Here is a 72,089-nt window from a genome sequence, read left to right on the forward strand (position 1 = left end):
TATATACTCTTTGCTATACCCATCCCCTCCATCAGGTTCCAGTTGCAAGACAGATGTGGATGATAAAGCTGGCTTCCTTTATGTAGGTATTGTAATAGCCCTGTAAAGGTTACTGAATTACTGTTTGCAAAACACCTTAAGTACTCTAAGCTACTAACAAATGCTGCTGCTGTAAATATCAACACCGTCATTATTTATATTTAGAAGATATGGCAGATAAAGCTACAAAGCAAAGCAAACCTTCAGTGTTTACAGATGGTGAGGGTAATTGCACTCCTTGCTATAGGTAAAAGTGATAAAGAGGCAAAACACATTCCACCTTAGAAGAATTTGTGTATGGCACTGGATAATGTGGAGAGACCTCTGAGTTCAAATCCTGAAGGTCATGGAGGCCAATTTCTGTCAGCATAACTTGCTTCACTGTGCTCCAGTTAAGATGAAATGTTGTAAATTCCCATTAATACTTGTTAGAGGACCAGCATATTACAAATGCCATGTCATAAAGAAAGGACATCAACAGCATATTCACCCCTCAGCTGTCCCAGGACTAGTCTACACAGAAGTGTACTATGCAAACTGCTGTTGATTTTTGCACATCCGCTTAGATGCTTAAGTGTCTTCACCTTTCCCGCACCACTTAGCTTCTATCTGAATTCGGTGGCCGCATGCAATGCCACTGAGATGTTGCTGCTAATAGAAACAGTGCCCAGGAAGGCTATTTATATGAATAAATTGCAGCCACACATAAGTAACTATTGTGGGTTCATTTTTTAAAGCTATCCCTCAAGGATGTGGATATATACACTTCTGCTTCCACTGCCACGTATTTCTGCTGGTGTTGTTGCATGCAGTCTCTTGCTAGCAAACAAGACAGCATGGGAATCCTGGGAATTGCAATCTATTGTGGCACCAGAGCTCTCTCTGACAGAGAAGGCTGAACGCCTCACAAAGGCACACTTCCCAGAATTCCCTAGCACTGAGGCAGGGCAGCTAAAGCGGCCTCAAACTGGATTATTTATTCTGCAGTGTGCTTCGGACCATAAGAGATTCCTAGAGGAAGCACTTCTTTAAGGTATTTGTAGCTCCTGGCCCCATGGATCTGTGGCAGGGATTCTGCCATAGACTCAGGCAGAGGGATCTACAAAGACTACCTCAGAGAGGTACTTGCATCTGAGGAAGTAGACTGACGCCTAGGAAAGCTCCTACTGCCAACCTTCCTTTTGGTTAGTCTCAAAGGTGCGACAAGAGCTCTATACATGCTGATCCTACAGACTTTGAATAATAATAATAATAATAATAATAATAATATGCATCTGAGGAATGTTGCCCCCTTCTTCCTCCCAGTGAGTCTCAAAGGGGCTGCAAGGTCTCTCTACAAACTGATTCCACAGACTGACAGGGCTGTGTCATTGGTGTTTATCACACTATACTCTTATAGTGCTACTACAGTATTCCACTTTGACTGCTCTAGCTGCCTCCTGTTGCATTCTGGGATTGGCAGATAACTTCTCTGCCTGAGAATTCTAAATACTCCTCCTTAAAACTGCAAATCCCACAATGCAACAGGAGGCAGCTAGAGGAGTCAAAGTGGAATAGTAGCACTATAAGAGCATAATGTGATAAACATCTTTGAATTCCACCTAAAGAGAGGCTTTTTCCCTAAGGATCTGAAGGGCCCGGGGCTCAGCCTCCAGATGCCTATGAATCAAATCCGCCACAGCCAACGCCGCAAAGGAGGCGGGAGGCTGCCTTGAGGTGGCCTGAGTCTTGCGTAGGGAGAGAGGAGAGCTGGTCCTATTGGGCCCAGGGCTTGGAGGGCCAGCAGCAGTTGGCGGCGCTTTCACAAGCCCCGCCCCTGGTCCTCTTGAGCCAGTGGTTCCCTAACTGGGCCCTTTAAGGGATTCTGGACTCCCGCTCCCAGAGAGCCAGACTATTGGCCATCATGGCTGAGGCTTCTGGGAGCTGGAGTCCACAATCTCTTAAAGGGCCATAGACTCAGCGGTCCCCAGACCACTTTGAGGGCTTTTGGACTCCATCTCCCAGAGTCCCATACTATTGGTCGACAGGGCCTAGGCTTCTGGGAGATGAAGTCCAAAACCTCTTAAAGGCCCGCTGTGGGCGGGGCGCCCTGAAGAGACGTAACGTAACAAAAGGAAGCCCCGCCCAGCCGCCGGCGCAGCCGCTCCTCCTCCTGATCCTCGGGCTCTCTCTCTCTCTCTCCGACGCCGGCCGGACGCAGACGGAGGAGGAGGAAGCCGAACCTCCCTCCGCCGCCGGTGTCTCGCTATGGGGAGCCGGGCGCCCTCCCTCCTGCCCCGCCGCCCGGAGTTGGACGGCTGGCCCCGGATGCCCCCGCGGCCGGAGGCCCCTGGCCCCAAGGCGGAGCCCTCCTGCTAAGCCCCTTCCTCCTTTCCCGGTCCCGGCCATGGGGCAGCGGGGCTCCTGCTAGATGGCCGGCCCTTGTGGCGGTGGGCAAGGCGTGCCCTCCCGGCCCCCTCCTCCTCCTCCTCCTCTTCGGCCTCGGAGAGAGCCAGCCAGCCGGGCGGACAGACCCCGCCCAGGCCCCGACAGCCCCGGCCATGGGAGCCTCCCCCGGGGGACACGACGACGCCTCCGCCTCTGCCGCCTTCCGCCTCCTCCCCAGCCTCCTCCTGGTGAGATGGGGGTCTCTGCGAGGGCAGGGTTGGAGGATTGGGAAGGGAAGGGAAGGGAGGTCTCCGCAGTGCCAGGGTCAACGGGGGGAAGGGTCCTCCCCGTCTTCCTTTGCCAGGACCGGCTTCCCAAAATGTCCTCCGTTTAGACAGAGCATCACCAAGGAACACAGAATGACCAGGCGTCCTCCTTTCCCAGGACGTGTCCTCCATTTCCAGTTGCCTCCGCATCGGGAGACCAGGCGTCCTCCTTTTCCAGGACGTGTCCTCCATTTCCAGTTGCCTCCGGCAATAGTGAGGAAACACCAGGCGTCCTCCTTTCCCAGGACGTGTCCTCTTCACGTGCCTCGCCTAGGGAGGACAGGCGTGGCGTCCTCTTTCCCAGGACGTGTCCTCATTTGCAGTTGCCTCCCGATAGGAGACAGGCGTCCTCCTTTCCGGACGTGTCCTCCATTTCCAGTTGCCTCCGCATAGGGAGACCAGGCGTCCTCCTTTTCCAGGACGTGTCCTCCATTTCCAGTTGCCTCCGCATAAGGGAGACCAGGCGTCCTCCTTTTCCAGGACGTGTCCTCCATTTCCAGTTGCCTCCGCATAGGGAGACCAGGCGTCCTCCTGTTCCAGGATGTGTCCTCCATTTCCAGTTGCCTCCGCATAGGGAGACCAGGCGTCCTCCTTTTCCAGGATGTGTCCTCCATGCCATCCTTCTCCTCCTCCTCCAGGAGGGATTCCAAAATGTCCTCCATGTGGAGCATGACTAAGGAGCCCATGGAGTGCAGGGGGACCAGAGGCCCTCCTCCTTCCCCAGGAGTGCCCAAACACCCTCCTTTTTGGAGCATGACTAAGGAGCACAGGTTTGCATTTCCAGGAGTGGTTTCAGCATTTACTTGGTGGTGTCCTCCATTTTGCAGTGCCTTGTCCTCCTTTGCGGTGGTCCCCCTGGCTGCTGCTGGTCAGGTTATGTCTTCCAGCGTGAGACCAACCCACCTTCTCTGCCTTTGGGTGGGCATCATTTAGAGGAGGATGAAAGAGGCCAAGGCTGTGGGGTGCCCCTGGTGCTGCTGCCCTCCAGATTTGTGATGGGGGGGAAGACATTCTGCACATGTTCAGCGGTGCTTTCTTCTTGTTGTTTTCCTTTCTTCATCTCCCCCACTCACCCTGCCTTGTTGCTACAGGTTTTGTTCAGGTTGTAAGTGCAGGCTGTGGATCTCTCCTTTTCCAATATGTAAGCCTCAGCCCACTCCCTTCAAATAGGGCTGCATAATTCTTTCTGTTTCTGTTTTATAAGATCAATTGGAGTGTATTGTGCCTTATTCTCTCTCAGTGGCAAGGATGCATTCAGGCTGTGTTCTCTCTCTCCCGGCTTAGGTCTTGTACATGGGTGCCATGTCTATGTGTGATATGGGGCGGGGGGGGGGGGGCTGGCATCCTTGGGCCAGGAATAGGCATCTGCAGTGAGGGAGAAGCATTGATGTTTATCACACTATGCTCTTAAAGAGGTACTATTCCAGTGTGACTCCTCTAGCAGCCTCCTGTTGCATGCTGGGATTGGCAGTTTTAAGGAGCTGAACTTCTCTGCCTGAGAATTCTAAATACCCCTCCTTAAAACTGCCAATCCCAGCATGCAACAGGAGGCAGCTAGAGGAGTCACACTGGAATAGTACCTCTTTAAGAGCTCGTCTGATAAACACCATTGCCTGAGGAGGGCTCCTGTTTGTGGTGCAATGGTTAAATGCTTGTCCTGCAGTCACTCACTCACAAACCATAAGGTTGTGAGTTCAGTACCAGCAAAAGGGCTCAAGCTCTACTCAGGCTTGCATCCTTGCGAAATCGCTAAAATGAGTCCCCAGCTTGTTGGGGACAATTAGCTTACAGTTGTAAACCACTTAGAGACTGCTTAGGTGGTATGAAGTGGTGTATAAATGAAGCTGCTATTGCTGCTGTTGTTCACCTCAGGGCCTCCCAGTTCCTATGCATTTCATCCATGTGAGACCAAGGCAAAAGGAAAGGACATGCCTAACTGAAAACTCACAGAGAAAAATAGCAAACAACTGAGACTTGGTTAAAGAGTCTCTTATGAAGATGGGGATGAGATGATTGATTGATGTTGGTTTGAATTCCAGTGATTCTTAGGAGTTGGAGTCCAAGGGACCCATCAACAACAGCCCCATTTAGGTCATGCCAGGTCAGGCACCTACCTTCTTTGAATTAATAATCATCCTATCTGTAATGTAATTTTCTTTTCCTGCAGCTTTCAATTTGCCAATTCTTACCATCTTTGCCAGTGATTTGTGTTGTCTTATGATGTGACCAAAGTATGATAGCTGCATTTGAGTCATGTTGGCCTCCAAGTGAGAGTTGATATGCTCACAGACTCATTTATTTGTTATACAGGATGTGAGGGTCTTACTTGACATGAATGCGTGCCAAAAAAGCCAATGGAATTGTGGACTGAATCAACAGGAGCATAGTGTCCATATCGAGGGAAATAGTATTGCCACTCTATTCTGCTTTGGTCAGACTTAAGCTGGAATACTCTGGCCTGTTACAGACTGCCAAAATAAAGCTGCTTCTGGTCTCTTTGGATGTATGCTGTTTAAATGAAGCATGCATCCTAAGAATCCAGAAGCTGCACCAAAGCTGCACTCCAGTGCTTAGGAATGGAGTGTGGCTTTGGTGTGACCTCCGGACTCTTAGGACCCATGCATCATTTAAATAGCATAACTCCAAAGAGACCCCAAGCAGCTTTATTTTGGCAGTCTGTAACAGGCCTCTGTCCTTTTCTGGGCATCACAGCTCAAGAAAGATAATGTTCAGATGGAAGGTGTCCACAGAATACCAGCCAAGATACTGAAAGTTTTGATAACCAAGCCTTATGAGTAATGACTTAGAAAGCTGGGTATCCTTACCTTGGAGAAGAGAAGACTGAGAGGTGGCATGACAGCCATCTTTAAATACCTGAAAGGATGTCATGTCCAAGATGGAGCAAGCATGCTTTCTGCTACTCCAGAGATTAGAATATGAACAAATGGATTCAAATTACAAAAATATTTTGAAGAAATATTTTACTGTAATACCTATTTGACAGTGGCCTCAGGGTGGTGGTGGTCTTTCCATTTTTGGAGGTCTTTAAACAGAGATTGGATAGATATCTTTTGGAGAGCTTTAGTATATTCCTGCTTGGAAGGCTCTTAGTGGTCTCTATGATTCCGAGATGGTAAGTAGGGCCTTAGGAAAAGCCAGTGCCATGAGTGTGTTAGTGTTTAAGTCACTCAAGGTAATTCATCACCCACCCTGTTCTTTCCCCCTTTAGTTTTGAAATGTCAAGGTATCAACTAGGAGGGAATGAAATTTGTTTCAACTCTCACCTCTAACATGAACTCCCTAGACAAGGCCTTCTGTTATCTTTAGTTTCCCACTTTGAATGTCACATTAATACAGTACAGATGTTCTATAAGTGGTGATACTAAGATGGCATTGGAGTGCTTGAGTAGGTAAGCTTTGCTGTGGGAATTTTGAAGCTCTTGTCACTTGTAACTACCATCTTTCTTTTGTTACCTTCTTTCAAAGGCAAGCCTGGTCTGGAAAAAGCACAGTTAACAGAGTGCCAGACGCGGTGCCTATGGCAGAGAGAACTTGCATAATGCTGTCAGATCTCTTTATTTTACTGTCTATTAGTTACCCTGCTATCTTGCCTTTCTTCCAACAAGCGGAGGGAGGCCAAAGAGAATGACTAGCCCAGTAAGTTTCCCTGCTTAGTGGGGTCTAGAACCTGAATCTCCCAAGTCCCAGAGGAACACTCTAACACCACTTCCTCACACTTAATTGTCCATTTACCCTGATTAAAGACATTGTGAGTAGACTTGCAGGCTGCCTTTTGCTTTGCTTCCTTCTAACATTTTTTGTCAGAATCAACTCTGGTGCAACATTAAGAACGTAGAATCGTGCCTTAAGCAACTCACTTTATTAGTCCACACAGCTCAGTATCACCTACTGCATTGGCAGTGACTCCATAATTTCTGGCAGGAGCCTCTCCTATCTTCGCCCGAAGTGCCCATTCTATACAAGTATTAGCTAGGGTTAATACTGAAGCAAATCTTGCCAGGTAGACCCTGTGAAACTCTGCTTTAGGGTCATCATAAGTGAGGAACAACTTGAAGGCACATAACAGTAACAAGAACACTGAGCCCTGCGAGAAGGTCATTGTCTGACCCTGGACCATGACTAAGATCATCAGCATTCATATCTTTAACAGGGCTGCATGACAAAGCATAAAACGGCATGCTTGTCTTTCTCCTTTTCATTGTCATTGATAGTGAAGACATTTTGTTGTTGAATCTCTAGAAAGACCCAGAGATGGCTGTACTTGCCTAGCTCGCTGGTTGTGAATTGCCCTGTCCTTACGGCATTATATGCTCAGCATTTTTCAAGGACATAATGAAGTCTGGTTGTCATTTGCATCTCTGAAATTCCCTTAGTTCCCTTTGTACAGCTAAAAGTGTTCATCTGTGATTTGAGGTTATTTCTGGAACAAAATATCCTTCAGCACTACTAGCCAAAAGTAGGTATTTTTTGTTTTTTCCAAAGAAAGTTGTAATTAGTTGTGTAGTACTTTGAATATCTTCCATTGTAAAATATCCCTAATTCTGTCAGGTGCTGGTGTGTGGCAGAAAGTTCAGAAGACCACTTTATTTCCAGTCGCAATAAATGTATGTGACTTAAAATGCTCAGCCCTGAAGACATAGTAGTTGTAGTTTATCAAGTCTTTTAAAGCTAACCTGGAAGATTTTTACATTCCAAAGAATTATTTTAAAGCTGTGGTGTAGTTGCTTGAGTGTTGGATGATGACTTTGGAGACCATGGTTCAATTCCCCACTCAGCCATGAAACCCACTGGATGACTTTGGGCACATCACATGCTCTCAGCCTCACAGGAAGGAACAAATCTTGCCAAGAAAACCCCATGATATGTCCACTTTAGGCTTGCCATAAGTTGGAAATGACTAGAAGGCACATAACAACAAAAAATAGTTGGAAAAATTAAATTGGCATGTGCATACTTTGCTAAAACAAATCACATGTCCTTTGGCACAATAGTAAATTAGTATATTAGTGTAATATTTTAGTATATTATAGTGTTTGTTTTATTGTTGTGTTCTTGATTATTATATATACTCATGTATAAATCTAGAAAAATTGACCCTCAAAAACCTGAGTCGACTTATCTACAGGTCAATGTAAGTATTGCACTTTAACTGTTATGAAAGAATGAACTATCCCCTGGTGAAAGGCAAAAGTAAAATCTGTCCTGGAAGCACTGACCTTCCTCTATTCTCTCATCCATCCAATTTTTAGTGTGAGCACTAACAGTTATGCCTCCTAGAATCTTGTAAATTTGTTGGCACTGTTTTCCTTGCTCCATCCTTTAGATCCTGTTACATACCTCGAAGTTTTATCCACAGGTCATATCAAAATCCATAATTTTCACACCTAAACTTCCCCTTGACTTATACATGAGGTCAACTTATAGTTGAGTATATGTGGTATATTCCGCCTCTTGGTGAAAAGAGCATTATAAATAAACCTTATTTATTTATTTGTACTAGCAGTTTTATACTGAATCATGCACAGAGATGGTTCAAGACTTAATGTCAAATGTGACATTGTCATCATGTTTTGCTATTTTGGATGAAATGACCAACTGGTTTTCCTCAAGCCAAAATCACAGGGAAGAAATTTGTGCACAGTGAAAGGTAGGAGTGCCTGACTTGTTGGTTTTTATTTCTAGTTTTGAAATATCCTATAGATGCATCTGGATAATAGAATATGCACCTTTAATTAGTTGTGAGGATACCTTTTTTTTTACAAAAAACTTTAATTGGCTTTAAGGTGCTTAGAGAACATTGAGCATTAAACAAAGAATCATGGAGTTGGAAGAGACCACAAGAGCCATCCAGTCCTGCTCCTTTCTGCCTTGTTTTCCACTGTTGAACAGCTCTTACTGTCAGGAAGTTCCTCCTAACGTTGAGGTGGAATTTTTCTTCCTTGCATCCATTGCTCCCCATGACCTAGGCTCTGGAGTAGCAAAAAACAACAACAAAAAAACCACTTCCATCTTTAGTATGGCATCCCTTTAAATAGTTCAACATGGATATCATATAACCTCTTAACCTTTTCTTCCCTAGACTAAGCATATCCAGTTCCCTAAGCTGCACTTCATGGGGCATGGTTTCCAGACTTTTCACTATTTTAGTCTCCCTCCTCTGAACACGCTCTAACTTCATAATATCCTCCTTGAATTGTGCTCAGACCTGGACATAGTATTCCAGGTGATGTCTGACCAAAGCAAAACACTGTGGCACTGTTACTTCACTTTGTCTAGACACTATTTCTATTGATGCAGCCTAGAATCATATTGGTTTTTCAGCTGCAGCATCAAACTGTTGACTCAGGTTTAGCTTATAGTCTACTAAGGCTCTCAGATCTGTTTCACATGTACTGTTGTCAAGCCAGGTGCCACTGGTGAACACCCTTTGGGTTTGGTCAGTCAGCCAACTACAAATTCCACCTGACAGCTACATTGTCTACAGTCTTGGCTTCATTTTTGACTCTTCTGTCATTTATTCCCCAGATCCAGGCCACCACCAAGGCCTGTAGATTCTTTCTCCTCAACATTACCAAGATCCGTCCATTCTTCTCAGCCTCTACTGCCAAAACTCTGGTCCATTATTATTATTATTATTATTATTAACCTTTATTTATGAAGCACTGTAAATTTACACAGGTCCATGCCCTAGTGGTTTTGCGACTAGATTATTGTAACCTTCTTCTGACAGGGCTTCCTCTTTCACACCTCCATAATCTCTGTCCAGCATTCAGCTGTCCGTATTGTCACATCCGCTTGCCACTTTGACCATGTTTCTCCTCTTTTATCCTCCCTTCATTGGCTCCCCTTCCCCTACCGCATCCGGTACAAGCTTTTGTTATTGACTTTCAAAGCCCTCCATGGCCACTTCTCCCCAAACATCTTCCTTTCGGCAGAAACAGGCTGAGGCATTCGCCTGCATCCCTTTAGTATTAGGGACCTCTGCAGGAGAGATGGTGTGAGTGGGGTGAGGTTCAGTGGGAGGAGAAAGGAAAAAACCCAAATTTTAATTTTTTTTAAAAAAATTAAATTTAAAATTGATTTTTTCAAATAAATATTTTAATTTTTTCTTTAAAAATCACATATTATCAGTTTTTCACTTTAACCACATGCAACTTTGTACACTTTTTCCTCCACGTCCACTGGGGTTAGGGACACAAGACCCTTGTGAATGTGGAAAAACCACAGATAACAAAAACATTACATTTTTATCTGAGAGAGCATCTCTGTGGAAATCTCTAGGTCCTTCAGTGCCACTCTGTGGTCAAATCTGCCAGACATTGACCATAGAATTGCACTGGAGGAGCTACGTAGTGGAGTGTTCTCACTAGGAAACTCTAGGTCCTTCAGTGCGACCTTTGGTTAAAGTTGACTATAGAATTGCACTGGTGGGCCTAGATATTCCTAGAGAGAACATATTAATAAAATCTGTGAATAATCAAATCCACAAAAGTCAAAGTCGCAAATGTGGAGGGCCGAATATACATTGTATTGTTTTAAACTTGGGGTTCACCACCTTGAGTCCCTTTATTGGAAGAAAGGCAGGATATAATATAATAATATTAATAATAATACATGTAAATACATTTCAGCTGTGCATATGATATAGTAATTTAAAGGTATGATTGTTGTTTATGTCACAACTATTTCCATTAGATTTAGTGATATATGGGCTTCACAATTTAGGAGTAACTATTAGTATGAAAAAAAATTACTAAGGATTCTGTATGGTATGGTATGGGAGGAGGTCAATGGGCAGGGTAACACCACTCCTAGTGACACCACTGGATCATCGCCAGTATTTCCCTAAATTTACTGAAATCAGCTTTCACAAAGTCTGGAATGTGTGTCTGACTATGCTTGTCTTTTCCTTGCCACTGTATAATAAATTCCAGGAGAACATGGTCACTCCCACCTAAGGATCCCACCACTTGCACCCCATTAATCAAGTTGGTTATGACCAGATCCAAAATAGTTGATCCCCTTGTTGCCTCTTCCACCAACTGGGCAATGAAACTGGTAGGCAAGTGAGGAATTTCAAAGCAAGTGAAGCAAGGGAAATCATGAGATTGTTTGAGGTTCAACAATAGAGTCCCCAAACAAACTGACAACTCAGTACTAAGGAGAGAAGAACTAGTGAAAGAAGCTGTGATTCACTTGTTCCTGCTTCTTTCTCCAAAGCCTGCTGGCTCAGGTGAGAACAAAATAGTCTGTCATGCTTGGTGCTTGAAAACACCCCATTCAGCTTCTGTGCATTGCACACAGTCTGAGAAGATGCACTTGCTCTTGCCCAGCGGGCCATGACTGCCAGAGGGGGAGGGTTATTGTCTCCTAGTGACAGGATTTATTTACTCTTGATACAAACAGTCCCTGTATTGTATTGTTGGTAGAGCCCTTTGTTTGCCCCTTCCCTTTGTCTCTGCCTGCTTTGTAGGGAAGCCTACAAACATTGCATGTCCATTCCTATTGCTTGTGCAGTAGTGTGTGAATGCCAGACACAGCTTTGTGGCAGATTGCGTTCAAAGAACTGAAGCAGCCACTGAATGAGACTTTTTCATACTGCTATAGGAGTGCCCCATGCAGTATCCGTTAACTTTTTCAGGCTTCAGAACTCTTCTGTATTGCCAGACTGCAGCCTGGAATCATAAGAAGTATTTCATTTCGTGGAATTGGTGATTTGTATTTTCTGTGTGAAGAAGGGGGAATTTGATTTCTTAGCCTCCTAGGCGACAGTTACGTTGATGGTTTGGAAGCTATAATAATTAAACTAGTCAGTGGTTTGAGTGTTGGATTGCAACTCTGGAGACCAAGGTTTGATCACTATCTCGGCCATTAAATCCACTGGGTAACCTCAGGCAAGTCACATGTTCTCAGCCTCAGGGGAAGACAATGTCAGATATTCTCTGAACAAATCTTGCCAGGAAAAACCCATGATAGGTTTGCCTTAGGGGCGCCATAAATCAAAAATGACTTGAAGGCACAACAATGTCACAACTGCCAGGGATTGGGAAACTTCATTTATCCGCTTGCAAGACCTTGAGAGGGTTGCATCTGCTCTTACTACACCCCTTCTAAAGTGATAAAATGCTACTCAAAAACACCTTCCATAACCCTCTCATACATGTGTGTAATTTTGTTATTTCCCCTCCCTGATTCCATACTCTTCAGCCCAGGGGAGTCCTTTATTTGCCTAAGACGTGAACTGGAAGTCAGTATTTGGTTCCCTTCCTGGTTAAATAGAGATGCATTCTGGCCCTAAAACATGTTGGAGAAGGGTCCAAAACATAGCATAATGTATATGGGGTTTATGTCTGCAATTTAAAAAGGGGGGGGGAATGCTTCATGGGGCCACAAAAATGGTTATCTGGCTGAATGTGGACCATAATACACACTTCCCACAGCCTTTCTGGAGATGCAGCCTCCCCCACCTTCCCCATCTTTCTGCTTGTCATTTTTAAAAACCCTCATTCTAACCTAATTGAGAAAATTATATTAATTTTCCACATATGTTTTCCACATGTGTTGGTATGAGGCTGATTCATATTTCTAGAAATATATGAACTTCTAAAAGATGATGGCCATAAAATTCTTTTCATAAAGAGCATTACTAGTAGCAACATTAAAATATTAGTGGTGAGCGCGCGCGCACACACACACACACACATATCCAATGCATTTCTTTATTGCTTGTCAGCCTACCACAACTTCGAAGTCAATGTAATAATAATAATAATAATAATAATAGGATTTATTTATATGCCGCCCAATCACGGAATCTGGGCTGCTTACAACAGAGGGGATAATAGATGGTTCCCTGCCCTCAGGCTTACAATCTAAAAGACAGGAAACAAAAGGAGAAGGGAATGGTGAGGGGGAGGGGATCAGGTCCAGCATTCTTCTCTCCCTCTGAGGCCTGGACCAAGGCAGATGGACTGGAGGGAGGACTCTTCTTCAGGCTAGCCCTGATGGAAAATGTACAGCTGGTAAAAAACACTTTAAAAACATGAAATTACTGTAGTAACAATACACCAATTAAAAACAACACTAATAGTTGTGAGGTTTGTAGTGCAACACTTGCATTTTCCTTGAAGCTTGATAGGATCCTATGCCATGCTTATAGCCCAAAATCAGAACAACACAGAATAAGAGATGTCAGACTAATGTGTGTGTATATTTGGATTAATATTTGTTGGCTGAGCATTGTGATATTTTCAACTAAAACAGTGATGAGTGCAAGAAAATATAGCTAATTAGGAGTTCCAAAGAGTTCTGTTTGTCTAATATATAGATTAGGATTCTGGGAGAATAGGAATCAAATCCCTGTTTAGCCACAGACACCTGCTGGGTGACCTACAGCAGGGCACACTCTTTCAGAATAAGGTGAAGGCAATGGCACTATCTCTCTTCTGAACAAATATTGTCAAAATAGCTTCAGGATAGTTTGCCTTATTGCTTGTCTTAAGAGTAACTAGAAGTTAACATCCTATTCTTAGCCCATCTGCCATGATTGATTGCATTACAACAATTCAGACAGCCATGGATTAATGTAAGTGGGAAAATTTCCATCCCACATCTCTGCTTAATTCAAATATAAACCAGAATATAGGGGTGAAACTGCACTCTGTGTTAAGAGCAAGATGGATGGATCACATTCCAGCATTATAACCAGAAATCACTGGGAAAGCCTAGGTTCATCAAGTTGTGTTCAGACAACAACTGACTAATAATCTGAAACTAGGCACTACAGAAGAGATCATTTTGTGGATGGCCTGTATCAGTTTTGGACATAGAAGGATAGGAGATATCTTATAACAGTTGCAAATCAGAGTGACTCCCAACAGATTGACAGATATATTTTCCTCATACATTAAGCACTTATTATTTCTGTATTTGTACTGTGTTTTATGGGGGAAAGTTTGTGCTAGATAAAAGGAAAGCTCTGTTATGTGCTTTACCCTAGAATTATAACACATTTTGACTTACAATGCAGTTTCCAGCCCATTTTACCCCATGGAGTTGATAAGTTGTTCTAGTGTATTAGTTCAGTAGAAAACTCTTCTGTTGGCTTAGAGCAATATTTTGTTTCCAACTGTTGCTTAGCAATAGTTTTGGGCCCTTGGGAGGTAGATGAAAGGACTTACTTAATTTAGTCGTGTTGTTCAGGGCCTTTTTAGGTCAGTGTTTCTCAAAATGTGGGCCAAGGACTTAGCCTATTTTCAGGCGAGCCTCAGTGCTGCTATTAATCTAGTTTTCAGCAGCAGAGGGAGATGAGGAAAATGGGTGCTGGTTAAAATTTCAGGGTGGGTAGAGAAAGGCAGAAGCGATGGCTATAGGAACACTTTGTGAGGCAAGTAGTTTTAATAAAAGAGCAATGATATAAGACTGTGAAAGTTAAGACACATGGAACGTCATGTGCACACTAAAGGGGTCCTAACAGTGTGACTTTTAGTGTTGTTTGGTGTTTAAAATGCATTCATTAGCTTAGTCTTAGTCATCAGTCTTAATGTATCTGTGTGCCTTCAGTATTTTCTTCAGTTGGTACTTTGCTGGCTTCCCTAAACACTGAAAGGGTTTGCAGTTGATACAGCTTGAAACTAGGTTATTAGTACGAAGGACAGAGTTGCAGAGCTGTTTCCACCCTCTTGAGGTCAGGGTGCACCATGGGCATGCATATTTGCCCCAGAAGCTATAATTTTGCCCAGTTTCAACTGATGTGTAACTTTGCTTGAAGGGTTTACCAGACTAAGGATTTTTCTGATTCATGTGAAGTTGGTTATATCCACTTATTTAAAATAGTAAAGTCCTTCTAGATCATCAGATGCTGCCTGAAATGGAAAAGCTAAGGCATGATATCTCCAGAATCAATCTCTATAGTTGAGGAAAGATGAAGTGTACGACTCTCTGTTGCATGGAAAGCACTGTGCCAATGAATTAAATGGTTTCCAAAGACTAATTTGACTAATTTGTCTAATTTCCAAATACTGATTTGATATGAGTTTAAAATAATGCCATTAATTGACAGCTGATAGTGACAAAATCTGTCTTTTTCTGGTGTATTTTATGACTGGTTCCATCCTGCTCTCCACTTTGGGACTAATGGACCTCAGTTGCAAGTCCAAAGAGCAGAAGGTCTGAGAACCTCTGGTTTAGAATACAGTCCTAGAATATGTGTTCAATCCACATTCAGGCTACATGTTTGGTTACCTTTGTTTTTTGTCCCATCCATCTCAATTTTAATTAAAAGAAAGCTTATGTATACAAGACAATTTTGCAGAAGACAATTTTTCAAAATTCCTATGACAGACATATAAAGTGGACAATTAAAGGAGAGAAGTTTATTTGTGTCTATTCATTACAGTTGAATGGATACCTATTCTGATTGTTTAATCCATTGCTATTGAGACACCACAGTGAAATAGGAAGCCGGGTGTTAATTAAAAAAAGGAAACAGATGAAAATTGCTGTTGGTCTACAAAATGGTATGGATGGCTGACTGTTTTAAGATGGTCCTTCCCAGCTCTGAACCTAGCAGCACTAGTAGTGAGGCTACTCTGTGTGTGTGTGTGTGGCTTCAGGTCACCTGTTCACTTATGGCAACCCCATTTCACAGGGTTTTCTTAGACAGGGAATACTTAGTTCGTTCTTCCAAGATATAGCCTGCAGTGCCTAGCATTTGTTGACTATCTCCTTTCCTAGTACTAACCAGAACTGGCCCTGTTTAAACTCCAAGATCACATGGGATCTAGTGCCATAGGGTTTTTAGGGCACTGTTACACTATGATGTTCTGCTGGTAAGATGAGGAGGAGGAGCCATTTGCCTTCTATTTATATATATATATTTGGAGGAGGGGCCATTTGCCTTCTAGTAGGGAATAGAAAGGAAGCAGTATAAGCAGTATGGATTTTGTAACTGAACATAGTGGCAGATCCTGCCCTTCACTTTTGTTTTCACCCAGAATACATATGACAATACATAAGTCAGAACTGTGAAATAAGTAATCATTTAACTCATGATATAAACCCACCATTTTTTTCTAACTCACTAGTTTCTCCAGTTTAATGCTTGATTTAAAATTGGTGGCTCAAATGGGTAAGACACTGACTCTGTTGATTGCAAGATGAGCAGGTTGGCAGTTCGAGGCCCAGGTGCCACATGATGGGGTGAGCTCCTGTCACTAGTCCCAGCTTCTGCCAGCCTACCAGTTTGAAAGCATGCATATGCAAGTAGATAAATAGGTACCACTTCGGTGGGAAGGTAAACAGCGTACTGTGCATTCATGCTGGCCACACAACCCACACAGTAGTCTCTGACAATGCTGGCTCTTCAGCTTAGTAATGGAGATGAGCACTGCCCCCTACACAACTTGATAACCTTGCCAACAGGGAATCCTTTTACCTTTACCTTTAAAATACACTTTAGCGAGCCACATTATGAAATTCAGAATTTGTTAGAGGTCTATCTCTCCCTTTGTCAGATGCAGCACAACATGAAGGCCAGTAAAACAGAAAGGTGGAGGAAGAAATGCATCTCTTTGCTCTGTTGTTAGCCAGGTTTATCTGGAGGATGGAGGAGGGGATTGACAGAAAGAGAGACAATGAAAGGGAGGAGGGAAATGACTTTTTAAGCACAAGTCAGAGCAGAAGAAACAACAATCAAGAATGGAAAAGAAGGTAGAAGAGTGAGTATTGCAGTGAAATAAGGCTGCGGGTGGGTGGGAGAGAGTGATTTGTTTGAAACGCAGACCCTCCATCAACCAAGGCCCTTTCAGAATGTCAGGCCTTTTAGGCCTAAAAGACAGGTCCCCGCCCCTGGGTATATATGGAAGTGTTTGAAGTCTTGCTTGAGCTTTATAGATTGGTTAATAGGCAGGAGGTGTCTATAAGACAGGAGACCTGAACTGTATTCTCAATACTGTTTTCTTTAACTGATGGGCTAACAAGTACAATAAAACTAATATGATCATCTTTATGGACTGTATTTGACTTAAATTTGTATGTATTTTCTAGGGATTTATGTTCCTTGGTACCGTTGATGCTCAGTCGGAGTTGACATCTGAACAGAATTCCATAAACCTCTCTTCGGGCACATACAGCCACCATGACTATACCACTAACACACAGCTGACTTGTGACAAATGTCCTGCAGGAACCTATGTATCTAAGCACTGCACAATGGCAACCTTAAGAGAATGCAGCCCTTGTCCAAATGGGACCTTCACAAAGCATGAAAATGGTATAGAGAGATGTCACGTGTGTAGAAAGGCTTGTATGCTGCCGCTGATTGAAAGAACACATTGCACTGCTTTGACTGACCGTGAATGCATTTGTCCCTCTGGTCAGTTTCTAAATGGTACCACCTGCAACCCATACTCAGTGTGCCAAGTTGGATGGGGCTTAAAAAAGAAAGGAACTGAAACTGAAGACATCAAGTGCAAACCATGCCCTCGTGGCACTTTCTCTGCTGTGCCTTCAAGTGTGTTGAGATGCAAAGCATTCACAAACTGCACACAAAAGTATATGGTGGTGATAAAACCAGGAACAAAAGAGAGAGATAACATCTGTGGACTTCCATCAGCTTTCCAGAATGCAGCTGGACTTCTGTCAAGTCCAGAAGTGGATGAACAGCACCAGAAAATTTATTCTACTACTTTTCTTCCCAAAGGTGGGTATAGAGCATTGGCAGATAGCTGTGCTGGGGCACATACAATGGTGCCATTGGTATCAAGTCTGTGATTTGGATTGCTTTCTGAAGAGAAGCTTGTTAGATTCCAGTTTAATTTGCAGTAGACCCCCTCTACCCATCCTATCAGTAATATAATTATGTGGCCAGGGTTTGTTTCAGTCTGTGCTATTTCTTTGTATGTTTAGCATATCATAGCATGCAATTACCTAAGATGAGGCTACCATGGATGTGCAAATCTGTAAAGATGTCATATTTGCAGTCCTATGGACTCTTACCTGAATGTAAATTTCATTTTATTCAGTGGAACCTTTATATAGATCTGCATAAGAGTTTACTGTCAGAATCAAATAACACCTGTGCTCCCAGCACTTCAGGCTGACTTTCCCTAATTCATTTGTTCTCCACATGTTTTAGTCTAGAACTCCCATGGGATCCAGAGGACACCAAGTCTTTACTTTAACAGAGATTATGTTTCTGCTTATTTGTAGTAGACTGATGAATACAGACTCTCATTAAGTTGGTTCTACTATTCTCCCCACCGTATGGATACTTTCCAATGCTAATAATATCTGACCTTTTGCTTTAAAATACTAAGGGCTGCTGAATAAGTATATGTTCATAGTGTCCATTTAGTCACTGAACACTGTTTTTTTCAAGGACCACTTAAACTTGGAATTTTATTGTAGAGAGATCTTGTAGCACCATTGAGAATAACTGAAAGAAAGAAGTTGTCAACAGGAGCTTTCGCAGACATTTGATGAGGAATGCATCTGAGGAAGTAGACTTAAGTCTATGAAAGCTCATACTGCTAACTTTCTTTCTTTCAGTTAGTCTCAAAGGTGCTACAAGATTCTTTACATAGTGATTCTATAGACTAACATGGCTATATCTTTGAATTCTACCATGTTGTAATTTTATTGGTTAACTGACAGATTTGTATTCCATATCCTCACCATTTAGATCATCAGTATGGCTTAGAAAGTTGCTTGAATTATGATGCCCAGTTCTTACCAAGGTGTTCTGCCATAGTGCAGGTCCAAAACACACTGAGGAAATAATCCAGTTTGAGATCTCTTTAACCGACCTGGCTCAGTGCTAGGGAATCCTGGGAATTATAGTTTATTTTGTCACTAGAGTTCTGTGACAGAGATGGCTAAATGTCTCACAAAACTACAGTTTCCAAAATTCCCTAGCACTGAGCTAGGGCAGTTAAAGCTGTCTCAAATTGGATTATTTCTGTAGTGTGTTTTGGGCCACAGTTTCCATTACCTTCTGGGTGATGTTTACTCTGTAGTCTATCTTGACCTCCAGTGGTGGAGTAGAAGAGCCATCCCTCCATAGAAGGGAGTGCATATGTGTGCACACACACTGATTGTAGGGCAGGGTCTTCTGTCTTCAAGAGGTCAAAAATTTCCAACCAGATAAGGTTTTCTTTAGAAACTGTTTTCCACAGATGCTTAATCAATATGAATGGTGGTGGGTTATTTTATAACACCTTATGCATAAATTATTTCAAGGTAATCAACATATTTTCACAAATAAAACATAAAAGCAATCATATCAATTAAAAACTTTTAAATATGAAAGAAACAAATATTTAAAAGTACAGTACTGTATTTGTAGGTGAGTATAAAAGTAAAGAGTACATATAGGTTTTGGTTTTATGAAAGCTGTAAACGGGAGAGGGAAATACACGTGTCTTTGTTAATGTGATGATACTTGGATGACATTTACTGAGGGGCTTGATACATCAACAGACAGGCATCTAAACACTAGTTACTATTATTTATCTTTTTCTTGAGAGATGAGCCAAGCTTCCACTAACATTTACTATCTTTTAGACATACTGTATTTAAACAGCAGTAATTCTGGAGCTTGTTTGCTCCTTAATATGTGTGTCATATGAGTAAGTTTATTTTAAAAATATATAATTAATGGTTCATCAGACAGGCAGATATATAAAGGAATATGTATGATGAATGAGGATGGAATTGTGACATTTCAACTTCCAATGGACACTGTAAACACCCTGCTTCTACTGCAGTTCCTTCTCCTGAATTCTGTCCAGTGCAGAAGTAGTTATATTTCTAAATGCACCTTTAAGAGCAGTAAATGTTATGCTTCTTTGTGCTGATATGCATTCCCAATAGCTCTGTAACACAACTTGAATGGCCTCTTTTTAAAATCAAGTGCTCTAAAAGCCAGTCAGATTTAAGGCCATACTGTATTGGCCAGAATTATATTAAGAACTCACAGTTTCTCTGCTTTCTGTATAATATTATATTTGTTTTATTAGGTGTGAACTCTTCAGCTTCCAACTTTGCTGCCACTCCACCCCCTAGTATGCACACTGATGTGATGGCGCCAACAAACATTTATAATGAAACCTCAGAGAATGAAACTGGAGCTACCAATGTGACAGCCCTGCTGTATCCTAAGCCTTTAAATCACCAGCAAATCCATTACCACAAGCATACTCCTTCCATCCTTAAAGGACTGCCTGCACTGGAAATGAGTGGCAGTGTAAAATCCAACATTCCATATAAGCCCCCTAAAAGAGGATCCCCGAGACAGGCCAGCCATAGGCATTTTGATATCAACGAACATTTGCCGTGGATGATAGTTCTCCTACTGCTGCTTGTTCTGGTGGTGATAGTTGTATGCAGTGTTCGGAAGAGTTCACGAACTCTAAAGAAAGGACCAAGACAAGATCCCAGTGCAATTGTGGAAAAGTCTGTATTGAAAAAATCTTCTACCCCAACCCCAAACAAGGAGAAATGGATCTACTATTGCAATGGACATGGTGAGTAACTGATAAATTCTCATAAATGTTTTCCAAAGAATGCTCTTCAGAACTGAATTTGGTTCCCATTTACAGCTGACCCTCCACATCCATAGATTCTGCATTCAACCAACTGCAGTTCAAAAATATTCACAGAAAAAAGTCCAGAAAGTAAACCTTGATTTTGCTATTTTGTATAAGGGACACAATTTTACTACACCATTATATATAATGACCCTTCAGCATCCATGGATTTTGCTTTCCATGGTGGATCCTGGAACCAAACCTCAGTGGATATTGAGGGCTCACTGTATAACTTAAAAAGGAGTCCTGTGGCACTTTAAAGACAACTTTATTCTAGCATGAGTGTTTGCATCTAAGGTGTCATGGGATTCTTTCTACTATTCTAGATAGTCATGGGATTTATTCTCTTGTAATATCACATTTGAAAATGAAGAAGTTCAATTTCTAATTTTTGAAACACTGATCGAACCACAAATACTGTGGGTGAACAAATTGAACTTTAAAAAATAAGCTTTTAAAGCTGTGAATAAAATGAAAATCTAAACTCAGCAATTAGATTCTAATTTATTGAACAAAAAATGAGTGATGACTCATGACTTGTCATCCAGGGACACAAGCCAGTCTTTGTTGCACCCCCTGAAATTCAACCTTGCACTGCCTGGGCATGTGGGCAGACCAGATTGGAAACCATTGGGTCAGCTGTGATAGCTGGCCATCAGTTTATTTTGAAAGATTCCTGTTCTAAGATAACATGATGTTAGTCCCTTGATTATGCAGATCAACTTGTTAGTATGATGGAAGGAACTCTCAAGATATGTGTTTTATATATATATTAGTTACATATGTTCTGCACCATAGTTTTATTTTCAAAATGGAAAAAAATATTTTTGAATGTGACAGCAGCTTCCAGTGAGAAAACAGGTCTATTTGGTTAGGCCAAGTGTCATCATCCTTATATTTGTGTATTTCATGTTTTCTGCCTTGATATAGTAGCTTATATTTATCCCTGTTGAAATTCATTTTGGCCAGCTTTCAATGTGTCAAAGTCATTTTGAATTCTGATCATTTTCTTTTAGGTATTTGTCATATCCCCAGTCATTTGGTGTCACCTGCAAATTTGATAAGTTAGCCTTCTGTTCCATCATTTAAATGATTTACAAACACTAGGCCTAGGACAAAACCTCAAGGCATCTTACTAATCTCTTCTTTCTAGGGTTAAGAGTAATCATTGGTGAGCATTCTCTGGGTTTGATGGGTCAGCCAGTTATGAATTCACCTTAACAGTAGCACTGTCTAGCCCACAGTTCACCAACATGCATACAAGAATACTGCGAGGGACCTTGTCAAAGGTGTTATAAGATATACTACATCCACAGCACTCCCCTAATCTACAAAGCTTGTAACAATATATAAAAAAGATAAGATTGGTTTGGCATTACTTGTTTTTGAGAAACCTATGCTGGTCCTTGGTATTCACAGCATTCCTTTCTGAGTGTGCACAAACAGTCTGTTTAATGATCTGTTCTAGAATCTTTCCTGGTATAGATGTCAAGCTGAATGACCAATAGTTGCTTGGATCCTTTTTTAAAACTCGTTTTGAAGATGAGGATGTTAGACCTCCTCCATTCTGCTGTGACCTCTTTGGTCCACCAAGAATTATCAAAGATGATTCTGAGATTATATCTACAAGTTGCTTTAATACTCTTGGATGCGATTCATCTGGACTTGGAGACAAGATTTTATTTAGAGTGGCTAGGTATTCCTTTACTAACCTGTTATGTGCTATAATCCCCTTCATCATTTGTTCTGTTTTACCAGTTAGAGCACTGTTTTCCCTTTAGAAGACTGAGGCAAACAATTCATCCATTAGCAATGTTCCAGCGACCATTCCATTTTTTAATTCTTCCTCTTCCTCCAAACACAGCCAAAGGGTTATTATTTTTAACCTCTCTAGCAAGCGTGAACTAATTTTGCAAGTTAGTGTTTCTGACACACACACATCCATACTAGCTGTTTATGTGTATTAGTTTTTGTTGTTTTCCTCCTCCCTCCATTTTTTATCCAGGTCTTTTAAATCTTATCTCCTTTGTAAGTTCTTCATTCACCATGGCTTCTTAAGACATCTCCCACTTTTCTTCCTCCTTGGAATTGTTTACAACTGTGCCTTGAATATCTCACTTTTACGAAACTACCAGGCATCATGAATCCCCTTCCCTTTAAGCATTTCTGACCATGGAATCTCACCCAGTATTTCCCTAAACCAACTAAAATCAGCTTGCATGCCTGTCTATGTTTGGTTTCTCATTTCCGCAGTATAAGATGTGTTGACTAGTTCATTTCTGTTGGTTAGGAGCAGTGTTGCCAATTTCTGGGAATTGCCAGTAAATATTGAGGAATTCCGGGGATTTTGGATTTTGGTAAAACATTCCGGGGAATATCTTAGAGGCTTGTTGGCAGTACTGGTTAGGCGAGCCACCATGTACACACTTGGGTACAAACACTTGTCAAGGTGAGTCCCACTCACCCAGCTATTTTCCTATTGTGGCAGCCCCATGGGTTTTGTCATCCCACTGCTGCCACCAAATTAAGTGATGAGAACCAACAAAACCGTTTATTTCCCTTTTTTTAGAATTCACTTTCAAATGTTATCTAGTAGTGTGGTTACTTATTTTAGAGCTGGACAAGCTTGTGAGTGATTAACACTAAAACTTTATTTGAAAAACAGTTTAATAATGTTTCGCTTGTTCAGTTGGTACATTCACTTGTTGTTGTTTCACTTTGTTGCACTTAGTTACACTTGTTATTTCTCTCTCTCTCTCTGTCTTTCTAGAGAACTCCAGTTACTCTCACTTAAGACCCTCACACCATCCTCATTTACTTTTATCCTTCTGACCTTATTTCTATACTAGCCCTCAGGCTAACCCTATCCCTCAGGATATCAGATAAGCAACTACCTTACTTGGATCTAGGAGTCCAAACAGACCACACATTGAGTATGAGTCAACAGTGCGATGTGGCAGCTAAAAAGACGAATGCAATTTTAGGCTACATCAGTAATATAGTGTCTAGATCAAGGGAAATAATAGTGCCACTCTATTCTGCTTTGGTCAGGCCCCACCTGGAATACTGTGTCCAGTTCTGGGCACCACAATTCAAAAAAGATGTTGAGAAACTGGAGCATGTCCAAAGGGAGGGTGACTAAAATGGTGAAGAGTCTGGAAACCATGCCCTATGAGGAACGACTTAGGGAATTGGGGATGTTTAGCCTGGAGAAGAGAGGGTTAAGAGGTGATATAATAGCCCTGTTTAAATACTTGAAGTGATGTCACATTGAGGAGGGAGACTAGGACCTGGAGCAATGGATGCAAGCTACAGGAAAAGAGATTCCACCTCAACATTAGGAGGAACGTCTTGACAGTAAGGGGTGTTCGATAATGGAACACACTCCTTCCTTGGAGTATAGTGGAGTCTTCCTCCTTGGAAGTCTTTAAACAGAGGCTGGATGGCCATATGTCGGGGATGCTTTGATTGAGATTTCCTGCATGGCAGAATGAGGTTGGACCGGATGGCCCTTGGGGTCTCTTCCAACTCTATGATCATAGAGTTGGAAGAGGCCACAAGGGCCATCCGGTCCAACCCCCTGCCATGCAGGAAATCACAATCAATGACAGCCTGGTTTTAAATATGGACAGAAGAGAGACAGTAGTGGTAGTGTGTAACTACAGATACTTTAACATCACTTGCTTAGTCCTGGATTCGGTGTCTATTTGGCATGTTAGTACAGTCTGAGTCTCCCTTACTCAAAATGCTTGGGACCAGAATTGGATTTGGGTTTTTGGTGCTTTGTTTTGTTTTATTTTTGGATTTTGAAATACCTGTATTAGCATATACATACATAATGAGATGTCTTGGAGATGGAACCCAATCTTAACACAAAACTAATTTATGTTTCATTTATGCCTTATACACATAGCCTGATGGTAATTTTATACAATATTTTAAGTCATACTATGAATAAAACAAAGTTTGTGCATACTGAAGGATGCAGAATGGCACTACACTGACATTTTCCCCTGCCATGAACAGCTATGGCTATTGATTTGCCTACATGGTGCACAAGGAAGTTACTAGCAGCATTGGGTGGAAGTGTTACTGCACTGATGCCAGTCTGGCCACCTCTGTCCTCTCTCTCTCTGTGTCTATGGATGATGGCTGTTTGGATATTAGGCACCATTTTTTATATTATCCCACTTCATCAGAACAAAAGCCTTTGTATATTAGCACTGCAAAAGAATTGTTAGAATTGATATAGTTGTTTCTTAAAACTGAAATGCGAAAATCTTGTCTTCCAGGTAGAATATATATTTTTTTGTCTTCAAGGAAGAGAATCATAACTTTCATAAATAATAGTGCAGTTATTATTCCCATCCATAGGGGGGGGGGTTCTTTCCTGGCCCCACCGTGGATGGCAAAACACCCCCCACAGATGGACAGTCCCCATATTATTTATTTGTGGCAACATGTTCATGGATGCATGCATATACCACCGTTGAATAATATGGGGTGTGGTGATCTGTAGGTGGTCAAATCCGCGGATCACCAGCTCGCTGGTACAAAGGGTCCACTGTGCTATGACAATTTTGAGATTTGAAAGCATGATTTAGACTACTCTGCCAAAAGATGACCTCCTGTTTAGCTGAGGTCTGTAAGCTAGAGAAAATCAACCAGGGTTCCTTAGCCCAGATAAGAGACTTCAACCATACTGCATGAGGCAACAATGTCTTTCTAGTATGAAAAAGGTATAGGTAACATTATCCATGTGAAACATGGTATACACATTTGGAGGATTGATTTGGGCATCCTTAGTAAAGAGTTAGAAAAGTTGGGGTATTCATGTTTGCCATTTGTGAAATTTTTGACTCAAAGAAATATCAAATGGTGCCATTGAAACACCCTGTGGAAAATTAAAGTGACTGTTGCATGGTCTAAGCATATTTTGCAAGCATTTGACCTTTGGGAAGGCACAGGGGCACAATTTGTTATTTTTGTATTTCATCTATAGTTCTTCTGTCAAATAGGGATTGACATTCTGAAGCTGGTGGCAGCTCAAATTGGAAGCCAGTGGAAGGATATCTACCAATTTCTGTGCAACGCAAGTGAGCGGGAAGTGGCTGCTTTCACCAATGGATATTCTGCAGATCATGAAAGGGCCTATGCTGCACTACAGCACTGGACCATCAGAGGCCCTGAAGCAAGCCTTGCCCAGCTGATCAGCGCCCTCCGCCAGCACAGGCGCACTGATGTGGTGGAGAAGATCAGAGGACTGATGGAAGATACAACACAGGTAATTTATTCTACATTAATTGATAAGTGAATAATGTTTAATGTCTCTGTTGCTCTCATTCTGGTTACAGAGTAGCCCTTTGGCGCATTTTCTTGAAGCCATGATAGTATAGTCTGTCTTATTGTACCGTGAGCAGTCATTTCCCAACAAATATTGGTATTGTTTCACTCACCTTTTTGTGTTTGCAGCAAGATCATGAAACTAGGACTAAGTGAGGTCACACCTACCATTTGTGAAGTAAGATGATATGTGTATGCAGATACTATTGCTATCTTGTCCTTTGTCTACCATGAAAGTCAGGTCTCCTTTCAGACATCCTGGTATTTGTTATAGAGTGTTCTATAAATAAAAACACAGGAAAATGGGCTTTTTCCAGTGCTGGCTACATCCGTACAGAGGAATCTCTTCTCTCTGGTTTCCCATCTTTTATATTATTTTTTCATAACGTACCAAATTGGAAAAGCTAAAATGATACCATTAGTCATCTGTGAAACCTGAATGCATAATGAAGATTAAGGTTACAGTACTCTGAATAATTGGACAGTGTGAACAGAGGTTAAGCTGGAAAACAGGGCTTCAAAATCATTTCTAGTTGTCTCAGTATTATGAAGACACTTAGTATAGCACACATTTGTGATAGAACTGAGTTGCTATTTGTTTGTTGTTCCAGAATAACAAAAGACTCAGCAGAAGTGCTTTTCTGCTTATTTGACTAAATTAGCTTTGCCTCTGTTTGCTGCTGTTACAGGAAGTAACCTTGTGTTTTATTTTCAAAATGCACTCTCAATCATTCATAGTTTTTGTTTATTGAAAACTGCTTCTCCCTAGAGAGACCCCGCTGTGGGAATTGTTTTGTCTGAATGGCAGTGACTGCATTTTTTCTGGTGATGCTCTGCAGAGTTTTCCCTTCTGTTCATGTTTGCTTTTGTGGTTATGCTCTGGGAAGACATGTTAGTGTTTCATATTAAGCTGCTAATACTGTTGTTCAGAATGTTTACTTCTATTGGGATAGCTCTGCTGTTTTATGTGGCCTGAAATTTGCTTTCTCTCTGGTGAGTGCACGATTCGCTGCTGTAACTTTATCGTAACCATCTGCACATGAAGCATGGTTTCTGGTTTTAAATAACGAATAGCATTGTCTTGCAGTCTTATATGTTATACTTATTCTAATTTTAAGAAGTAGCAGGCTAAGGACACTTCGTAGACTTTTTTTAAACATGTGACATACAATTGCTGACTCAATATATCATGTCATAGATATTTTTACACGAAATATTTGTTAACAAGCTTCATGCTACATTAGTATACCTAGAAGGGTGTCATGACCATGGCTTTCAGTATACCATGGTTCTGTAGTAACTGAAACCCAAACAGCCGGCTGCTTCTGTTGCATAGTTCTAGCCTGAGTACTGGCTTTGTTTGCTTGTTTTTCACAAAAAGTGTGGGAATTCCAGATCAGGACCACACAGCAAGGGCAAAGGAGTAAAAACTCCTGTTCCTGATTATGAACAGGAACAGTTTAAAAATACAGTGCAGTCATGGTCAGAACTATGTGTTATGTAAAAATTTATTTTGGTCACATGGCTGGACTTCCTTACTTTGTCCTTTCCTGTGATGGCCAGGAACACAATAAATTATGCAGGAAGAGAATGTTTGTGTATTTGCGTAATTTATGCTGGCTGCAGACCTTGTATTTGGTACAGAAATTTAGTAAGAGCACAATTCATGCATTTTTGGTCCTGTCAGAGATACAGTAGTTCTGGTGTTGATATTATAGCAGAACTTCCCCTCCTCTCCACCCCCCAAGCATATAATAATCTGATAGAGTAGTATAACTGTCTAGTATAGTGCGGCTGCCTTACGCAGTGGGGGGGGGGGGGGTCTAGACTAGTCCAGTAGAATTCTGATAATTTCAACTGAATTTGTCGCCATAGTGCCTCAGTGAATGAAGGCATGAATTGAATGGATCTTTATTACAGTCATAGACCAGCCTCAGTGAATAGTCTTGGAGGTGCCACAGAATCATGCTTAACATTCATTTCAGTTCCCATGGCTTGGCATCTTTAAAGAACAGTGGGTATTCTACCTCATTCTGTGAGCCACCATTTGTCTAACCTGGTCCAGTCCAAATCTATATCATTGCCTGGTTAGCTGACACTTTTGGAAATTAACTGTTACATAATGTTCTCTAGTGTTTTGCTTGCAGTAGATGCTCAGTCAGCAGATTTGTGTGACTTTTTTCTTGTGCAGTTGGGCTTCTGATAACTCTTACTGCATGAATGCCATAACTGAAGGAAACCAAACTGTTTAATTCAGCTGACTGTCTGACTGGCTGTTTGCATTTTTTGCAGAAAAAATAAAATAAAGAATCTCACTGCTTAGCGAACTCTTTTTGGCTTGGTTATTTTATCTAACATTTTAACATGCCTTTTAGTTCCAGACCTCGACTCCTTAATGAAGCTTACAAAAGTCCAGTTAACATAAGATTTCACAGAGATTTCACACATTTTCTTCACACAGCTGTGAAGAACAATCAACAGAAGTTTAAAATGCCCAAGCCTTATTTTTATTCAAGTAGATTAACCAGTAAGCCTGCTAAAATAAGGGTTTGACAGGGGTACAATTGAATTCCTAGATTGCAATTTTGGTGGCAACAGGCAACAGCCTAGTTTTAAGATTCCAAAACCAGGGTGGTGTCTGTAGCCACCAGAATTGCCATCTAAGAATTCAATTCTATTCCATCTGTAACGTGATGTTAAGGCCTTTGTGTGACAAAGCTCCTGACTCTTCTTCTCAAGTACCATAGTTCCCTCTGTATTCTGTAGCATGTGATAAGTATTAAATCAAGAAAGAATCTAGTGTGCAAAGGGATGAGGATCCAGGCAACCCTCCAGTTTGTGGACATCTACGAAGGTGATATAAATGTGAATGATCAGGGGGAGAAACATAGAGATAGCTGCGGAGGGAGGATCTGATCAGACAGTTTCATGAAGCAAATGAATAGTTTTCTCTGTTTTACTATTGTGATGATGGCTCCGTTTTAATCCTTTCTCTTTCACACACTGGCAAAATGATAGACTTTTTAGAATTCCTTAGTTCATTGTTACATTGTTTCATTTGTAACAAAAAGTTAAGACGTTTACAAATGAATATTGCATTTTTTTCCTCATTTTCCTTAAAGTGGCATTTTGGTTTTTTGGCTCAAAAATTTCTAGAAAGTTGGTACACCAACTCTAATAAAGCTAGTAAAGCTGTGTTGGATGTGTGTTTGTGACTGACGGTCATTTCTGGAAAACCATCTATATTGTGCTGTGAGACCGAATAAAGGATTTGCAAGGATTTTTAAAGGGATGTGAAGTAAGAACTGCATGGATCGGCACTACTTATTTCATGTTAATGTTGTAGTACTGTACAATTTTTGGTTTTATTTTAATGGGACACCAAATCATGTTATTTTATTCATACAATATTCTATTTATTAATAAATCATTATGGCTATATCTCTATTAACAGTTGTTCTGAAGTTAGTGATCTGACTGGCAGCTGTTGGAACATGAGCTAGACCCACTGCCATTGCCTTCCTTGCTTCCCCGCACTTTAATTTCCCCCCCACTAATGTTAAGTAGCTGCCATTTTGATTTCCTATAGGTTCACTTTGTCAGTAGTATTGTAGGAAATTAAAATGGTTGGACTGCTACAACTGTTAAACCATTTTAAAATGAAGCACAGAAAGGGGAGCAACTTCAGAATACTCCTTTAAGCATGGAGGTGACTTTTAAAGATGGTCATCATAAATTGAAACATTTATCAGGACCTTTTGTTCATTTCTGCTTATTACTTTGTCCAGGACATGATGTCCTTCTCATGTTGTTGGAAGATCCTGCATCCTTAGTAAACTCGACATGTGATCATATTCTTGTTAACAAAATTGTTTAAAAAATAAATAGAGGTGTGTGGTGCTTTGTGTTGCTGTTCCCCCCAGAAATGAATGGGAAGTAAAAGATTTTTTCCTTTGTGCGTGTTACATTATAAAATTCTGGAGACCATATCGTTGCATCACATATTTGAGCAATTGGTTCATTATTTCCTAAAGAAACTGACATGAAGGGTGGCCAAAATACCAAACAGGAAAATGCAAAGACCAAGAAAATTTCTGGCATATGCAGGAGAGCATCATTCTAACACATATTCCCTACACAGCAGAATGCTGAGGCATGGTCTTTAAGCCTCATGTGTGCATGCTTTTTCTCAGGCATCTGTGTCAACTGGAAATCTGCCTTTAAAAAAAAGCCTGCAGTCATTCATTACTATCAGAGGACTGTCAGTATTGTACTAGAAAATAGCAGAATTAGGTCACTAATCCCTAGCATAAGCTGTGTTTAAGTCCTTTCAGTTCTCCACACTGAATCTTAATAGATTCTGTGGAGTACAGACAGTTGTGTCATTACTTCATTTTAGATCATCAAGGAAAGTAAGTCTTTGTAAGGCAGAATTGAACTGATCCCATCTATTTTTCCTTTATTTAAAAGGATTACTTCTAAACTGAATGCATCAGCTTCTTTTCAACACCATAATAATGTTGGGGTGTACTCTGTAATACTTACGTAGTTGTCCCTGCATCACCTTTTTACAAAAGTTTTCAGTTTTTCTGCATGGGGGCTAAAACATTAAAAAAAACTAAAACCGCTCCTGAGATACCCAGTCTTGCTTGAGAATCATTTGCATGGCCTCTGACTGGGGTGATATGGGTTTGGTGAAGGGTTGTCATATTACACTTCCCCTAATCTGGGTAAATTGCTCCTTAAATTATTCTAATTTGCATTCTTATTAAGCAGTTTCAGCACATTTAATTCTTGCACTTTTCTTTCTTTGGCTATATCTTGACCTTTGTAACTTTTTGGTAGAATTCAAAGAAATAGCAGTGTTAGTCTGTAGAATCAGTAGGTAGAGAGATTTTGTAGCACCTTTGAGACTAACTGAAAGAAAGAAATTGGCAGCATGAGCTCTTGTAGACTTAGACTGAAGTCTACAAAAGCTCATGCTGGCACTTTGTACCCTTTTTATGGTTACAGCTGATCTGAGAGAACCAGAAACTTATCATGTGACTTTCGGACCTCATACCTCTCACTCCCCTTTCTCCCTGTGTTTCATCACCCCCTTGCAGTGCACCCCTCCTTTGTTTCTTGCACTCTGCCACTCACACTGCTCACTCTGACTGCTGCTCTCCCTCCTATCACCTTGCACTGTCTTCTATGCTTCTTACTTGCCACTGCTTACTGTGTTCACTCTCCTCTCTTCACTCCATCATTTGCGTCTCACAATGCCTCTCCCCTTGCTTCTTACCAGGTTCTTGCACAGCTCACAGTGAAATGTAGAATGTGTTTGCAAGGCTGTATTCACTTCATTTTGTTTTTTAAATGATTTTAATCAGAGTTCAAATGTCAGAAATATATGTATAGAAGTTCAGTTCACAAACTCTCTGGATCTAAGGGTCTACCTGTGTAAGCCATTGCAGGATGGGACTTTTCGCTGCTGGAGTCATGCTGCCAAAATCTGTGCAGGACCAGGCCTGACCTACCACAGTCCTGGAAGGATCAGGGCTGAGCCAACAGGCACAGCTTGCTCTACCCATGCAGGTACAGCCATTTAAGGGCTGCATTGGCCACTTAATCCTTGCCACAACAACACAGTCTTCTGTGCTGCCTGTAGCTGCTCTGGTTGCATTTTGCTTTGTCTTGCTAGCCTTGTTGTGTTTAGACCTTGGTCTGTCTCTGCTTCCTGCCTCTGGCTCATTGGACTCTGGGACTTCTGCCTTGCTGTGTTTAGACCTGGTCATTTCTATGACTCTGCCTCTGGCCCATTGGACTCCTGGTGACTTACTGTGTCTGTTTCCTGATCTACCCTTGATCCATTAGACTCTCTTAAGTTCACCATTCGTGGTCCCAGCCCCAGCAACCTACCTTGGAATCCAGGCTGCCCATACATTGGACCTTGACACTGAATGACAAAATGGACCCCCAATATCAATGTTTTTAAAAAGTCTTGGTACTGAACAGGAGTTTCTAGTGAGATTTATGATTTAATACATTACACCCCTCTCATCTTGTACAATTGAGGAATTTGGTGGGCATCGATTGCTTGGAAGGTGAACCTATTGCAGGGTTTTCTTGGCAAGATTTGTTCAGAAGGGGTTTGAAGTTGCCTTCCTCTGAGTCTGAGAGAGTGTGACTTGCCTAAGGTCACTCATTGGGTTTCTGTGGCCGAGTGGGGATTTGAATTTTGGTTTCCCAGTGTCTTAGTCAAACACTCAAACTCAAATTACATTCCTGGTTTGGCTTGCTTTATTGTATCCAACTTCCTTCACTTCATGTCTCCATTTGCTTTCTTTGCAGTCTTTAAAAGAATTATTCATAGAATCGTAGAATTGGAAGAGACCACAAGGACCACAATTCAGCAAAACTTCAACTGGTCTGGTCTTGAAATTTTGAATTTCCAGCATATTTGTAATCTTGATCCACAAAACTGCAGGTGTTTATTGGGAGGCAGCGGCTCTTGACTAATACTGTCTCTGTTTGGAATGATACCTCACTCCTAAATACTTAATCCATTCAGAGGCAGAGCAGGCGTGTTTATCCAAAAATATTGGACAGAACAGCTATACATTTTGGTCTTAAATTTGCTTGTACAGCAGTTAAATTTGCATTTTTTCAACCCAGACCTTGCATTCTGGGCCAGCTAATCATCCCAAAGTACTCCTTGATGTGATGGTCTTTTGCCAAGATTTGGTTCCATGGTCAAGGTTATACCCCCAGCGTGAAAATTCTTCTTTCCCTAAAGGACAGGTTGCATTGCAGACACACTTTTTATTCCCTGCTCAAATCAGATGCATAATGGTGATTGAATGCAAATGAAACTGGAGGAAGGATCAATGGAAGGGCGGTATATAAATAAAATTTTTATTATTTATTATTTATTAAGGAGTGTCATGTCAGATCCATGAGACTTTATCATAACAGCAAAGATATGCATTGAGAAGCCCACCTGAATCACAGGATGGTTCAGGATATGCAATCATAATCAGAGAAACTCAAGAGTGCCATTTGGCTTGAACTGAGGGTCATTAGTCTAGCCCAGGCTTAGGCAAACTATACCATTTGTTTGTTTTTGAATGCAGTGTCCATCATCCCTGATGACTGACCATATGGCTAAAGCTCATGGAGATTATATTCAAAAGCATTTGAAGGTCACCATCCCTGATTAATGTTTGAGTAAGAGCTAGTTAGTTCCCAACTTGATAAAAAGCAGCAACATTCCTACAAAAGCATAGGGGACCAAGGACTGCTGACATGCAGGCAAAGGATCTACTTTATCAGGTGGAAGTGGGCCTCTTATAAATCAAGATGAACATCTGGCAGGCATTTCTAATCAGTCTGTAGATGAACTGAGCAGATCATGGTGCTAAATCAAAATGGCACCGTAATCCCTTAGGTATTTTGGATTTTGGTGCACAGAATTGGTCAACCAGCACTTCGTCTGTTTGCATTATTGTAAAACATTCTGGTCAGAGGGTTCTTCATAAGACTTCCCTTCTCTGTAGGCACCTTAATGGAAATGTGGGAAGACATGTGCTCTCTCTTCTCCCTCTAAATTGATACAGAATACACTGACGACTGATGGAAAGAGGGTCAAAATAATACTCATACCTTCATATTGGTCTATATACTCAGAAAGCTTAATCAGGAAAGTACTTGCTGTCCAAGGGCTAGCCATGCATACTATCCCAAAACTATTCTTGTTAACAGTATGAAGGTTGAACCTCTGGCAGGCACAGGTGGCCTATCCTGAAGATACCTTAATATTAACAGTGTCTGTGCTACAACATGGAAGGCCTTACAAGCATAATAGAAGAAATGTACAATGCCCATAAATCAGTGGAGATTTTAGGCTTTGTTTAGCTTGTCCCCATGTTGAAAAAGTGGGGAAAAAAATCGTCAGTTACCACCCATCTAGACATCAATACCAAGAAAGATGCTAGAGCAGATTGTTAAACAGATGGTCATTAAGCATTTAATCACTAAAAGGCAACTTGAGTTTCTCAAAAACACGTCATGCCAGACTAGTCTGATCTCTTTTTTAGATAAAATTACCATCTTAGTAGATGAACGGAATGCTGTGGATGTAGCATATCTCAGGCCTGTTACAGACTGCCAAAATAAAGCTGCTTCGGGTCTCTTTGGAGGTATGCTATTTAAATGATGCGTGGGTCCTAAGAGTCTGGAGGTCGCGCCAAAGCCACACTCCATTCCTAAGCACTGGAGTGCAGCTTTGGTGCAGCTTCTGGATTCTAAGGATGCATGCATCATTTAAACAGCATACCTCCAAAGAGACCCAAAGCAGCTTTATTTTGGCAGTCTGTAACAGGCCTCAGTTCCAGTAAAGCCTTTGATAAGATCCCCCCCCCCCATATTCTTGCAAACAAACTAGTAAACTGTGGGCTAAAGAATGCTACTCTTAGGTGGATTTGTTGACCAACAGATCAAAGGGTGCTCAACAATGGCTCGTCTTCATCCTGGAGAGAAGTGATCAGTGGGGTCCCACAGGGTTCTGTCCTGGGCCCAGTGCTATTCAACATCTTTATCAATGGCTTGGATGAAGGAATAGAAGGCATGCTTATCAAATTTGCAGATGACACCAAATTAGGAGAAGTAGCTAATATCCCAGAGGACAAGAACAAAATTCAAAATGACCTTAATAGATTAGAAAGCTGGGCCAAAACCTAACAAAATGAATTTCAACAGAGTGAAAGGTAAGAAAGAAAAAATGAAATGCATAGATATAAGATGGGCGACACCTGGTTTAAAAAGACAACATGTAAAAGGGATCTAGGAGTCCTAGTAGACCACAAATTGAACATGAGTCAACAGTGTGATACATCAGCTAAAAAGTCAATATGATCCTAGGCTGCATCAGTAGAAGTATAGTGCCTAGACTGAGGGAAGTTTTGCTTTGATCAGGCCTCATCTGGAATACTGTGTCCAATTCTGATTACCACAATTGAAAAATGATGTTGAGAAGCTTGAGCGTGTCCAGAGGAGGGCCACCAAAATGGTCAAGGGTTTGGAAACTATGCCCTGTGAGGAGAGACTTAGGGAGCTGGGTATGTTTAGCCTGGAGAAGAGAAAGTTATGGGGTGATATGATAGCCCTGTTTAAACATTTGAAAGGATGTCATATTGAAGATGGAGGGAGTTTGTTTTCTGCCACTCCAGAGAATAGGACCTGGAGCAATGGGTTCAAACTACAGGAAAAATGATTCCATCTCAATATTAGAAAAAACTTCCTGTCAGTAAGAAGAGTTTGACAGTGGAATATGTGCCTCAGTGTGTGTTGAACTGTCCTCCTTTGGAGGTTTTTTAAACAGAGGCTGGATTACCACTTTCCGGGGGTGCTTTGATTGTGTATTCCTAAATGGCAGGGGTTTGGACTGGATGGCCCTTGAGGTCTCTTCCAATTCTATGATTCAGGCAGGTGTTAAGTGCTCCACCTACCATTGAGGTTTTTAGTCCATATTTAACACTGGTCACCTTCATGTCAGGGAGATGTATATTGAAATTTGGAGCCCTTTATGTTTTATGGTCTGTGGGACTCTTGCCCTGACCCTTTGGTTGTCAGGTAAAATATCTCTTTTAGCAGTTGTGTAGAAGAGAGAGGTTCGGCAGTGTTGCTTCTGTAATAACCGCAAGGCAAAGGGAGGAGCCTTGTCCCTTATTTCACTTAGTTAGGACTCATATGTTCTTCCAGTTCTGGGAAGGTAGTATATCACCCATCTCTTCCCAAAGTAATTACTTTGTCTCTGTCTGTATGCTCCAAAGAAAGATGTTAGTCTGAAGCTGCCAAAAACCTTCTGGGAGACTTGGAAAGCAGTGATTTACAGTAATATAGATTTTGTTCCTGACATCTTCAGTTCTAAGGACCTGGCTGGGAAAGACCTCTGCCTGAAACTCCGAAGAGCCACAGATAGTCAGTGGACAAAGCTGCAATGAAACCAGAGATTCAAGCACAGACTCCTCTAATTCTTCACCTGCAAAGGGAATTTTAAGTACTGTGATTCGTTTCTCGCAGTTTTAAGCCCATCCTTTTACTTGCTGTGCTGTGTCAGACTAATTCCCATTATTTGTACAAATAGAGAATGGTGCAGGAGAAAAACATATGGCTACCAACTGTCAGCATTCAATCAGCAATTGCATTTTTGTTCTTTTTGGATTGTGGGGGCTGTATGTGCACATTTAAGTTCACTTGAGTTTTCAGTCTTACATGAATGCTGCTTTGTACAAATTGTGAATTGAATTAACCAGCTAGGCACCCAGTGTATGGTGAGAAGGAGAGTAATTTGTGCCTTTGTTCTACCTCTCCTCTCCCTTTTCCTTTAAGCAAAGCATAGAGTGAGTCAGCATACAGCCTTAGCTGCAGCAGAATAGCTGTTGACGTAAGAGCACTTGGCAGCTTACCAACACAAGGACTCCCTTAGTGGACCTAGCCAGGCTTTCCAATCTTAGTCATGGCAAATAATTCACAGCCCTGTTTTTTTTTTAGTCCCATGTGTCTCTTTCTTTCTATGAGCACATTCTTTAACAACAAGGGTTTTGTGTGGTAGGTAATACCTTTGTTGAAATTGCATTTGAAGAATTACTTAATCATCTGTGAACAATTTTTTTGGATTTTACAGCTTCTGTAAGGGATTCATCTTTGAAAGGCTCGTATATTACCATTTTCATATTATTACAGCTCTTCTCTCCCCCCCCTTTTTTTTTCTGCTTCTCATTTTTTAAATAAAACTGACAAGCTGGCTAGCAACATCAATTATGGAATTAAGTATTAAAAAAGCCCACAAGGCATTTGTTTTCTGGGACTCTGTAAAATTCTTTTCCACAGTTGTAGAATTTGAAAAAATGAGCATCTCATTAGTTAAACTAGGATCTAAGTTTTTAAAAAACCTAATACAGACATGGAGTGTTTCACAGTGGTAAGGAAGATTCTAAGAGATCTATCTGCTGCAAAGAACTGTGCACTCATTTTCTAACATGTACATACACACATCTGACATGCATATCTATGTACGAAGTTGATGAAGGGGGCAACTCAGAAAAGAGGAAACATCTGAGGTCCTCCGAACAAGTATCCCTGAAGGAAAAAACTACAAAGGAAGATTGGAAGGCGAAACAACAGAATTGGAATGTATGTATCCATAAATTCTAGTCCAACAACAGTGGGTTGAATAGAGACAGTGGTTTCCTGGCACAAAACACACATAACACCTAACCTCATAGAGTTCTCTTGGACAGTTTGTCACATCTCCTTTCAGGTTCCCAGCTAGTGTCATATTATATTCCAGTAAGTTCCTCCATCATCCAAATGGTTATCTACTCACTTCAGACAATAGCTTTCCTCCTGCCTTGTTCCCCAGTAGCCTTCTTTTGACTCATCTGTTTCAGGCCCTAGTTAACCTTCAAACTGCAGGGCCAGATGAATTGCATCATAGAATATGGAAGGAGCTTGCTGACATACTCAGAGAACCGCTTGTCATCATTTTTGAGAAATCTGTGCAAACAGCTGAGGTGCCAGAGGACTGGAGACAACATTGTTCTTTTCTTTTTAAAAAGGAAAAAAAGAAAAAGAAAATCCAGTCAGTCTGTCCTGAGTACCAGGAAAAATATTAGAATGAATTATACAGGAGTCTTTCTGATAATGCAGTGATTAGTAGGAGGCAGTACTATATTTTTTTAAATGTTTCTTTTAAAACCAAATTTAAAAACCAAGTGGGGGGAATGCTGTGGATGCTATTTATCTGGATTTCAGCAAATTATTTGATAAGGTCCCCCATAATATTTTGATTAGCAATCTGGTTGAATATGGAATAGATTGAAATGGCAGGAGGTGTGGATTCATGCCAAGCACTATCCTTCTTCCTGCCATTTCACAGATAGTCAGGCTCTCTCTAGCTTTGCATCTTTTTGCCGCCAGCCATCCACTTCCGCCTTTGATGCAGCTGCCGTGGCACTCTTGTTTGTTTGTCTCTCTCTTACCTTGCATCTTGTTTGTTCACTACTTGTGTTGTGTATTGGACATGAAGCTGGAGAAAGACTGAGGATCTGAGAGATGAATGAGCAGGAGTGCCATAGCTATGGCATCAAAGGTGGAAGAGGGCAGCTGGCAGCAAAACATTTCAGATTTGGGAGCCTTTTGGATTTCCAAATTGGAAACCTGTATTCTGCTCGTAAAGTAGTTATGTGTCCTAAATGCCTGTCAATAAAACCTTTTAAGATATTTTGCAACTTGCCTTGAAACCTTGAGTAAAAGCAAAACTATGAATTATAATACGAGCCATTGTGTTGAAAGCATTTTTAAACTCCCAAGACTGTCTACTGTCTAAAGACTCAAGAGGAGTCTACAAGTATAGTTGCCATAGTAACCAAAGTTTTGTTTCAGAGAGCCAGGATAAGGCTGTACTGTCTTGCAGCAAGGAAACCGTGGTGATGTAATTGCTTTCATTGACTTTGCTGGGATTTTCCTATTAGCATTTTCAATTGCTGGTAATCACCAAGCGCCTTCATCTTCCAGTTTGCCCTGAGTCAGCTTTAGTTTTATTTTCTGTGTGCCTTTCTGAACAGCTCTACACCAATCCTTTCCTCATCTTTTCTCCACCCCCATAGTTAACCTATCTATGAGGTCTGTGTACCCCCCTTTCTCCCTGCCCTGGTCCTTGGGCAATGCAGAACATCTTTCAGTCCTATATTGTCTTTGCCTTAACTAAGTTTGCTGCCTCCTTTGGCCTAGTCTGCCCACATGAGGACAGTCTCACTCAGCCAGAATCCTTGTGTATATTCCATGTAACTTTATTCTGCTGAGAAACAGAAAATGAAAGCTTAGAAACTGAAGCAAGAACTGGTCATTACTTTTCATTAATTGACAGACTAGCCAAAGCATAAGTGAATGTCCATGTTTCATTAACTCAGTCTCAGAGATTTACTTTACACTGGGGTGGGAGGGTTGTGTTATTTTGTATATTGCTGTTGTTGTTGTTGTTATTATTATGTTTTATTTATATGGCATTGTAGATTTACACAGCACTGTACATACAAACAATAAAATACACAAAGGTAAACCTGCCCATGGTGTACATTCTAAGAAATAATAGCATAATACCTATTAAAAATACATAACAATACAAGAATCAAGAGATAAATTTAATATTATGTTTTTTTAAAAAAAGGAGTGTTTTAAAAGTAGTAATTTAGTTCAGAACTTAAAAATAAAATGTTATTTTAAAAATTATTATTCATCTAATTTTATATGTTGAGACATTTAGCAGTGTCTTCCTCCTTTTGTTGACTTCATTGTCAGTTGTGGGGAAGAGTTTCTTTGACTGACTGCCAGGAGTCACATTAAATATATGCTTGCCTGCCATATTTATTTATTTGCCATATATTGCTTTGCTTGTTATATGCTGGTATGTATTCTGATTTCTATTGGGGATAAGCAGTGGGGTTGGAAACATATTGTTGTTGCATGCCTTTGGCATTAGAGTACAAAAGGGAGAGGGAGTAAATCTATCTTGAACAGCTCCAGGGTCATTTCCTTGGGAAGGTTGGTGCCAGTGGCTGAGACAACTTGGCAACAAGTGAAAGAGGGGATATTTTGTGTAAAGAGGGGAATAGAAATTGTGCTTCCCAATTATCTGAAATATTTCTGTTTTTAAGTACGCATTGTTGACACTAGTGGGTTTCGACAATGAACGTCCCTGGAGCATACCTCTAGTTACTGAATACAGGTTTTCTAAGTTTTCACCACTGAGGTCTACATTTTTGAACTATTTGCCCATTGACAAGACTTCATAGTAAATTTTAATACTATCAGGAAGGAGGGAGAGGAGGTTACAAATTCCATTGAAGTGGATTGGCCTAGACATTCTTACAAGTACTCCAGGGCATAACCACCTATTGACTGCCTGTGCTGCAATATTTTTTGTATCCTTTTATTATTATTTATAATAATACATTTCAAATATAACAGAATCATACAACAAGTTGGCATAAAGTCAGGTTCATACATATTTGTTGTTGTTGTTGTTTTTCTGTTTAATATTTATTCCAAGTTCTAGAGATGCAGTATATTTTCACTTAATTTGTAGAATCAGGTATTTGTGAGGTTCACTGTTTCATTACCTAGAAATTGTCACTCCAAAGATGTGCATAATTAACTGGTGGAGAAAAATAATTTTATTTTACTTTTTTTTAATGAAGAATATAAATGAATGCCAGTGTTCAGAAAAATAGTCAATTTTGCAGCTTTTAGTTTGTATGATAGTTCCTAGGATGCTTATATCTTCTCAAGTTTTCCATTTTCATATTTCTAATCTGATTGTGTTAATCTTTGCTACACTGAGCTATTTATGTTGTGATCACATATTTTCTGTTGTATTCTCAAGAGTTTACAGTATGTTGTAGCTTAATGCTAAAAAATTTACTAAAATTCTAGTAACCTAGTACATTTTTGTGTCTTCGTCTTTCAGCTTGAAGCTGACAAGTTGACCCTTCCTGTAAATTCTGGTCTCCAGAGTCCCATGCCCAGTCCAGACCCAAAACCAGATTCAATCATTGTCCCTGTGGAGCCATCGCCCTTGGAGAAGAACAAGTGTTTCTTTGTGGATGAGTCCGAACCTCTTCTGCGCTGTGATTCAACTTCCAGTGGTTCTTCTGCTCTTAGTCGAACAGGCTCTTTTATTACCAAAGGTATCAGGTTTCAACAGTATGAAATACACATCAGTGAAAAACTATTTTTTTCATTGTCCCATTAATTAATGCTATTAAAGGGTCAGTGAAAAAGGGTCTGCAGGAATGCAATAGGAATACACAGTTCCATTTTGGCATTGAAAATGCAGCATGCATTTCTTAAGCATTTCTGTTCATGTTGCAGTTAAGTTGAGAGAGCTACAGTATCTGGGATGAAGGCTTATACTGCTGTTTTTTACAAAAGGGGTAATACAGACCAAACATCTTTAAGTTAGTATAGTCTGACCATATTTGATGATGCTCAGGGCAGCATATATGATTATCTCCCCAGCCCCAACCCACTGCTTATGGTGAACCTAGAAGGTAGGTTACAGAAAGATAGTAACTGAACCAAGTCAGCCAAATAAGTTTTGGTGCTAAAGGGAGATGTAAATGTGGGTTTCCCAAGGTTAACATGCCAGCTGCTACACCACACCAAGTCATTCTTCATTAAGCCATTTTGGTGGAAGCAATGAAGGAATAAAGATGCCATTTTGGCATCTATGCACATGTGTTCTTGCTGTGAGAAAGACTTTACCCAAAGTTATAGCATGTTTTGAACACATGGCTGCCTACTGTTTTCTGACTGAGCTAACATTATTCGTAGCTTACATAGTACAGTAGTGAAAGAGAACTAGCTACAGAAACCTTCAGTTCTGAGTTACGGAGAAATACAATTAGATGTAGAAGTAGCTGGTCACAAAATGTTTTATGAATGGGCCTTTAATGAATGAGAGGTAGATTTGTTTATATTCTGCCTTTCTTCTATGGAGAATCCAAGGCAATTTAAACTGTACATTAAAACATAGTACAGCTAAAATACTAATACTGAAGAATAGTTACCAATTAAATAAACTCTCATATTAAATAAATTAACATATTAGAACAGTATTGAATAAAAAACATTTAAAATTTTTAAAAGAGAACAGTGAGGGGAAAAAGTACAGCAACCAACATTGAAAGACCCCAGTCAGTGGCCAGAAGCCTGTCTGCATAAAGAGATCTTGGCCTGCTGGCAGAAGGAAAGTGGAGTTCAACACTCTGGGAGTAGCCATAAAGAAGTCCTCCTGTTGTATCCCCACCAAACATACCTGTGAGAATGGTGGAATTGATGAGAAATCTCTCCTGAAGATAAGTGAAGCATGTCCATATAGGAAGATAACGGTCTTCCAGAAGGCCTATAATGAAGCTATTAGATGTCCCCTTCAAGATTTAGTTTCTACTCAGATTATCTTATTGGACTCTTTCTTTCCCAACATTCATTACTTGTTCAGCTATTACACCTAGTGGACTCATCTGTGGAGTAATTGCACATAGAAGTCCTTTACCAGTGTGTGCTGAGGAGCATCAGGTAAGTGTCCTCATAGAGCAGCTTCTATGAGCAGGGTTACTGAAAATACCAAAACTCCTACTTACGAAATGTGCCCCAGATGTGCTCATCTGATATTACGGTGATAGTTGAAGTGGTCTGGTTTCACGTAGCATTGGAACTAGTTCTGAGAGTCCTTTTAGAGGATTATCAAGTCTATCATTGGATCATAGTTACCATGTGAATCTGCCTCATTAATTTGAGTTTCTCCACTTGGCATTTCATGTCAGTGATAGTTCCAGGATGGGAGGAAATTCATAATATAATGGGTAGGATTCACATGGGGAGCTTATGATTTATTTGAGTGGACTTGGCATCATGAATACAGATTATGCTGGTGAGTGTAATTTGACTTTATGTTGCGGTTTCAATTTGAACTTCTGAGAAATTTATGAAAAAGTAACAGACTTTGGAGAATTTCTGATTAACAGAGAAATACCCTTTTTTCACAGAAAAGAAAGATACGGTGCTGCGCCAGGTGCGCCTGGACCCATGTGACCTGCAGCCCATCTTTGATGACATGCTTCACATTCTGAACCCAGAGGAGCTGCATGCTATTGAACAGATTCAACAGGCAGAAGATAAGCTGGATCGGCTTTTTGAAATTGCTGGGGTCAAAAGCCAAGAAGCGAGCCAGACACTCCTGGATTCAGTCTATAGCCACCTACCTGATCTGCTTTAGACTATGGTCAACAAATGCGCTCTTCACCCACACTCTGGCTGCAGCTTGTATTTGCTTGGCATTCAGTAAAGGCAACAGGCAGGCAGGATATTTTATAGAACCCATGGCCAGTATTTTCTTCTAGGTTTTACTTGGGTGGGAAGGGGAGTTTGCAGACCTTTGCTCCCTTTCATGTTTATTATCTGAATTAAAAGATCTTGTTTTCCCCTCTTCATTACAACCTTTTAATTTCTCATTCAAATTTGTTATTGGAATCATTTAAAATCACAAATCTTCTCTTAATTGTCCAGATTTGTGCTTATTCAAAAACTTATCAGAGCAATTTTGGGTGTCTTTTTTTAAAAGGAAAAAAAAACCATCCTACATGAAATCCCCACCCCCACTCCTCATTTAATGTATTTTTAATTCTTATTTTCTGTCCTGTTCATTGTTGATATGATCAGCGTTTTTTTTTTCTTAAGAGAACTTTTTAAAAAAACTACTGCTGAGTGATTCACATGTATTGACAATTTACAACCATAACTATTTATTGTATGGTTTTCTTCTGGACAAAGAAGATAATGGTTAGTGACTTGTGCTGCTCTAAAGCAGAGGCATTTTGACTGTAACTTCTCCAGCCTTCAAGACAATAAGACATTTTGGCCTGCAGCTGAATGTAATTCTGTACACTCAACACAATGAGAGTATATTGCCTTGCCATTTTAGGATCTCAACAAGTTGGGTAATTTTGGTCAGTTTGGAGTAGCACCTGGAGCTGGACTCTGGAAAGTGAAGAACCCTGGTGGTGCCACATTTATCCTTCTATAAGATTTACTGATCTGTGCTTTAACATTGTTGTGTGTGTGTGTGTGTGTGTGTGTGTGGTTGGGTGGGTGGGTGCATTTTTTATACAGATGTGGCCAATAGATATGTTTCAGAGGCCTCACTTGGTCTTAGCATTTCCCACTCCAAACACACTTCACTTTTTATTAAAATGCTGCATTGCAAGAAACTTGCCTCTATTATATTTGCAACTACTATGCTCCAGAAACAACTGGTATACAGTAATGCTTATTTTGGAGATGATATCACAAGGTGGCATTTGCTTCCTTGATTGCAGGGTAGTGATGGTAGGATTTTGGAAGAACTTGCCTTCTGGTGTACTAATTTATTAATAAATAATAGGTGTTTGCTATGTGTTAATATTTCTGTCATAACCTCTTATCATTTCTTAAATAACAGTTCAGGCTGCAAGATTGAATCAGTAGGCAATTGTGGTTTCAAATTCTCCCATGGTAAAGAGATGGCTTTAGCTCAATATTTAATGTGCACAAAGTGATAGTAACCAGAGAATATACATTGCATGATCTGGTCTCACCCATAAAAATGACACCTTAAAACAATGCAGAGATATGAAAGCTGGAAATCAGAGTACAAATAGCTTTAAACTGAATCAGTGCAACAGGTTTTGTGCTTAAAATGTCATGCTGGATGTTTTGGATCCTTTCAGACACACGTCATGCCGTGCTGTGCCATGCCATGCCTTGAAGGCATTCTGCAGTTAACAACTTTGATTTCAGATATTGCCAATTCTAAAACCCAGCATGAAGTATGTATAGTACAGTAACGATATATAGAAGTCGGTGTGTGGAATTGTCCATAGGGATGCAAATCTTGGTGGTTGTGATGAGGTGACAAGTCCACTTTTAAGAACGGTCAGATTCCCATATTCTGAACTTTAGGACAGTCTTTTTTCAACCAGGCAATTCCTAGGTATGTTGCACTACAATCCTACCATCTTCAGCCACATCTCCAAACTAGAGGACAAGGTCTGTTGTCCAGTGTGGAAAGTGCCAGATTGGGGAAGACAGTTTAAAAAGTACAAAAAGAAGACTGATAGAATCAATAACAAAATGTGTCATTGGGGGAGCATAAACATGTCATTGGCTGTAAATCCCATGGTTTTAAGCAGAGGTGGACAACTGCAGCAGGGTATATGTGTGTCACTTTTTAGGTTTTTCAAGGGCATAACATTTTTTAGTTTTGTGTGTTTTCTGAAGCTAAACATTGAAAAACATTGTTGTGTGCCTTCAAGTCAATTCCAACTTATGGCAACCCTAAGGTGTACCTATCACTGCGTTTTCTGGGCAATATTTGTTCAGAGGAAGTTTGCCTTTGCCTTCCTCTGACTGAGACTGAATTAATTTACAGGCATTAGAATACCTAAAAATTACAATAATTTAATTTAATGCCAGTAAGTGGCAGCCTGATGTTTCAGGAGCAGCAAGGCTGAAGAATTATTCATGGCTCCTTTTCAGAATGAAGGAAAACTCCAAATGCCCAGAGGCAAAATAGGTAGGCGGATGTGGTAAATGCCTTAAAGGGGTGCGCCTTCAGCTCTTGGGTTTCCTGTTACACCTTGCAAATACTAGGTAAGGAGAGCAAAAGCTCCACTTGCGCTCCCCCCCCCCAATTCAGGCCAATTCAAATATTTCTCAGAGAGCAGCCTGCTTCATTGAGCAAAGAACAGTAAATCTCACATCCTTCTCCCTCCCCCTCTGCTGCAATGCTTGCAGAGAATGCTGCTGACAAATGCTGCAGACTCCACTTCAACAGTAGCAACAAGTGGAGAGAAAGCTGCATGCAAGAGGGACAAGGACAGGCAAGAGAGAAAGGCAGCAAGTTGGAGGATTACCTTGGCTCCAGTGCTTTTCCATCTGTATCTAAACTTGAAAAAGCAGATTTTCTATCACAACCATATTTTCCCCCTAAGAGTAGGTGGAGAAACAACTGCAATACTACTCCACAGAGACATAACAGTGCTAATGTCATATACTCAAACTGGCCTCAGGAGATTACTGAAACAGTTTAGGGATGGCTGTAAGCAACATTTGTTCACTTTAAATTTTGAGAAAACCAAAATTAGGGGTCTTGTCATTAGTTGTTTTTGGTACAAGTGATATGTTTTAAGAATTTGGCAGTGGGGTTTCACCAGTCAGGCTGTTGGACAGAACGTATTAATTAGGCTAAACTGAAACTGAAAAAGCTATGTTTGGCATTAGCAGATTTGCCAGATCTAGGGGAGGGTGCATTGTTCCAACTGTGGAAATTTTTAAAATAAAACTTACCAAATTATATGGAGTGCAATATGGGGGAAATGTTAAGTTACAATCACATAGGCTCTCCTCCTTTGACAGTCTTTGTCAGACTTAGAACTATCATACACATTCATAATGATTTTAGTGCGCAAAGTAATAAATTAGTGTTTGAAAAATTTATTTTTTTACCCCTTCTGAATTTCTCATATTAACATCCAATAGGCTGAAATCCAACTGATGGAGGAGTTTTACTAAATTTAGTTAGTAAGCTTGGGTTTTCAGAAAATTTATTCAGCAAGCTTACATTTTCAAAACAGTATGTAATGACAGGCCTTGGGCAAAAAAGAAACATCCATATATAGAAACTGCCTACTGAACATGATATTTTTCAGTGCCATGCTTGAAACAACATCTGAAGGTAGCAAACCGGACAACTTTGACAATACATTATCTGCTGAGATTTTCTAGATTTCAATGTGGACAGCTAGTGAGTCCAACTGCCAACTGGTGTAAAAGGTGAGACTACTGCTAGTTTTAGGGCATAAACTGGACTTCAAGCAAAAAGCAACAACACACAAAGCTGCCCTAAAAATGAAAGGGAGCTGGTGTGTGCCAACAGCAGCATATGGTGCTTGTGGGTGTCTGTACCGCTATCCCTGAATTATATAGTGCTGGGGGGGGGGGACCCAAAACAGCAGAGAATAAAAACTGGTAGAATGGTAACTGGTCTGGGAATAGTGTGACAAATTGGTTTCCTTCCAATTGTGGCTGCAATGGTGTGCTGCACCCCTTACAAAGTATCACTGGTGTTTTTCCACCCAAGGCATGTTCACTTGATCCACTCTACACATTTTCCACATGTAGGGCTAAATATGAGGCAAAGAAGGCCTGTCTTGATATCATGTACCCCACTGGCCCTGAAGAGGGTTCCTCATCACATACACATTTACAAAGGAAAGGAAGGGGGAGTAAGGCTAATTCATTTTGAAATGGATGAGAGTTTGATACAATTTTATGGATCCTAACAGTCATGTGAATATAAACAATCTTGGATAAAGTTAACACTTCAAGTACAAGTGCTATTAACATAGGTTCTTATGGGCAATGAATGAGAAACCCAGTGAAATTGGGTAAATGAGGTTCCATTTAATTATTCTTAGTATGGGTCCCGGCTTCTGAACTGTGTAGTCTGGAAGAAACATCTGCTTTTTTGCAATGGTGCTAAATTTGCCCATAGTCAGATACCTATATTTAGTTTTTAGCATATGTGCTGCCTAGCCTGCCCCCTAGGATACTTGGGACCATCATAGGTAGTTACCTCCCTTCATCATTCCAATTGAGGTAGAGATGAAAAGATGCGTTCATAGCTACTCAACATGTTTTATGTGTTAAACAAGAGCTTGAATCCATATGCTCAACAATGGCTCCTTTTCATCCTGGAGAGAAGTGACCAGTGGGGTCCCACAGGGCTCTGTCCTGGGCCCAGTGTTATTCAACATCTTTATCAATGACCTGGATGACAGAATTGGGGCATACTCATCAAATTTGCAGATGACACCAAATTAGGAGGAATAGCTAATACTCCAGAGGACAGGACCAAACTTCAGAATGACCTTAATAGATTAGAAAGCTGGGCCAAAACTAACAAAATGAATGTAAGGTGCTGTACTTAGAGTGGAAAAATGAAATGCACAGATATAGGATGGGGGACACCTGGCTGAACAAGACTATGTGTGAAAGGGATCTAGGAGTCCAAGTAGACCACAAATTGAACATGAGTCATCAGTGCGATGTGGCAGCTAACAAGGCCAAGGCGCTTTTAGGCTGCATCAATAGAGGTATAGTGTCTAGATCAAGGGAAGTAATAGTCCCGCTCTATTCTGCTCTGGTCAGGCCTCACCTGGAATACTGTGTCCAGTTCTGGCCATCACAATTTAAAAAGGATGTTGAGAAACTGGAGCGTGTCCAAAGAAGAGCGACTAAAATGGTGAAGGGTCTGGAAACCATGCCCTATGAGGAACGCCTTAGGGAGCTGGGTATGTTTAGCTTGAAGAAGAGAAGATTAAGAGGTGATACGATAGCCCTGTTTAAATACTTGAAGGGATGTCACATTGAGGAGGGAGCAAGCTTATTTTCTGCTGCTCCAGAGACTAGGACCTGGAACAGTGGATGCAAATTCCACAAAAAGAGATTCCACCTGAACACTAGGAAGAACTTCCTGACAGTAAGGGCTGTTTGACAGTGGAACAAACTCCCTCAGAGTGTAGTGGAGTCTCCTTCCTTAGAGGTCTTTAAACAGAGGCCATCTGTCGGGGATGCTTTGATTGAGATTGCCCATACAGTTAAAGCCCATACTGCAATAGACACTTTTGTCCTTTGATATTCCTGGTAGTGTAACTGCATGACAGTGGGTTGGACTGGGTGGCCCTTGTGGTCTCTTCCAATTCTATGATTCTATGCACACCTGTTTCCCAGACACATGCTGCCTTCCAACATGTTCACTCAGAGAATGAACTGCACTGTATCTGCTGCAAACAGTAGCCCAGTTTACCAAAATAAGGGGCCGCCCCTTTTAGAGCCAAATCAGGGCCACGGCAACCGCACGCTGCAGCTCGAATCTTTCCAGCAATGCACTAATAGTGGCTCCTTTCTGCACCATGGCTTTTCCACATTCCTTTGGCTCTGTGTCATGTAGACACAGTGCTAGAGGAGTGCCGTGACACTGCCGGTTCTGTGGTGCAGCACATAGCGTCATGCCAGCCTGGGGGCGGAGTCATGCCACACCCTGACTCTGACCCCAGGTCAGCCTTAATAGCCGGTCTGTACAGCCCCTAAGTCTCTTTTACAGATTCCAAGGCGGGTTACAGACCGCCCGTTTGGGGCGGCCTGCACCCGCCCCTTTCCCTGCTGTATCGGGGCCTCAGCTGCCAGACTGGCAGCCTCCGAGGCCTCAATCCGCCGCTTTCCAGGCTGCAGGGAAGCGGCAAAAGGCTGCTTCCCTGCGGTCTGGAAAGGGGTGTCCTTGGGGCTTCAAGCCCCAAGGACACCCGACGACGGCGGGGAGGAGGAGAAAGGGGCTTCTTGGCCCCTTTATCTTCCACGTCGCTGGGCGCAGCCATGTAAAGGCTGTGCCCAGCGACGCAAACCCCAGAAGGAGCTCCGTTTCGGAGCTCCTTCTTGCACCATGGAAAGGGCGCTTTAGGCGCCCTCGTGCGGCGCAAAGACATCACGTCTGCGCCGCCTCATTTGGAGGCGGCACGGTCGTGGCGTCGTAATGGCGGCGGCCATGTGGAACAGCCGCCACCATTTTGTACAGCCTGGGTCCGTACTAGGGTTAGGGGCGTCAGGAAGTGACTCCCCTTTCTAACCCTAATACGGACCCAGTCCGTATTTTCAGGCCCGTCTGTAACAGGCCCTAGTTTTCTTTGGGGAATTCTGTACTTCTAGCAACTCTGCACCCACAGCCCATAGGTAAGCCCAAAGCATGACAGTTGAGGAGGTTTTATTACTTATGTCCCATGGGCACCTGTTACACATCTGTGCTAATATAACACAGCAGCAGTAGTTCTCTGACATATTTTTAGACCACCACCACCCTCTCAGTGGTGCCTAAAGCTGTGCCCTTACACTTGCTTTTCTGGGACTACTTAGCAGGTCAGGGTGTTCTCAGACACTTCATATTAAACACTACCAGGAATATCAAAGGGCAAAAGTGTGTATTGCAGTATGGGCTTTAACTGTACGGGGAATCAATTTCAGCTAGACATGCATCATATGCAGTATTTTGTTACAATCCCCCCATTTTCTAAATGTAGAAACTTTAACTGATCATTTTGATTGGTGGCCTTCCAAAGTAGTGTTAGTATCAGAAATTCAGTACACACACGCATCTAAAAAATAAATTTCCTTCAAATGGGGAAGTATTAACCCAAAAAAGCAAACTTGCAAGGACTTGGAGAGTTCTAAGACAAGCAGTTACTGGGTAAGATGCAGAAAGGTGGATTTATACAGGAGATAGTAGGAGCTGTGGCTAAACAATTGGGAGAAAGGGGGAAAGAAAGGTTTATGGTGAGAGAGGAAGAGAGGTGGGCAAATATCTTGCCTTCACACACTTGTGCACAGACACATTAGAGAAAAAGACATCGATAGGGGAACTGCCAACCCACAAAAGACTCTCCAAAAATAGAATTAGCCTAACAAAATTTTTTTCTGGGTTTACTCTAGTTAGAACCTTCTGGAAGAGAGGTTGGAGACCACTAATTCTAGCTGGCAAAGTACAAAGGAAGAAAAATCTTTGGCAGAGATCTGAGAGAAGGATACATCGGGGAGGTTCATAGAATCATAGAATCGTAGAGTTGGAAGAGACCACAAGGGCCCTCCAGTCCAACCCCCTTCTGTCATGCAGGAACTCTCAATCAAAGCATATCTGACTGGGTGGCCATCCAGCCTCTGTTTAAAGATTTCCAAGGAGGTTGTTGGCCTTGCAGCCAATGCTTTAGGAAAGACATTAGGCTGATGAGATTCTTTGCCTGAAACCCCAGGTTCTACTTTTTCGGAAAGAGTGACCTCTGGTTTGAGCTAAGCGCGGCTCTTGCTTTAGTGATTTTAACTTAAAATATGCTGGGCAAAACCTCATACTTGCCTCAATGATCTAGCAATGTTTCAACAAGAAGCATCCAGGAGCTGTAAGCAGAACAACCTTTCAGAACCAGAATCTCTTGCGCAGATTAGAACAGCAAAAAAGAGGACCTTTTTTCAGTGGCTGAATAAGGAGATCAACACACAAGAACTAAGAGGTTTGTAATCCCAGATCTTTTCTATGGATGGCAGCTGAGTTTGATCTGACCTGTTCAATTCCCAGATTTGACTGTTAATCTTGCACTGGATTTTAAACAGTTTCTCTAGATAACTACATTTTGTCCTTGGGCAGGAAAACTGCAAAAGAATGTCTAAGGTCCACCACCTGGTTAAACAGAAGATGATGTTAAGTGCCATCAAGCTGAATTTGACTTTTGATGACCCTTTGAATGAGAGACCTCCAAATCACTGTATCGTCAACCACCCTGCTCAAGTCTTGTGGATTCAGGACTGTGGCTTCCTTGATTGAGTTTATCCATCTGGAATGCCATTTTCCTCTTTTCCTACTGTCTTCAATCTTGTTGTTGTTCTTTGCCTTCAAATAGATTCTGACTTATGGCAACCCTAAGGAGACCCTATCACAGGTTTTCTGGGGCTGAGAGTATGTGACTCCCCCAAGGTCACCAAGTGGATCTCCATGGCCAAGCAGAGAATTGATCCTTGGTCTTCAGAGTCCTAGTCCTATGCATAAACCACTACACTTCTCCCCAATGGAGGATGGTGCCCAGACTTGTGAAAACAGAGCACAAATTGTTATGAGGGTGCCTGAGAAGTCCAAGATAGAGGGAAAAGAGTGGAAGGGAACGTTATTCAAGTCTCTAGAACCAGATGAACTGGCCTTCATTTGCGGAGGGATATGAAGATATGAAAGGGGTCAAAGGAGGGCTTGAGAGCAAATGGCACTGGGATCCAGGGACAGGGAAGACCCTCTGTTGAGGCTACTACAGAGCATCAAGGTGGGCCCAAAAGTTTTTCTTTACCTAAGCGTCTTGTCCTAGTTTGTCACCCAGTGTAACTTCTCAAATTTCAAACAGATCTTAGGATAGACATAGACACTCGTTTTGATAATTCATGATGTGAGATATTTTTTATTGAGTTTAGCTGTAAGCCATTGCAAAAATAACAGAGTACATTGGGATACATGCAAACCCAGACTAACCCACAAACCCACAGAGCTTGGGTGCCACAGCAAACTACAAATCCCAGACTTCCATAGCACTGAGTCATGGAAATTAAAGCAGTGTCAGACTGCTTTAATTCTACAGTATGGCAGCAGCACCAGAGAGCAAAAGTGGCTCTTGTGAGTCAAGGGTTTTGTCAAGTGCCTCACAACAACTCCCAGCATCTCTCTTGGTTCCATTCCCCAACTAAAGGGCAACAACGGAGGACACACAGTTTGTGCCCTTAATGTGGACCTGACCTACCCTCAGTGGCAAAACTAGGGTTGGTGTCACCTCCCCCTACCACCACCATTGAGCTTCTCTTAAACCACACAATTCAGAATCCTTAGTATTGTTTTTGTACTAATTTATTAATAAATTGTAATTCCCGTATATCACTGAATGTAATGGTAATAGTTGTGACATACACAACTAGCAAAATTAAAATTATACCTCTATCCTGATTTATTAACCTCCCAAATCCTGCCAAGATCCTGGTCCATGCCCTAGTGGTCTCACAACTTGATTACTGTAACGTCCTCCTGGCTGGGCTTCCTCTTTCTCACCTCTGTCCTTTAATTTCTGTCCAGCATTCAGCTGCACGCATTATCACATCCGCCCACCGCTCTGACCACATCTCTCCTGTGTTGGCATCCCTTCACTGGCTCCCCCTCCCTTTCCACATTCAGTATAAGCTCCTGCTGTTGACATTTAAAGCCCTCCATGGACTGGCCCCTCCCTACTTATCAGACCTTATTTCTCCTCACCTTGCCACCAGGGCCCTCCGTTCTGGTAGTCAAGGTCTGCTGTCCCAGCCCAGGATTTCCTCTGCCCCATTTTGGATTCACCCCTTTTCACTCGCTGCCCCTCACTCCTGGAACCTTCTTCCCCCGCGAGCAAGAGCCATCACTTCTTTAACCAGCTTCGAAATGGAGTTGAAGACCATCCTGTTCAGAGAAGCCTTCCCAGGCATTGCATAACTGTCACTTGCTATTTGATGTTCTTTTGTTGCCTGTTTTATTGAATCATTTCCTGTATTGCCATGTACTTCATATGTATTATGCTACTAGAGAGGTCCCTTCCCCACCACCACTCCTTTCTCCTTTTGTGTCGTGTCTTTTTAGATTGTAAGCCTAAGGGCAGGGAACCGTCCAATTAAAAAGGTTGTATGTACAGCACTGTGTAAATTTACAGCGCTTTATAAATAAAAGTTAATAATAATAATAATAATAATAATAATAAGAAGAAGAAGAAGAAGAAGAAGAATAGAAAATGCAAGCTGGATAATTGTGTACAATAATTATGCTTTGCTGTAATTCTCTCTCCTTTTCCGTACTTCTTTAGACAAGCTATTCACAGAAATATCCATTACAGTTTCTTTTCTTCCAAGTGACCAACTATGTAGGACGCCAAAGGAATATTTAGTATCAAGTTAGGTTTTACATTTATTATTCCTGTGTTTTATTTCAGGAAGTGTGAAAGTCTGCATAGGACTTTGTAAGTTTTGATTATATTTACAGTGTTCCTCCCCAAGAGCTCTTTAACTGTATTCAGCCAAACACAGTTGCAAAGTTCTCTGTAGACATTCACAATGGGCAAATGTCTCCAATGCTGCCAGGTGCTTGAGGATATTCAGGTTCAGGGCTAGCATGTGTGGAGACCTATAATGACTAGTTCAGTCATGGGTGCCCCCTTTTGGTCCAGATGGACCATGTCTGGAAAGAAGGTTGGGCTTCTCTTTCCTAGGCTACTCAGGTTTTTTTTTCCAGTTTTTTAGTTATGGAGTCTACCAGTAATGCAAATATTTGTTGGAACAACTGAAATCTTTCCACTGTACATGTGGAGCCTTATAACAACTAGCAGACTGGTATTAAAAAGCAGCCTTGAGAGGAAAAGTATGACTGTCCGATTAGGAAATGACTGCTGTGTTCACAGTAAACAAGGCAGTGCCTGGAAAGTGAAAATTCTTGTTTGAAGAAGTCCACAGATGCCAAGTCATACGGTTTCTTTCACCCAACAGCAAGATTTTTCCATAGCTGTTGCCCCACAAAAAGGAGTTTGTTTGCTTCTGTTGGATAGAACCTAACCAGGAGATCCAAAATAAATGAGTGCATATTGACACAGTGATCAGGATTTAGAATACGGATGGCTAATGTCTTTGTTGACAATATAATGTTTGTCAATTACAGTACATACAGAAGTGTGACCTGTAAATCAGAAATGTGACATTTGCTGAACCAACTTAAACATTGTGAAAATGAGCACAGATCACAAAGAATAAGAGCCAAAGACCTACATTAGGCCTCTGCATCCTGATGACTAAAATGAACAGTATGGCAGGTTATCATGTTAGAAAGCTGATTTTAAGCTCCCTGGAGAAGGAAGGGATAAAATACCATATATAAACAAATCATAGTAGCAATTCTTCTGGAGCTGGGATAGAACTTTCAAAGATTTTCTTCAAAACCTATGTTCATGTCAGATATATTCCAAATATTGGTATAAATATTAACATATTTACCAAGTGTTCACTGAATATTTGATAGTCTTCATTCGTATCCTGTTACATGCAATTACTATGCAGGGATGTAAATCACATCAAAAGATATATCCAGGCAACACTGATGATATGGATGCAGATGGGTATCTAGAGGCATATTTACATGCAAATTGTCAGCATTCCCTGAATGCTGACAAATGCAGATCATCCCTGGTAATGCACCAGTTCATATTACACATCCCATGATAGTTCAATTTCATTATTGGACAGTTGCTGACGTTATGTTGGCTTTTCAAATATTGTGCCTCCCCTGTTCCCTCTGCCCTCATATATCAGATACTAGCTGAAATTGGTGCTGATCACAAGGCTTTCAGTGAACTCAGATTTTTGTCTGAAATGTACTGAAAACTATGGTTAAGAGTTAGTGTCCAAATATTTTACAGATACATAATAAATACAGTATATATTTGATATCTGATGTGGTGGTGTTTTGATAGCATCTGATAGTTGGCATGCATAGTCTTCAGTACTGATGGCTAACATAGAGTATTTAGCATCAGATTATAATAGCTAATACACAATGGTACTTAGTTTCTGGACTATTTATCAGATAATCAGCAAAGAATTTTTTATTTTGGGATTTAGGGCAGAATAAAATACTAGTTTCAGATCTAGAAGAGCAAGATTTAAATCCCTGGTTAGAAATTTCCTATACTGCTGTCTTTTGGCCTATCTGAGCTCATAGAAACGGGTGAGCAAAATAGGCCAGGGGACCCCTGCTGTAGATCCCAAACAATCCTTCGGTCTTGGAGTGGCTGGACAAAGAGACCTCTGGGAGATAGAGTGTGGCAAACGTGCCCAAGCTACACACTACAGCTTTAGTTGCACCTTGAGTTTTGGTCACATCACACCTTCTTTATGGTCTGGTTCAAATGCATCAACAATTGAAATCCCAGAATGAACTGACTACATTTTTGGCTAACCTTTTAGAGTGCCTATATAGTGGGCTGAATCTACATCAGGCCGTAACCTAGTTCCACTGTATAGTATGCTGCTCCTGTTTGACCTCTTTACTACCACACACAACCTGTTTTAATCAAACTGAAATCAGTTTAGAAAGCCAAATAGGAGCCGATTACGCATCAATGTCGGTGGAATGGGGTGTACCACTGTGAGCACATGTTTAAATCAATCGCTTCTATCTGGTCCACAACTACAGCACTGAGGTGGGGCAGGGAGGGGGTTGATTCTTGCAATACAGCACATATTTGCATATTTGCTTAATAAAATACCTTGGTTTTCCCTAAGTGGCCACCTAACCCAGGTGACCCAGTCAACACCCACCACCCCCTCCACCCTCACTCCCAATTCTACTAGCTCCCAATTCAGGGAAAAACCCACATGTTTAAAAACCCAATTCCTGGGTGATCATAATTGCTATGGAACCTATCCAGGTTCACCCCAACAGTTCCAGTCCTTGTTCTCCTGTCACTCACCTTGCCCTTTTATCCTCAAGACTCCCTGGATCTGGTACTCGTGGCCTCAAGGGGACTGGACACTGGACAGGTGCTCTGTTGATCAGTGGGTTCAATCTGGTAAAGTTGACCAATTGTCCGATTAATTATTGAATTAAAACATTCAGACAGAGCTACGGAAAATAACAACAACAATGATTTACTGATACAGTAAATCTAGATCAGGGGTAGGCAACCTGCGGCCCGCGGGACGAATGCGCCCGGCGAGGCCTTGGGACTGGCCCAGCCCGGCCCTGCCGCGAGTGCCACGGGGGCCTTGGGGGGGCAATTGTCTATAGAAGCCTCAGAACATGCATTTTATATTAACATTTTTAAAAAAAATCAGCAAATTTTTCGCGTGTCCTCCATTTTTTATTTAAAAGTGCCCTCCATTTGAAAATTTTGTCCTACATTTCTCCTGGTTTATTATTATTTAAATCTTTAAAATTATTTAATTATTTTATTTTGGGGCTTCGGGCCCCCAGTTGTCTGAGGGACAGCAACCCGGCCCCCGGCTCAAAAGGGTCCTACCCTGATCTAGATGGATGATGCTTCCACACATAGTACATGGTAACACTTCCATTCAAACCAAATAACACTTTTCCTTTAAGTTGTGCCACTTGCTCAGCAACCCAAAACTCTAATCATTTATCATTCTCCCTTCCCAACCGTCCTATCTTTATTTCGGATTGGCCCTAGATAAACTTTTTTCTGACAAGCCTAAAATTCCTTGCCTAAGAAAACGTCATGAAATTCAGGGTTCACTACAAATTAACAAGTGTTGATAAGTATCTTCCCCAGTGTTTTTCTTGTTTGATCTCGTTACCTTTCTATTCTAGTATACCAGGGGTAGGCAACCCTTTTGAGCCGGGGCAGGGTTGCTGTCCCCAGACAACTGGGGGCCGAAGCCAAAAAATAAATAATAAATAATTTTTATAAATAAATAAACAAACAAACAAACCAGGACAAATGTAGGACAAATTTTTCAAATGGAGGGCACTTTTTAAATAAAAAATGGAGGACACGCAAAAAATTTGCTGATTTTTTAAAAAATGTTAAGATATGCATGTCTGAGGCTTATATAGACAATTGCCCACCATGCCCCTCGCGTGAGACGCCAAAGGCCCCGGCGGCAACGGCGGCAGGACCGGGCTGGGGCCGGTCCCAAGGCCTCGCCGGGCCACATCTGGCCCGCGGGCCGCAGGTTGCCTACCCCTGTAGTATACTTTCCTTTCCTTTCTTATGTTGCTGCATTTCTTCTTCATCCTCTGTTTCTTCTTGATTTATTTATAGCTCCCACTTGCATTCCATCTTCATTTTCTTTCTCCTTCATCTTACACCTCTATATTCCCCTCACTTTATCCTTCTTTTCTTTTTCCTTCCTTCATTCTCTTTTTCCCCCGGCCCTTCCAGTAGTCGGGACCTAGAAACAGTACTACATATCCTGTAATCTCGACTTCTGCAATGTGCTCTACATGGGGCACCCTTGTGCCAAGTTCAGAAACATCATTGGTACAGAATATGGCAGCCAGGGTGTTTTGTGGTACATTTAGAGACGACCACATAACACCTGTTTTGAAATCTTTTCATTGGCTGCCAATTAGTTTTCTGAGATGGACAAGTTTTTGGTTATTACTTTTAAATCCCTACATGCCAGGTCCAGACTACTTGCAGGAGCGCCTTCTTCCACATAATCCACCCTGCACACTAGGTCCTCGGGGAAGAATCTCTCTGCAACCTAAGAAGACCAAACTGGCTGCGGTGACCCAGAGGACCTTCTCATCTGCCACTCCTAGACCTGGAATGATCTGCTGGACAAGAACCATCATATTACCTCTCTAGAAGCCTTTGAAAAGGCGGCTAAGACGGATCTCTTCCGGCAGGCCTTTCCAGATTAGCCCTCTAGTTCAGCATCCCCCTACCGACATCACTCGCCCTGTCCCACTAGAAGATGATACATGTCTCGCCTTATATCTACCTGAAATTTTTAACAAGTTTGCATTGATTTTTAACTTAATTGTTGTTTGTCATTCATGTTTTTCTTTAATGTTTTTATGTTTGGGGGGAGGGTCGGTGTATGGAATGAGTTTATAGCTGGTAAATTTTATTCTTATGATATTTTATTGTTATATTTTGTTGTAATCCACCCTGATCCCTTCGGGAAAAGATGGATATAAATAATATTATCCACCAATTCTTCCACAAACCTACACTTACACCTTCCACTTGCTTCAACCCTTTTTTCCCCATTTCCTACTAAATGGCCAAATGTTTCTGCAATTTCCTTATTTATAATGCGAACACCTCATAAGAGACAAACAAAAATAAAATAACAAATTTCAACATGACAATAAACAGAAACCAAACACAATATACAGAAATAAACATAAATGTAAAGGTCACTTCCTAGCCCTAATTAACAAGTTTTCATTAAGCTCTATACTGTAATTTTCCCCTCTGAATTCTCACTTATCCTACACTCTTACTATGTTGCACTACCTATAATCTATTGCTCATCATAACTGTTATACTGTATCAATTTTTTCTTCCACTGTTCAACTAAATATTATATACAATCTGCTTTATCTAATCTGTTTCATAATTGTGTCACCTCAGCTAACTTTAAAAAATAGGCAGCAAAGCATCAATTGAAAAATTGCTAGGGGGGGGGGCTTACACCCGTTAACCAATGTGGTTATCCTTGGGGAGGGAGTGGGCAAATAGTCAGCCCAGCCATGAGAATTAGGAACTTCACATAAGGGACTAAAAATGAGAGATTTACTGACTGAGATGCAGCCCTCTTTTTCCACAGATAGAGGCCCCAACTGTAACAACACAGCAAAGGGAGCCTTTGTCAGTACCCTGAGGAAAACGGACATAATGTAAACAGGATTTTATTTAGTGACTTTGTTGTTGTCATTCCTGTGGAGATCTTCTTCTTCCATCTCTCTGTAGGCGAAAGCATACTCCGTTTTCACTGTTTGTAAATGCTGTTGCAGTTTATTCAGTTCCACAAATTGCAATGAAGAACTCTAGGTTTTCCCCCCACAGAAGTGACTTTATACATTTTAGAGCTACAAAAGTGAAGAGGCTTCAACCATCGTAAGTGTGAGCTATGCTAGTTAGTTTTGTGGGGGTTGCAGGCCTCCCCCTCCCCCCAATGCAACTTCCCTTCACCTCTCTCTTTCTTTGGTGAATTGTGGGCACTTGAGTTTGATCCTTGGGCAACCAAGCATTTCTGGCATGATTTCCATACTGTCCAGGGGTTCTCAAACTTTCTAGAGGCCAACTGAGAAAGCACAAAATCAGGGGCTATTTTACAGCCCAATATCTCTGGAGGATGTGTTACAAGACCCCACCCCCATGGATACATGAAACCATGAATAATGGCAACCTTGTTATTTTCAATTAGATGAACAACATCTGGCCCAAGCATACCATAGAAATTTGCCCAAACCTGCTGCAAAAACATGGTGCCACTTATCCATTTAGTGATGGGCAGGATAAAAATGGTACTTATAGTCCATATGGTATGGCCTAGGTTTGGATCATAACAAATCTGTAAAACTTGCAAAATAACAGACATAATCAACATTAACTTACTACAATAATCAACACTTCAACCAGTGGGGGTAGCATGTAAATATCTGGCGTGTTAGCATTTCTGCTTTACATCGGATTTAACCGGATGACTATTAAAAAGGATGTGGGCATGTTGTTTCCAGTTGTACAGATTACTGCCAACTGACTATTGTATATCTAAGCATATACAGTACTAATATATTTACAAATAGGATCCCTTTTAAGTTAGATCTCATGGGTCAAAACCATGCAAACGATAGTTGATTTTCCAAACTTGTTTTAAAACTGCAGTATGTGTGCCTTTGTTGTTGTTGTTTAATTAATGGTTTAACTAGGCCTTTTAAACTGAGCCACCAGAACAGGGCCTCAGTCTTTCTTTGCTAAAGACTAAATTTCACAAGATATTCGCAAGACACATGAACTTCTTGGCATTGATTATGAAGAACTGTGATTTTCAGCATTGTTTCTTCTTTAAAATAGCAGAAGTGGCTCTCTGGGAAAAATCAGGCCGCTTTTCTAGAGGAAGGCCCCAGGCTGCAGAGCCTGGGTTTTTTATTTCAATTCTCAGGGTGAGAGAGGAATCTCAAGTTGAGAGAACGGCCTTGAAATGTGTGTTCCTTTTACTGTCTGCAGCCTGCTTTGGAGTGGCAAGATTGTCCTCTTCACTCCTTTTTCTCCTCCTCACTATTTATCAGCTGTGCCTGGCACCAGGGCTCAGTACGAGGAGAAGTCAGCATAGGGAATACTGAATTCTCTTAAGCCTTATCAGACGAGTGTGGAACTGGGGGTCTTCAGCACTGGGGGGTTCGAATTCACGTATTTCGCACAATACCATCATACCTGGGAGTCCCTCCGCCTCCATTGGCATGATTCAAATTGGCCAATCTGCATTCGCGCGAAGTGCATTCAGTGCAGAGTTATGTCACAACAACGGAGCTCATCATGAGGATTGGCCGATCGTATCGGCCCGCCTCGCACATGCTCAGTGGTGCCCTGCATGGGTTGCGACCTTAAACGCTTCCGGGGTGAAAGGGGAGGTCCCGTCATGACAGCCCGGTAAACAGCGGAGAGCCAGCTCATGCACATTAACAATCGCGATACAACGTGCCCATTAACTGTTCTCCTCCTCTACATCCTGCTTGGTTTAATGTTACCATGACCTTCCCTGCAACAAATTAGCAATGCCCGGTTCTACGTGTGTGTGGTGTGTGTGTGGGTGTGTTGTGTGAGTGTGTGAGTAGGGGGAATAAAAGAGAGGCAGCTTCCTCACGGGCGCCCAAACCGCGGCTTTTTTTTTTTTTTTTGCCGCTGAGAGGTGCGCAGCGGCGCAGCTACACAGCGCTAAGCAGCGGCGGCTCCCTTCTGTCTCCCAGGGCTTGGGAGCCAGCCTGGGCTGCATCCCAGGCAGGGAACAGTGCGGGGCTGCTAGAATCGCAGCGATCGCTGCCGTTCCAACGGCCTCCCTTCCTCCTCCCGGCTTGGAGAGGCAGCGCTCTCAGCAGCCGGAGGAGGAAGAGGAGGCCGTTGGAGGTGAACGGCAGCGATCGCTGCGATTCTAGCAGCCCCGCACCTGTTCCCTGCCTGGGATGCAGGCCCAGGCTGGCTCCCAAGCCCTGGCAGAAGGGAGCCGCCGCTGCTTAGCGCTGTAGCTGCGCAGCTGCGCACCTCTCATGCGCAAAAGAAAAAAAAAGCCGCGGTTTGGGCGCCCCCCCCCCCGCTCCCCTGGAACTGGCAAAGGAAAGACCCACCGGAAGTAAAAATTGGAATCTGGGGGTCTTGCGATGGAATTTCAGGACTGGGTAGTCACAACCAGACCCATTCGCACGGAGATCGAACAAGCCCCAACCAGGATATCGCCAATCCCCTATCAGCACACTGGCCAACACGCTCCAAAAAGAGGAGCCAGTACGCATTCATTTCGGCAGCTCGCGCTTTCACGTGTAGAGCGGATTGGGCCATTTGAATGCTGGTATGATGGTATTGTGCGAAATAACGTGAATTCGAACCCCCCAGTGCTGAAGACCCCCAGTTCCACACTCGTCTGATAAGGGCTTAGTATTGCTTACCATCAGAATCACAAGATGTGGTAATGAGAGGATTGGTGGGTTGTGGTGTTCCCACTCCCTTACCCTGCGCTAAATGGTTAATGCTGCAGTATGCTTTTCCTTACTATGATGATTCATTTGGGAGACAAGGGAGTATTCCATAACTCGACTGTAAACAAATGAATGAATTAAAATGTTTGCCAATGAGGGGTTTCCAGTCTGAACAGAATTTGGGGGGGGATCTTTTTGCTTGAGAAAAGTTTCTTTTTGTTTGGGCAATCAGCTCTCATGGGCAACAGCTCCCATTTGTTGTTAAAAGCAGTGATTGGGAACGGTGTTCAATACAGAATTACAAGAACACAGCTTGAAATGTTACTGGGCTGGATTATAAACTCCCATGGGCTGTTAAAAGCACAGTTTGGAAAGAGTTAAAAAACAGAGCTGAGAAAAGTCTGTTTTTGTCCTGTCCAGCACAGAGCTTGGAAATAATTTTAAAGCATTTAAAACATAACAAGTGAGAGAAATGTGTGGCATCCTCTATTAAAGATTGAAATCAAACCAAAAAGCCTGCCAAAACAAGAAGGCTTTTATCATGGAATGAGAAAGAGGAGTGGCACCTTATTGACCCATGGGAGTGAGTGCCAATGCTGGCCAAGCCACTGAGAAGGTCCATCTCATGTTGATAAGAGATGTCTCTGTGAGGGTGTTGATGGAGAAGAGAGGCTCCCAAGAGGTCTCAAAGCTTGAGCAGATTTACATAGTAGAATACAGTTGCCCTATAACCTGGACTAGTGAATGAAGCTGTTGTAATGGGAGACTAAAAATTCCCTGTAACCAGTTCCATCAACAGTCGGGCTACAGCAGTTTGGACCTAAAGTCCAAAGCTAGATCAGATGGTCCAGGAAAGGGTGCAGCTGGCACACTATTTTAACTGTGTTGGTTACACAGAAACATCAAATTTCAAAAGTAAATTTCAGGTGGAACTGAAATCCCATCAAGCACAAGCTGAATTCCTTGGTTCCTGATCAGGCAATGGGTTTTTTTAATTGAAAAAAATATTAAACAATAAAAGAACATATCAATTAACCATAACATCTATAAACAAAAAATGCATACATATGAAATACAAAAACATCCCTAATACCAAACACTTACATCTAACAAAGAAATACAGCATCTTAAAAATTGCATACCTTCATTTATTCTAAATGACCCTAACATTATAAAAACACATACAATTTACAAAGGTTTGTTTGTATCCATTTTTCTTCCTATCTCTAATCCTCCTCCCCCCCTTTCTCATTCCCTCTTTTCTTTCCCTCTTATTCTTCCGTCTTGTTCCTCTTTCTTTCCCTTCTATTCCTCCTCCCCTTCCACTTATTCTCCTATAGACCTCCCTCCTTTTCCTTGTTCCTTCTTTCCCAACTTCACTCTCCTCCCTGTTCCTTCAATTCCTTCTCTTCCTACCTTTCCCCACTCATCCCCTCCCACTACTCATCCCTTCATACAACTTCATATTCCTTTCTATACTTTCATACACCCTCTCACCCACCTTCCCTCACATTCATTTTCACACTACCAAACCACTCCTATCTGCAACATATTTCATTTCCTATCTCTTCTATGACTTTCTCTTTAAACCCCTTCATTATCTATTGAGCTTCATCTATGATATCTATATGATTATTATTTATTATTATTATTATTAGTATTATATTAATTATTATTAAAAGGCTTCCAAACCTAATACACTGTTAGTAGCAACACATAAGCAAAAAAGGACCACACATTGCAATCTCCAACAGCCCCAAACACTCAGCACACAACACATTGTTGCCACCCGGAGGTGCTCTTCCTGCCCACCCCCAAAACCTCCCATGTCATCACATTACACCTGCAATAACAGCTGTTACTAAATCCATGGAAGGTAACATAACACCATTGGTGTAAAGCATGTAAAAAACAAAACAAAGGAGCAAAGCAGATGATAGGGGGACATATATAATCATGAAACTGAACAGTGGAAAAAGGAGGACAGGCTCGATTGCAAAGCAGACTTCTAAGGCCATTTCAGCAACTGTAGAATTTATTGCAGTCTTTCTGGAACTATGCAAAGTGACTAGAGAGTAATAGTGATCCTCAACAAATATTGCATTTCTCATGATAGTCATCGCCCTGCATGATCTCAAAAAGGGTTGCTGTGGACATCCTGAAATGTTACAGCACACTGATGCGCGTAGATTATCACACTGGCAAAAAAGATGGGAGCACAGCAGAATGCTTCCATCAATATTGCATGATAACATGAAGATTATCACATGACACCATTATCCTGCAATTACATCCACATGAATAAAGAGGAATTCTAAGCATTGCTTTTTATTCACAGGGTTTTTTATGAATAAAAAGTGGCACTAGAATTCCTCTTTATTCATGGGATAATCAGGGGATAATGGTTGTATCCTGTGAATAAGAGGAATTCTAGCACTGCTTTTTATTCACGGGAGACTTCATGAATAAAACATGGGTGCAGAATTCCTCTTTATTCATGGGATAACTGTGAGATAAGGGTGATGTTGTGCAAAATTGTGTGATAATCTCACATTATCATGTGATATTGCTGGGAGCATACTGCTGATGCTCCTGTCCTTTTCTGCTGATGTGTAACTCCTAAAATCTCCATAGATATGGTCTGACCCAATCATTTAGCAGTAGCTGGCTGCAAATCATGCAGAAATCAGACCAATAGTGGTCATTAACTCATCATGATGAGGCTTCAGTAGGAAGAAATCTGTGGAATGCAGATGGCAGTGAAAAGAGAGAAAATGAAGCTGTAGCTTGTCTCTGCAGCTGTTGCTTTTTTCAAAAAAGCTTTCATTCACCTGGGCACTGATTTGGAGAAAAATGGGGCATCAATTTGAAGTTGGCAAAGCTCCAATTCTATCACAAAATGGCAGCAGTGCCAAATCATAATAATGCTATAGCATATTTATAGCACGGCAGCACACTTGCAGGGGAAATGTCCTATGCAGTGGCAAAACATGGAAGCCTCTTGTTGTCCCACAGGAGAAAGATACCAAAAAGATGAGAGATGGCCATTTCTTTACTGTGGTCACTTCTCATGATGCGAGATCTCGACAGTTTATGAGTGCACCATAAATATGTGGTGCTAATGGCATTATACACTACTTTTTTTTTTAAGGAAGCAAACCAATCTTGAAGCAATGTTCAATGCACATCATTCTCTTCTCGCTCTCTCTCTCCCTCCCTCCCCTCCCTCCTCTGGCTTTTCTTTGAGAATGAAGATCAGGAAGGTCTCATTCCACACTTCTACAGGGGCGTTAATGACTAAAAAGTCCAATCTGCAAACAAGTCCGGTTGCAGAAAGCACCGCAAAAAATCTCCTGGGTGATGTTTCCAGGTTATGGTTCTTTCTACTTTGTCTTTCTCTTTGAGACTCGTTCGGCATGAGCTTTCGAAAAAGGCTGCAGCATCGTGGATAGTGAGTCTCCATGCCTCCCGATGCGAGACCAGGTGGGCCTTGTTGGTGATCAATTTGGCCGAGCCTGAGATGTTGTTTCAGGGAGTCCTTATATCTCTTCTTTGGGGCGCCCCTCTTACGCGGACCTGGAGTTCACCGTAGAATACTATTTTTTGGGAGGCAATGGCCTTCATCCTAGAAATGTGTCCGTCCGCCCACGCAGCTGCGTCCTCAATAGCATGCCTCAAGCTGGTGATCCGGCTTGCTCAAGGACAGCAACATTCATCACATAGTCAGTCCAGTTGTATATTTAGAATTGCGCAGAAACAGCGCTGATAAAGCATTCGAGGAGTCGTAGGTGTTGGCGATAGGTGACCATGTTTCAGACCCATAAAGGAGAATAGACAGTACAATGCGCTATACACACTGATTTTTGTGCTTCGCCTCAGTGTTTGTTACTCCAGAATCTTTTGTGAAGCCACCCGAAAAAATTTGCTGATTTTTTAAAAAAATGTTAAGATAAATGCATGTTTCTGAGGCTTCTATAGACAATTGCCCCCCAAAGGCCCCGGTGGCAACGGCAGCAGGACCAGGCTGGGCCAGTCCCAAGGCCTTGCCGGGCCGCATTCGTCCCGCGGGCCGCAGTTGCCTACCCCTGAAATAAGGCCTGGAGTAGCTTCATTCTCTTGCAACATTGGTTAGACCAAAAGCACTACAATAACTTATACGGTTGTTTAGTAAACTATCATTGATCCTCCATATTGATAAATTCTGCATCCTTAACCATCCAGGGCTTGAAAATATTACAAACACACACACATACATACACAAAATGCCAAAAGGCAAACTTGATTTGCAATTTATATAAGGGACACCAGTTATATGCCCGTTGTGTATAATGGGACTTGATGACTCCAGGGATTTGGTATCCACAAGGGTTCCGGGATGAAACCCTCAGTGGATACCAAGCTCACTTTATACTTCCCCTACTGTACACCACAAGAAACTGTTTCAAGGAAGTTCTTGCTTTAGTTACTTTCATTAGGAAAAAAAGGAAATGAAATGAAATGAAACTCCTTCAAATCTGTCTAATATATCCAGATAATGTACCAAGAATATTATGTTTTAGGTTTTCTGTAAACATGTCTCATATGAGTTTAACAGAGCTGTTTTCTGAGGTCTGTGTTAGAGCGTGGGAAATTCCTTGAACAAGGCAGAGCTTTCCTCTCATTGTTAAAACACAAAGGAATTTGGCTGAAACTACTTAAGTTCCTTTTTCTTTAACCCATTCATCGAGACTGAAAGGACAGCCAGTCTGTGTTGTGACACAGATAAACTACCACTGACTTAATCAGAAACCTTATACTAGCAAAGTTTTATAAAGCAAACTTTGACTGCATCCTGTAGCCACGTTTAGGAATAATATCTAATATACTTCTGGATAGACTTGCTTAAGATTGTGCATTAAGACATGAGAAAATTAGTTACATATAATAACAGAATAAATTTAATAAAATGCAGTATTGTGTATATTTGTGTGATTTGTATGTAGTTGCTTTGTATTATGTCTACAAGTTCAAGTTCAAGTTAACGTTTATTGTACTAGCCAAAGGCCATGACAAATAAGCTTACCAAAAAGCATAAACATTTAACATTTAAAACAAAAGGCACAATACAAAGGAACAAAAATGTCCTAACATTTAAGTGTGCAGTTAAAAATAGTTAACTATTTAAAAAGGCAAATGGAAAAAGAGACATCTTTCCTGGATATTAGTAAACAAATATGATAAAAATCTAATCAATACTTGGCGTCTCCCTGGCAAATGTAAACAGTAATAGCAAAAAATATGTTGAACATATTATTTTAATCGACACTAACTTTCCATTTCAGTCTGGTTTTGCGAATGGATGGGACAGAGACAATTTTGGTTACTTTAGTAGAATCTTTGCAGCAACTGAATGGGAGTGTGTGTCCTGTTAGTCTGTTGAACCTCTCAGTGGCCTCAGTACCATCAACTACCATCAACTATAGTGCCCTTCTAGGTTGCCTCTGTGAAGTGGGATTTGGGGACACTTTACATTCTTTTGGAGAGACAAACTCAGAAGGTGGTGTGGGGGATCTGTTGGACCCCTGACTGTTGGCCTTGATCTTGGTTTTGTCACCCATGCTATTTAATTGTTGTTGTTGCTGCTGCTGCTGCTGTTTTTACCAGCCTTCTCCATTGAGGCGGGGAACACAATATCAATTAGAATACTTGTTAAAACACGTATCAGTTTAAAAGGACAAAAAAAGGTACAAATATTAAAACAATCAGCTTCTAAATTCAGTATTAAAATGCATAATTTAAAATCATCAGAGAATCCTGCTGGAAGAGACTGGTCTTAATGCTGCTTTAAATTCAGACAGTGTATCAGCTGTCAAATCTCTTCTGGCAAGCTCCCACAGTCTAGGGTGGCTGAAGAAAAAGTTCTCTAGCGGACAGTTGTCAACCTATTCCGCCTGACTGGAGTAAATGTCTGCCAGAAGACCTGATGTATGGGGAGGAAAATTTATACACTGGGAAAGTTATTCAGAGTTTGGGGGGGGGTTTTAATGTCACACAGTAGCTGATACACCCAACTCTATCTCACTTTTCTTCTAATTCCTAGGAAGCTGTTTCAGGGCATTAAATCACTCTCTGCTCTCAGTAATGGACTGAATGAGTGAGAACAAACGAAAGTCAGTCCTTGCAAGAGAGAGGTGTTCCTGGTTAGGTGAATGGAAGATCAGGGACTAGAGATCCACCCCTTCTGAAATCTCAGGTACGATGCATGAGAGTCAACCCCGAGCTTGGACACCGAAGTTTCAATATCTGTTAGGAATGATTTGTACAGTTTTACTAGTGTGCCAGCGGCATCCATTCCTGGAAATGTTCATCTGGCTTTGGTAACACATGTCTTGATTAAATCCTGTTTGGACTACTGTTACACACTCTACCAGGGCTGCTTTTGGAAAGTGATTTGAAAATTCAGTAGGTCCAAATTGACAAGGCTGAGGCTAGGGTACTTAGGGGCTGGCAGATGGGTGGCTAAACGACTCCTGTTTTTGCCCCATAAGAAGCCACTGCACAACACGTCATGTCCTCCGGAGGGACCTAAAGGAACCTGCTTCTGGTGGGTTCTTTTTGTGTCCCGGAGGGGTGCCATAGGGTGCTTGCACGCATGATGCATAGCACCTTGTGCATAGCACTGTTCGGGCGCTGCGCATGAGGATGTCATCATGGCACGTGCCATGTGTATGGGCATGTGCCAAGAGTTACTGGGTGGTGTGGAGAGGGCTCAGAGCATGCGGGTGCTCCACCCTCACCATGCCTACAGGCCATCACAAAGTGCTGTCTGTAGAGCCCCTACCCTGGCTGAAACAGCTTTACTGTCTACCAGTTAATCTCTGGGCACAATCAAAGTACTGCCAGGACCTTTGAAGCTCTATATATCTTAGATCTAGACTGTTTGAAAGACCAAGCTCCAATAGTGCATCTAAAGTCCCAAGTGCCTCAATGGGGGCGGTTTCATATAGTCACACCACGTTTTGGTACCAAATGGTGAAGACATGGAGAGAGCCATCCCAGTGACTGCTCCTACACTGTGGAACTCCCTCCCCAGGAGATAGATTGGCCCCCCCTGTGATCCCTCTCACCAGCAGCAAATACCTTTTTTAATTAAACAACCATTGGTCTTTAAATGGGTGTGGCAGAAGGGTCTTTTATGGGGAAGTTGTACCTTACAAATGTTATATTGTATTGTATTTATATTATATTGCTCTCCCCTCCCTCCTTCCAACTGCACTTCTGGCCTTAGAGGGAGTGAAAGGACAGCCCAACGCCACTGGGCCTGAAGAGGAAGAGCCATCCCCCCTCCTCCAACTGTCATCTTCTGGCCTTAGAGCAGGGGTAGGCAAACTTTTTAAGCGGCGGGTTTGCTGTCCATCAGACAACTGGGGGGCCGAAGCCAATAAATAACAAATTTTTAATAATATTAAATAAATAAACCGGGACAAATGTAGGACAAAATTTTCAATGATGGCACTTAAAAAAAAAAATGGAGGACACGCAAAAAAATGCTGATTTTTTAAAAAATGTTAATAAGGCATGTTTCGGAGGCTCTATAGACAATTGCCCCCCTTGCCCGCCGCTTGCCCCCCTTGCCTCCACACGCGAGAGGCCAAAGGCTCCAGTGGCAATCGGCGGCAGGACCGGCTGGGGCCGGTCCCAAGGCCTTGCCGGCGCATCCGCCCGCGGACCGCAGGTTGCCTACCCTGCCTTAGAGGGAGTGAAAGGACAGCCCCAACGCCATCGGGTTGCCATAATTGTCCACTAAAACCTGGGACAAAATGTAGGACAAAATCTTGGTCAAACTGTAGCACAACTGCAGGACAAAACTCAGCCAAAAATGTAGGACATTTAAAAAAATGGAGGACCTTAAAAGTCATACATTTGGATGAGTTTTGTCCTGCAGTTGTCCTATAGTTTGGTCTAGATTTGGCCTACATTTTGTCCCGGTTTTAGTGGACAATTATGGCAACCCTAAGAGCCCCCCCTCCCTCCTTCCAACTGTCATCTCTGGCAGAGGGAGTGAAAGGACAGGCCCAACGCCATCAGGCCCGGCCTTGATTAAGAAAAGAAACCTTCCCTCCAGTCCATCGTGCTTGGTCCAGGCTCAGAGGGAGAGAAGAAGCTGGACCTGATCCCCTCCCTCCCTCACCATTCCCTTCTCCTTTTGGTAGTGTCTTTTTAGATTGTAAGCCTAAGGGCAGGGAACCGTCTATCATCCAATCTATTGTAAGCCCCCGGATCCCAGTGATGGGCGGCATATAAATAATCCTATTATATTATTATTATTATATTATATTATTATTATGTGTTGCATATTGTACCATGCAATGTTTATAAGCATTTTAAATGTTCCATTTATTCAATATGAGAGATATTAATGGTTAATTGTAATGTTTTTTTATACAGTCACATTACTCCGGTTTTGAGGTCCCTCACTGGCTGCCTATCAGCTTCCGGGCCCATAAAGGTGTTTGTATCACCTTAAAGCCCTAAATGGCTGGGGTCCAAGTATCTAGGGACCGCTCTCCCTACAATCCTCCCCGCGCTCTCGGTCCTCGGGAGGAACTACTGCAGCCTTTAAAACTAGGCTTGCGGCAACCTCCCAGAGGGCGTTCTCTGCTGTCGCCCCAAACTCTGGAACGACCTGCCGGATGAGATCCGTCAGATAACATCATTAGACAGCTTAAAAAAGCGGTCAGACGGATCTCTTCCGGAAGGCCTTCCAGATAACCATCCCGGCCCAGGTTCCCAGGTTCCCTGATCCCCTCATCCTCCCGTGGCCCCATCTTAGAGATGGTTGAGGATCAACACGAGGGATATCAGGGTTTAGTTTTAATGCTGTTTTTATCCTTGATATTGTTTTTAATATGTTATACTTTAATACTGTCTTAAGGGGGGTAGGGATAAAGTGTTTTTAATTGTCAATTTTATATTTACTGTTGTTAACCGCCCGGATGGTTTGCCAGAGGGCGGTATACAAAAAATATTATTATTATTATTGCTTCAATTGTATTTTCTTTAGTTCTTTTATTATGCCATGTGGGTCCCATTTGGTGAGAAAAGAGGAAATATAAATGAAATTAAATTAAAACAGTAAAATAAATACTGCTGTTTGAAGAAAAGGAATGTTGTTTTTGTTTTTCTTTTTTTTCTTTCTTTCTTTCTTTTTCTTTTGATGATTGTTTGCGACATGAAGAAAATCCAATCAGGATCTGACCTGATAGTCATTTTTAAATATCCGAAGGGCTGTCGTGTAGAAGATGGAGCCTGCTTGTTTTCTGCTGCTTCAGAGATTAGAACATGACTTACCCAATTGAGCAAACTACCAAAAATAAAATAAAGGAAAAACACATTCTTGCTAAACATTAGGAAGTGCGTTCAACAGGGAAAAAGATTGTCTTGGAGGTAGTGAATGCTCTTTAAACAGAAGTTGCATGGGTGTCTGTAGGAATGCGTGAGCTGTGATTCCCAAACCTTGGTCCCCAGGTGTCTTGGACTTCAACTCCCAGAAACCCCAACTGGCTAGGCCAACAGTCACTTTACATTGTAACTGTAAAAAGAAAGGAGAGGGAAGAAATGTCAGTCTGGTGTATGTGTGCATGAGGGAAGGAAGGTGAGGAAAATCTCTGTGGAAAAGGTCACACCCCCATTCAGTCCATCATCAGTGGGACTGCCCAGAAGTACCAGAGGAATGGAGACAATACTGCCTGTACTGGAAACTTCTAGGTTGGGACCAAGGGGAAAAACAAACCCTTCACTGGATTTAAAAAGTCACAACCAGTCTGGAAATTCACAAGAAATAGCTGACAAGAAGGTAGGTCATATGATATTTTTAAAAATCCTGATTAGTACAGATACAACTCCTGCCAAATCTTGAAGCTTTTGACCAGTCAAGCTCTCCATTGCACAATGTGGTAATAGTCAAAGTAAATTTAGATGGATCTAGTTATATACTATGATCCTGGTTTGGTAGGACAGTTCCTGTACCCAGCAGCATTTCTTCATCCCCGTAGTCTCCTCTTTGCAAGCTGCCCCTTAACTATGATGATTGGGGCTCCAGTCCACTGCCTTTAGTACTGAGATAGTAAGGGCTCCTCCTGCTTTTATTTTCTTTTATGTTAACATTCGCAGCAATGATGTCTGTGACTGCTATAGTTTTTTAAAGTAAACTTTTAAATAGCAGGGGATTGGTTATGACACTTTTTCTTTCTTATCTGTTTAATCTTCATCAAAGAGAGGTTTAAAATGTGAAACTCTCTCCCAATGAAGAAAGCTCCTGTGTTTTTTGTTTTTAAGTTAGACCTCTTACGTTCAGACAGTGCACGGTATTTTGTTCTCTGGAATATGGTTGCTAGGTGTAGAAGCACTGATATTTTGCCAGGAAACAAGGCCTGGCGGCTGCCCAGTTAGTAAATGACAAGCAGCTACACCTGCCTGACTTGCAGCAACTTCCTGCAGTGCTTGCCAAGCCTGGCTGCCTTGATGTTTTTTCAGCAACTTTTCTGACAATAACAGGAAAGGGCCTTTTAAGAGGTTAACAAGCTGAAATGAGCAAGAAGCATCCTGCCATTAAACTTTCTAGGACTGAAATACTTTGCCAACCACCAAACCATCACTGACAAAAACCTTCCTGTCCACCATTCATCCATGCTTCTGAATTGTACTCCAGTTATGCAAGTTATCAGAGGAGGGAACTGTTTTAGTAAGTGGTGAGGACAAGAGAGTTCAGTGGAGTTTCCAGTTACCTACCGTGTGTTGTGGACAGATGCCATCCATCTCGGATTGCCAGATCATCAGTTTCCCATTCATGAAATTCAAAGCCAAAATCTGAGACCATAGAAAAACTATTGTAAAAACACACACAAAAAAACAACCTCTGTAATGTCATTCGGAGGCCCAGGATCCGTTTCCCCCCTCAATTTTTTAAAATAGATTTCATTTGCCTCCAAATACCTGTAAACACTTTGCAGTAGGTGTAAGGCCTTTTTTCTAATAGGA

The 72,089-nt window shown here is 41.7% G+C and overlaps 1 protein-coding gene across 1 annotated transcript; it reads left to right on the top strand.

Moving 5' to 3' along the window:
* Nucleotides 1–2,240: 2,240 nt before the first annotated feature.
* Nucleotides 2,241–43,699, top strand: TNFRSF21 (TNF receptor superfamily member 21). The gene is made up of 6 exons (XM_042445792.1): nucleotides 2,241–2,654; nucleotides 16,800–17,454; nucleotides 19,772–20,278; nucleotides 25,360–25,625; nucleotides 40,194–40,413; nucleotides 42,274–43,699. Exons 1-6 carry the CDS (start codon nucleotides 2,580–2,582, stop codon nucleotides 42,501–42,503), a joined length of 1,953 nt encoding a protein of 650 aa, XP_042301726.1. The 5' UTR covers nucleotides 2,241–2,579; the 3' UTR covers nucleotides 42,504–43,699.
* The last annotated feature ends 28,390 nt before the right edge of the window (nucleotides 43,700–72,089 follow it).

The sequence above is a fragment of the Sceloporus undulatus genome, chromosome 1 (assembly GCF_019175285.1).
Source record: "Sceloporus undulatus isolate JIND9_A2432 ecotype Alabama chromosome 1, SceUnd_v1.1, whole genome shotgun sequence".
Taxonomy (NCBI): domain Eukaryota; kingdom Metazoa; phylum Chordata; class Lepidosauria; order Squamata; family Phrynosomatidae; genus Sceloporus; species Sceloporus undulatus.

Bases quoted from the DNA above. Each gene is read 5' to 3' on its own strand.
- TNFRSF21 (XM_042445792.1), top strand. From the start codon at position 2,580: ATGGGAGCCTCCCCCGGGGGACACGACGACGCCTCCGCCTCTGCCGCC. The intron at 2,655-16,799 runs GTGAGATGGGGG...TGTATTTTCTAG, and splicing joins TCCTCCCCAGCCTCCTCCTG to GGATTTATGTTCCTTGGTAC. The intron at 20,279-25,359 runs GTGAGTAACTGA...TCTGTCAAATAG, and splicing joins CTACTATTGCAATGGACATG to GGATTGACATTCTGAAGCTG.